We start from the raw sequence: 72089 nt of genomic DNA on the forward strand, positions 1-72089 counted from the left end.
ATTGGACCGGGCTGAATCTTGTGCCACATCAGCTTGCCACGCTGGATGCCTACGTGGACTGGGGAGGTTGCTAGTGACCAAAACGCCACAGTAGGCTTATTTTGGTCATAAACATTTGCGACCATTCTAGAAAAAAGGTCGCTATAGTCAGTTTACGACGGCCAGCTTTTGACCTTATGTTTTTGGTCATAAAAAGGTCACAAATGGAAATTTGTGACCATTCAGTGACCAATAGTGGTGGTCACAAGTTGACATATTTCTTGTAGTGAGAGTTCACGTCCACAGCACTGGCAAAGCACTTCGCGGCCACCGGAGTCCAGCGTCACTTGACCGCGCCCTACTCACCGCAACAGAACGGCGTGGTCGAGAGGCGCAACCAGACGGTGGTGGGCATGGCAAGGAGCATGATGAAGGCAAAGGGCATGCCAGACTACTTCTGGGGGGAGACAGTGACCACGGCCGTCTACCTCCTGAACCGCGCGTTCACGCGGAGTGTGGACGGAGCGACACCGTACGAGGCCTGGCACGGCAGGAAGCCAGAGGTGAGCCACCTGCGTGTTTTCGGGTGCGTGGCACATGTCAAAAGCGCGCGCCCCCTCCTCAAGAAGCTTGATGATCGGAGCACTCCCATGGTGCTCATCGGGTACGAGCCTGGCTCCAAGGCGTACAGAGTGTACGACCCGGCGACGCGCCGGGTACACGTGTCTCGCGACGTCGTGTTCGACGAGAACGCGAGCTGGGATTGGAGCAACGACACGGCGGGCGCAGGCGGCTCCTTCATCGTCGACTTCTCGGCTTATGGTGGGGCGCACGAGGACGCGGGGACGCCAGCGAGAACTCCGGCTCCACAGTCGCCCGAGCCCACTCATGGAGGGGCTGGATCGAGCGAGCCTGCATCACCACGCTCCATCTCCGATGGCGGGACGGAGAACTCGCCGGCTATAGGCGGCGCGTCCCCTGCTGCCGCAGTCTGGCGGGACGTGCAGTTCACAACGCCGCCACCGCATGACGCGGACATGTTCGATGACACAGACGATCCAGACGCCGTCCACCGCTTCCGCCGCCTGGACGATGTGCTCAACCTTGGCACGGCGCAAGGCAGGAGCACGGAGCAGCTGCTCCTGCTGCCTGAGGGGGAGCCGGCGACGTTTGCAGAAGCCGAGCCCCATGCAGCGTGGCGAGCGGCGATGGCCGAAGAGATGGACTGCATCGAGTCTAACAAGACCTGGTCTCTCTGCGATCTGCCTGCAGGTCACCGTCCCATCGGCCTGAAATGGGTGTTCAAGGAGAAGAGGAACGCCGCCGGCGAGGTGATCAAGCACAAGGCCCGCCTGGTGGCAAAGGGTTTTGTGCAGCGCGCCGGCATCGACTTTGAAGAAGTGTTCGCTCCGGTGGCCCGCCTCGACTCCGTGAGAGTGTTGCTCGCTGCAGTTGCACAGGAGGGGTGGGAAGTGCACCACCTCGATGTCAAATCGGCCTTCCTCAACGGCGGACTTGAGGAGGAGGTGTACGTGGTGCAGCCCCCCGAGTTCGAGTGCGCCGGCGCGAGCAGCAAGGTGCTCTGGCTGCACAAAGCTCTCTATGGGCTTCGTCAGGCGCCAAGGGCATGGTACGCAAAGCTCGACAGCAGCCTCAACGCCCTCGGCTTCGAGAAGTGCCCATCCGAGCACGCAGTATACACGCGCGCTGGCCACGGTGGCCGGCTCCTGGTGGGCGTGTACGTGGACGGCCTGATCATCACCGGAGCGTCAACAACGACAATCGCTAAGTTCAAGAAGGAGATGATGGCGCTCTTCAAGATGAGCGATCTGGGGCTACTGAGCTACTACCTCGGCATCGAGGTGGACCAGAGGCCGGGCCAGATCGTCATCACGCAGTCTGCGTACGCCGGCAAGCTGTTGGAGAAGGCCGGCATGGCCGACTGTCATCCCGTGGCCACACCGATGCAGCAGCGCCTTAAGCTCAGGCGGGAGGGGGCCGGCGAGCCTGTGGACGCCACCTACTACCGGAGCGTCGTGGGGAGCCTTCGCTACCTCACCCACATGCGCCCGGACATAACCTACGCCATTGGGTATGTGAGCAGGTTCATGGAGGCTCCGACGAGCGAACATTGGGGCGCTGTGAAGCAGCTCCTCAGGTACATCGCCGGCACACGGCAGCTGGGATGCTGCTATGCTCGGCAGGCGCATGGCGCAGAGCTCGTCGGCTACAGCGACTCAGATCTCGGGGGAGACTTGGACGACCGCAAGAGCACGAGCGGCACCATCTTCTTCCTCGGTGGCAGCCCCGTGTCATGGCAGTCAGCCAAGCAGAAGATCGTCGCACTTTCTTCGTGCGAGGCAGAGTATGTCGCCGCGGCCGGAGCAGCCTGTCAGGGCATCTGGCTCAGGCGGCTGATCGGAGAATTACTTGGGCGTGACGATGGCGCCATCAGACTCTGCATCGACAACAAGTCAGCGATCGCGCTGAGCAAAAATCCTGTGTTCCACGACAGAAGCAAGCACATTGAGCTGCGCTACCACTTCATCCGTCAGTGTGTCGAGGACGGCAGCATCAATGTCCAATATGTGAGGACCGGCGATCAGCTTGCAGACATTCTCACAAAAGCACTTGGGCGGACTCAGTTTCTGGAGATGCGTGATCGCTTGGGGATCATCAGATATCAGCCAACCTAGCTTAGGGGGAGTTTGTTGCTCAATAAGCTAGTTTAGCTAGCAGGTTTCAGTTTTTTTCAGACTTTGCACCGTAGTAGTTTTTCTGTTAGCAAATTCAGTTAGATTTTCATGTTAGTTTGTTAGCGGCTTCCGCGAGACGCAGCCTGTGCGATCCGTGGAGCGTTTGTAGGACGCCGTGGACTGAGTGCTCGATCATGGGATGGCACGATCTAGTAGAAGCGCCAGAGCCGCGGCATGATCTGTTAAGTTCAGAAATAAAAGGAAGCAGAAACAGAAACGCAGCATGCAGGTTCGCTGCGCAAAACCTCTCTCTCGCGAGTTGTTTTAGAGTTCATTGAGGGGAACAGTGATCCCCGGCTTTCCACGGGAACCCGCTGCCTGCAGCATCTCTACCGGGCCAGTCACCGCGTCATGCATGCATGCCGTCATGCGCGACGCGAGCGACGACCCACCCACCCGCGGCCATCCAATCCCAGCGTAGCAGCCTGCCGGGAGGGCGGCGCCGCGGCGGTGGTCTTCAGTCTTCACTGACGCAGCAGCCTCCTGGGTGTGGCCCCAAACCCCAGGGCTCGGCACGGCTGCGGCTGCGGCTGTGGTCGCTTCCTCCTCCGGCCCATCTCCGGTACGATCCGATCCAATCCAATCCAATCCAAGGTGGTCTCGTCGGCGCATTAATTCCTTCTTCTTTTTCTTGCCCTCAATCACTCGCTGTTCCACGCCTCCTCTGCTTCTGACATGTGCTTGTTCTTGTGTTGGATTGGAGTGGGTTTGATTGGGCAGGAAGGGCATGGAGCGAGGCAAGGCGCAGCTGTGTCCGTCCGCGTGCTTCTTCTCAATTCTCATGTTGATGCCTACCATGCTGAGAGTACAAGGCGGGACGGACGCCGGCGATTGAGGCCCCGTATCATACGTCGCCGGCTTGGTGAGGCGGTGGTGGTAGGTAAGTAAGGAGTAGGAATAGGAGGGAGGAAAAGACGGACATGGTCTGTCTTAAGTATCTTGTTGTGCGCCAAAAAGACATACTCGTATAATTTTTGGACGCAGCCATGGATGCATGGATGCCGGAGGCGAGGAGGGAGACGGCCGGTCGCCACGCTCACTGGCTCCTTGAGTGAAAATTGAAATCGGGCGCGGCGGCTTTGACCGGTGGGTCTGATGCGGGAACGTGGGAAGGAGGAAAAGTGAGCTTTTTTGAAGAGAGGGAGGGAGGTGGACGTGGTCGTCGGCCGCGACCGGTGGAAACTGGGCTTCCATGGATTGATTGGACTAGACAATTCCCCCGCGCGTTGCCGCGGGAATATTAGTTGCAATGGTTTGGATGGAATTTCATTATGTGAAACATGAAGAAATGACAATGAAAGTACATTATTTATTTTACTTGATTATTTGATAGCTGTATAAGAGTTTCAAAGGACAAATATCATAATATGTGCTTAAATTTCCTCATAGCTAGTGCCTCCTTCCTTTGAGAACAATTTGAACATGTGGGATTACTTTCTTCATCTACTCAAAGATGAATTTGTCACCACTGAATGAATGACCCTTTGTGGTGTCATCTTCAAGACCGAGTTGGCTGTTGGCAGTTTCATAGTATTCTTCGTGAAAAACACATCAATGTTTGTTGTCAAAAAATTCAGATTTTTTTGAACTTTTTAAATATTTTTTCGATTTTACTGTAGCAAAGGGTGCATGTGAGCTCGAGCTCACAAAAGCACTTTCGCCTCTATGTATCTGGTTTCCCTCGTTGCATGTGTTGGTGAAGGGGGCAGAAAATTTAATGGTGCATCAGATTACATCCTGTAGGAAAATAGGTATGCATGCTTTTAATTGTGGTAGAAGCCAAAAGTGAGAAGCGGAAAACAACTTTAAATGTATAATAGTCATACATGTTGCCTTCCTGCTGGTTGTCCATGTACTTACCAACAGTCAATATTTAAAGGTAGCAAAGATGAACTTGTAGCGATACAATGGTATGGGTGGTGTGTTATATAGATGTCTTAGGTAATGGAAAGACATTTTTTTAAGACACAACTAATTTAGCATTGAATGTATAGAAAGTCAAAAAATTGTATTTATATTGTGATTTAAAATACCAGACAATTAAGCAGTCAACGTAGGCACTATTAGTATGGCACATGCATGTAATATTTGACCTTTTTTAAACATTGGCACAGTGATAGCACTACATACATAGTTGAGCGGGACAAATTAGGACATGTTGCAGGGGAAATTGAAGTCGTGGCATTTGTTTATAATATATCCATGCAGATGCATGTGGTCGCACTCAATATCATACGTAGATGTGTTGTTGCACGAAACATAAGTATTTCATTTGATAACATTTCTGGGTTACAATGGAAGGCGAAGATTATTTTTCAGCGGTAGCACAACGGATGTTGTCCTGCATGTGTTGTGAAACGTAACTTTGTTAATCTGCAAGTACCACAAATAAGGTTGGAATTAAAAATTGAAGTACATACTGTTAATACAGATTACCTAATTTTTCTGCATGTTTGGTTTACTCCGGATGTTCAGAGTTGGTTGCAGGATTATTATTGTCTGCATTGCTGCGTATGGAGAATATCTGGAATTGTAAATATTTGAAGGAAAGAATTCATACTTGTAAGAATTTTTTTATGTAGGCTCCGAGAAGTAATACATACTCTTGCTTGTGTCTTTTGGGGAGACTACAGTCTTGTTCCTGTAGCTACACCTAGATAAGATAATTCTCTTATGGGCTAAGCCAACTGATCAATAAAAAGAGAGCATGTATGTAGTTCATCTAGTTATAATGAAATCATGTGCATTATAGGCATGTTAGTGTTGTTATACCTGGTAGGTCTGTCGGCATCATCCTGGTAGTTTAATTAGGGGAATGCAATAAGCATGGAGTTTTGTGAAGCATTACACACAGAAAGCATAAGTTTGATCAGAGGGATTCAATAAGCACGGAGGTTTATGAAAAAAGGTTACAGATTCAATCAAGCAAAATTAAATTTAGGTTTAAACGTACCAGTAGGTGCCTAAGTTACCTATATATGCAGAAATTGGAAGACCAGCGAAGATGAACACTTGGACGTCGTCCGGCAGGCGCACCACCTAAGAAAATGCAATTTGTGATACAAGTAGCAACATGTCATAGGGGATATGTGGAGGAAATCGGAGGTAGTTGCTGACCGATGGCTGCAGTAGGAGTGCTATGGCAGACACCCGGCCGTGCTGGAGCACAATGAGAAATAAGGTGAGGCAGAGCACATACTTTAAACAACAATCCGTCAGTTACTTGTGAAGACTGTGGGGAGAGGAAGAGGAGCGCCATCTCAGTTATTAACTTATTATTAGGAGAGGGAGCGCCAAACGTCAATTGTTGTGTTTATAGAAGCATGCGCTATTACATGGCGTATATGGCAACGGGGGAAGATAAAGAGTATTGGACGGTCACTGGGCTGCATTGGGCCTGAAGTAGTGGGTTGTGTGGTTAGTGTATATGAAAAAATACTGACAAAAGAACCTTGAACCCTAGAGATATCCTCGCCGTAGTTGAAAGTTTGATGTCTCGTTCCCCACAAATCCATCACCAATGGAAAGGAACAGAACTTCCTTCACGTTGCTGAACTTCAATGTGCTCTCTGAATCAGTCGCGGCCGACGGGATGAGATCGATACAATGCTCCTGTGTTAGAGTTGTGTCGAATATTGTACAAGGTAGGTTACAGTTGGACTTGGTTTGGACAGGTAGAAGTTGTGTCCTAATAGGACACTTGTATCCTAGGCCTCTCATATATATCAGGGGCACGCGGGGGAGCCGGCGGCGTGTGCCGGCGCCCGGGCGGCCGGGGTGCGGTATTGTAGCGGTGTCATGGGGAGGAGCGCCCGTAGTCATGCCCCGGGGATGTAGCCATGATGATGAACCTCGTTAACAAATCTCGGTGTCGTGCTTATGTGATTGCTTGATCCTCGGTAGATTGACGGTATGCCTCGAATTTATTCTAACAAGTGGTATTATGAGCAAGGTTACGAGGAGGTTGCGGATTCGTTGATTTAGAGGATGGATCGTGGTCGAGCTTGGTGCAAAGATGATGTGCGGAAGTGATTGTTCTGTGGAGGTCGTTCGGTGCGCTGTTGACGAGATCGGGTAGAAGCAATCGGGAATCGAGCGGAGCGAACGGCGTGCAAGCGGCGAAAACATCGGTGGCAGCGGCGCGAGACGTGCGGCGATTGATGAGGTGTATCGATCGGGCGCGTATGGTCGGCGGAATCGTGACGGCAGCGTAGATCGATTCGATCGATTGGAAGCGGCGCCGGCGTAACGTGGAACACTTGTGCGGTCCAGGAGTAGCTCGGATTGGAAACCTGTAGCATGCGCACGGACCTGCGTTGGGTTGTGGCCCATGACGACATGGCCCGTTAGCTGGCTTGCAGGCGTGCAATGGCCCATTGGGGTGCACATTGGTGGTGCTGTGTTTTGCTCAGAGCGGGCGTACAGGTCTATGAACGAGCGCGCAAAGGGACTGAGGCTGAGGTGCATTGTAGCCAGGAAAGAGCAGCCGTGAGATATTTGTTGGATAAAAAAAAGGCGTCAGATGTGGTGTGCTTGCCATCGGGTGCTTGAGAGAAAAAAAGAAAAGGAAAGTTTGGGTCAGTTTGTGCCATGTTTGGGCACGGGAGGCTGCCACTGATATGTCGTTTTTGGGTGTTTTCTCTGTGTTACATGATGGCAGCGGTCAATACACTGCAGAAAATAAAGACGCCGAGACGCATATCCATGGGAGATCAATGTCAATTGGTAGCTGGATCGATGTTTATTTTGGTCTGAAGGCTGCATGTTTTCAAGTGTTGCATCAAGATGGATGTTTAATCTGTTGGTGTGACGGGTTGCTTGATTGTGTAGCGGAATGCCAAGTTGATCAAGATGGAGTACATGCGGCGAGGATGGCGGCGTGCGTATATGGCTCGGAGGAGTCTGGAGCTCGTCGTGGAATGATCATGCATACACAGGGCGTCAAGCAATGCACGGAGTGTGGCCGGACAGGACGCAGGGTGAAGTATGGTTGCAGTCGGATAATTTCGGCTGGGTCGGACTGGACTGTCTGACGGACCGACATGGATGTTGGTTAAAGCAGAAGACGGCGGTGATTTCAGCGACGACGACATAGGAGCGCGATGCTGATGGTGGCCGACTTCTGGGGCGTGGAAACACGTGGTGCAGGCCTGAAGGCTTGTGCGGCTTCGACAGACTATGGCGCGGGTTGATTCAAGACGGTGCACATGAGAGCTTGAAGTCGACAGGGCGCGGAAGGGTGGCACGTACAACCACCATGGAGTCATGTTGAAGGTGGAGCTGGAGTCAGACGGATGACTTCACTCTGAGTTGATGGAGGGGCTACGGCGTAAGAATTCGGAGAGTCGAAGCCTATTTCGGCAGGATAGCGAGAGACACGTGGATCGGACTGGGTACCAGTGGTCTGATGGAGACGTGATACTCGGCATCGGTCGGTGATGATCGGTGGTTCTCTGCAGTGGGGGTTGAGGCAGTGTAGGCTAGCTACCCGCGAGACTCGACCAGGACAGCAGAGGCTCGACGTGGTGATAGCGGCGAGGCGTGCGGTAAGCACGGGACACAGCGACAGGCCAGGGCACCGGTGGTCAGATATGTTGTTAGACAAAGTGTGCAGGGGGTGCTGAAGCAGTGTTGACGAGTACCGGATTCAAGTTGGTGACTGGGTCTATCGGTGCCGGAAGATGGACAGGAGTTGACTATGGAGAATCTGAGAAAGTGGCGGAGTGTCTGAAGTTGTCAAAAGCTGAGAGAGTACATGGCCGTATATTCTGTGGTGTTCAGTGCACATGGCAAAGTGCGGATGACAAGGCAGAAGGAGGCGGAGTGCTATAGCTATGGGACATGTCAGAGACTATCCGGGAAAAAAGGATGAGACAACTGTGAATTTGACTCAAAGTGACACAGGGCGACGGTGAAATTTCTTCAAGTTTCAGACAGACAGTCATGAAAGAGCGGTGATGTTGAGTTCAGGTAACTCTTATATGTGACACCCAATATGTGAGTTGTTCATTTTCACGCAGATTAATGATCGGTATGTGATGGCGTTGAGCGGATACTCCGGAAGTTGGGAGCACAAAGTAGAGTAACGAGAAACTTAATTTTTGCTCGATTGTTGACTGTGAAGAAGACAAGAAGGGACTACAGTTGCAGGTGGAGTCACGTGGAGTCTGGGAGTAGCAGTGCTGCTCATGGCGTATCTCAAGTCCAATGTACATGGATGTTCGACGCATGGATGAATCCAAAGTGGTGGAGAATATTCGCCAAGGTGGAGTTTGTTAGAGTTGTGTCGAATATTGTACAAAGTAGGTTACAGTTGGACTTGGTTTGGACTGTGTGTAGACAAGGTAGGAGTTGTGTCCTAATAGGACACTTGTATCCTAGGTCTCTCATATATATCAGGGGTAGACACACGATGTAACCTATGCCAACATAATAGCACGGGCACGCGGGGGAGCCGGCGGCGTGTGCCGGCGCCCGGGCGGCCGGGGTGCGGTATTGTAGCGGTGTCATGGGGAGGAGCGCCCGTAGTCATGCCCAGGGGATGTAGCCATGATGGTGAACCTCGTTAACAAATCTCGGTGTCGTGCTTGTGTGATTGCTTGATCCTCGGTAGATTGACGGTATGCCTCGGATTTATTCTAACATCCTGGAAGCCATGGATATCAATCAAGGCCCTACTCGGCATCACCATCAGCCTAGCCCTCCGAGGCCGAAAAGAAAGCCGTGTCAACCGGCTGGGAACCTGACCGGCGCGACGTCCACTCCATGGCAGAGTCGGCGGCTAGAGCATCCTTCCAACTGAAACCCCAGTGGCCGGTGTGATTCCGCCGACCAACATAGGCCACCACCGCATGCTGCAGCCTCCTCTAGACATGTACATATCTTCCATCTGCAGGGAGCAATGGACGAATCAGTGCTCAACCGAGGCCACCAAGGATACCGGCTGGGGACAAAGGAGGAGGGGAGGTAGCCGGCGGCGTCGTCAGCGGCGGGCACGACTGCTACGGTAGGGGCGTAGGAGGAGCGAAGGTAGCCGACGGCGTCGGCAGAAGCAGGCGCGAACGCTGCCAGGAGCCCCCTATCTCGGCCCGACCAGCCACCCTAGTCTGGGCAAGGCCGCAAGGGGGACTCCATGTGAGCCGCGGATGCGACCCGCGCTGGCGGTTGTGCCAGAGGAGCGCCACACGCGGCGGAGATTAATCCGGGTCGCCGTGCGCTATTGTAGAGAGGGGAGAGGAGCGCTTGATGTTTTGACCTGCGAGAGAGATGAATGAGGCAGAGAGAGGCCAGGTTGTGGTGGGTCCCTTGGCTATTATCTGCACGCTGAAGTGGCAGGGTTGATGTAGTGCTGGGTCCCACTTGTAAGTCACTAAAAGAATGTTGAGGTGGCAAGTGTGATGAGGTGGATAGGCTGCATGTTGAGAGAAATACAATAGTGGGGATGAACTATTTAGGTATTATAGATTGGGGATTGGGATTGAGAGGAGAACGAGAGAGAAGTGTGGGTGGGGTGGGTCCCCATCGAGATGTTTTTTTTTCTTTTTTTATTGGTTGGGAAGAGAGGCCACGCATGCGTTGCGCCATGTTTCAAGCGCCCATCGCGTTAGTTTAGGTGGTGTTTGGTTCTCTAGTCTTAGGACTTTTTCTAGTCCCAACTAAAAAGTCTATAATCCCTAAAAAGTCCATCCCTGTTTGTTTCCAGAGACTAAAAAGTCTCTAGTCCCTTCCTAAAGGTTATTACATGACCATGTTGCTCCTAGTATATAAAAAATAACAATCAAACAACACCATAGGGTGCGGACCAATGGGTGCATGAAGGGGCATTGTTAGAAAAGTTCCAAAAAAACTCTCCTTGAGAGTCTTCTTAAAAAGTCCCTCCCGTTTGGTAAAAAAGTCTGTAAGAAAGACTTTTTCTAGTCCCTATAAAAAAGTCTCTGAAAACAAACACCCCCTTAGTTGTCATGGGCGCATGTCTCAAAAAAAAAGTTGTCGTGAGCGTGTGCGCGTGCGTGGCCTGGCATGGCTGCCGCTGGAACGAGGGAAGATACTTGCATCTGCATCTGGTAGTGCACGACTTGAGCAGCCGCGTCTACTCTGCTGTGCCGCATCCATGTCCGCAAGCACCTCTTCCACAAAGACTCGGAAATCACAGCCTGGGCCTGGCCCATATTTCGACGCCTACTTGACCTACACAATCTATCCAAATATCTATCAATCGCTGCGCCGCCGTCGCCTTCTTCCTACTTGATTTCTCCAATCAAAGTAAGTACAATAAAGCTGAATTAGCGGGCTATAAGAATTAAACTAATATATTTCTGCTTAGTTTGAAGAAAAAGAAGAAAAGAAAGAAGGTAAGCAGACTTTTCATGAAGAGCCAGCTCTATCACGTACTCCTAGGCATTTTGTGAGAATGAAAAATGAGCCACATAATAAAAAAGTAATACACTTTTTCATCTATTATTGTACACGTTGACTATAAGATGAGCTGTAGATGACGTGACATTAGCTTATAGGCAGCAGCTGACTATACTATTAACCATGCTCTCAAGCGTAGCTGTGCACATCTCCCGCTGTCTTTCTGCTCCTAACCCTGTCTGCTGGCGCTCGTCTCCAAGCCTTCTCATGTCTCATGTGATTTGTTTTGCGTAAGATTTGTGTGATCCACGTATCTGATGGCACACCGACCGCTCGCCACGCCCTATATCAAAGAGTAATTTGCTTTCTCATAGTCCTGGATATACACTAGTCAGGAATTCAAAGCGAGTGGGATTTTCTTTTCAGATTTGCTATTTCACATCTAGATGTAAAATAACTATCTCATATCTAAGTCCCTCATCGTTGGATTTGTTTTGTCTTTAAAATTCGTGCACTGATGATCTGCCAATTTGTTTGCGTTTGTTTGTAGGATCTGCGGATTTGTTGCGTGCGCTCGCGCAGCCCGCCTACAGCGTGCCAGCGTGGGCTAGCCTATGTGTGCTAGCGTGGGCTGCCTTTCCTTTCTGTTTTTTATTTTTGTCTATTGTTGTATTGTCTCGATACACTGCAGCTGTAGCAGTTTGTGAGGTATTTTTTGTCTTTTTTATTTCTTTTTTCTCCTCTTTGTGATACTATGATATGTGTATATATCAGATGGCATGTGCATGCATCTCCTTTGTTCGTGTATATACCGTATAATCATTCATGCATTTTTTTCGTTGTTCTGATTTGTATGCATCTCTGCAATGTGTCCATGGAATAGTAAATCATGTATCGAAATTGTTAAAACTCATATAAATGAGTGTGATGTCTCATCTAAATTTCAGTCCATTTGATCTGTCTCTATAAATTAGAAATGCTGTAATATACTCTTTCCCAAAACTTCTCATACCAGACCAACCCACTGAAATGCAAATAGGGATCAGAAATGTGGTCAATATCACGAAGAATAATGAAAGACCGTCTATACCCATATACAAATGGATGTTTTCATAAGGAAGCCATCGAAGGCTTTCCACAAATTGAGATTTGGCCACAGAAGGACCGAATTGTATCCGAGGAACAGGGGGATACAAAAAAGTAATAAGAGAAACGCACAGACCAATCAATCGTATCGGTCTTATTGAAGAATTTGGAATGAAAAGAGGAGTAATGCTTCCTAGCACGGGACAGAGAATAGGACCACTTAGATCGAAATAGCATTCACAGAAATGTTCTAACATAGAGTAGAATTGAACATTGAAAAGATTAGTTGACAACAGTCAATCAAAAGATGGGGCGCCAAATTACTAAACAATAGGGGTCTTTCTGTGCAAGTCAGCTGAACACCGTAATTGATGAGTGAGTAGGTGGGTTAGGTGCACCCCTCGCCCAGTGGGAAGTCATGAGGCTAGCCCCCCCCCCCTGAATGAAGAAGTAGTGGGGCCCCCTGCCCGCCCACGTATGCGCCTTTATTTAGATTATAACTAAATATTATACTGAACTTTATCCGGGAATCTTTCTAAAGAATCCATCTGGCAAAACGCAATTTGTCGATTTCAATCTAAGGTGCACCTTGCCTTTTTCAGGTAGCTTTGTTACGCCTATTCAGCTAGGTGGGGCATTGGTCATAGCCGAAGTCGAAGGGAAAAAAATAAGGTAATGAGATGATGGTGCCATCAAGAAGTTTTCGACGAACGTAGTAGCGGCCAAAAATGAAACTCTTGCATGAAAGACCGGATTTGACACAAGATGAATGACGTTGGGATTTTTCAAATGAAACCCACGATCAGAAAGTCACCAACGGAGCCATACAATCTATCTAGTAGTGTGCCATGGCACGGTACTCCGCTTCGGCAGTGGAAGGAGCAACTGTCTATTGCTTTTATCTCATCCAAGATAGTGTCTCGTCTCCCCATAAAATAGATAAGCCTGTAGTTGAGCACCTATCTGAAGGCCCGATCAGCATCAGTAGTTGCACGCAACTCTAAAGAAGACGATGACGGAAAAAAGGACGGCTCGAGAAAAGGTACCTCGAATATATCTAAGAATCCGATGAACTGCTGCAAAGTGAACTGACCGGGGGCAGCCATGAAAGGCTGACTTTCTTAGGAAAAGCCATCTGGGCAAGAGATCGTTAGATAAACCAAACTGCCGACCTACTGTCTGTACTGCGTCGGATCAGATAACGGTGAGCCATCAGTCGGACGGAGTTTAACGTAAAGCTCCAAGGGAGTGTCAACAGTCTTCTCATCATTGAGTTGAGCTCGAGTGATCAAGTCATGACGTTATTTGATCTGAGATACCAAATATCCACGAGGAGAATGTGCGACCTCCAAGCCAAGAAAAGGCTTAGGGCGCGTCAGCGCCTTCATAGCAAATAATTGATGAAGGCGACACTTGATCAACGATATGGTAACGAAGTAATCACCAGTCAGTTTGATATCATCAACATACAACAACAGAATAGCATGTCCTTGAGGATAAACTGATACGAACATGGCCGAATCATGATCACTCCGAGCAAACCCTGCCTGGATAACATAACCACTGTGCTGAACTTCAAAAACCGACGCTATTGGGGCTTGTTGAGACCATAGATCGCTTTGCATAAAGGACAGACAAGAGAAGAAGTCAGAAGGGCAGGTTCTCTTTCATCCGTCTTTTCTAGGTGCGCATCTCCATCTACTAAAAGTAGGGGTGGTTGCCATAGATAGATTGGGTCATTCGTAACCTGAGCAATAACCGATGCTACTACAGCAATAACGGAAATAACCGATGCTACAACAGAAACTACAGCTATACGTGGCGGCCCCACACGCAACTTTGTTTAACAAGCATCACCCTTCCTTTCTTTTCAAATGCTTCCTCAGTCAATCAGCAGCTTATTCGATTCCTATTCTTATTAAACATCTGATATAAATGGTGGGAACAATGAAGCAGATTCTTCATCTGTAGGTTGCAATCTGTATGATTTCTTTTCTCGATCTCCTGCTTGTGTTTCACCTCGCACCTAAGCATCACGTTCCTAGGGATAGAGACATCTGCGCTCTAAGGCAATCATAGTACTACCAGCATGGTTACATCGTTCTGTGGGCAAGCTTCAACTTCAAAGTCACCTGATTTGGCACCAGCCAAAGGAGTAGGAACAGCAGCTGGGGAAGCACCATTACCATCCATGGGATGCTTTGTGAACAGCCCCCTCTGTTCAATACCGATACCTGTCAGATTCCATAGCTGACGAATCTCTTTCTTTTTCCACTCTTTCCCCGTCACGCAAGACGCTTTTCTGGCACAAACCTAGTAGTTATTTGTCCTGCTGATCTTGGGTGAACTGATGACACTGATGCTCCAAGACCAAGAGTTTTCACAGCCAAAGCTATTGAAGCTGCCCCCTCCCATGAATCACAGCTTTCTGGACGCACTGCTTGAACACCATGGAGCAAGATAGAGAAAAAAAACTCCTATCCCAGTTGATCGAGCTGAACCCACCCACCGCCGGGCAGGTGCATCAGCCTCTTCTTTCTAGTTTCCGACAGGGCTACCCGCACTAGCCTCTGACCTCTACTCCAAAACCTAAACTTCACAGATCCGAAGCCTAAACCTTCACTACTTCCATCACTTCACAGAGCGGGTCTTGTTTTCAAACTTGCTTTCGGGTTAAGTGCAGAAAATCAATTCAATATTCCTGTCATTGAGGATCTATTAGATGAGCTATATGGTGCACAACTGTTTTCCAAACTTGATTTGAGATCAGGTTATCATCAGATAAGAATGAGAAGAGAAGACATTCATAAATTTTAGGACATATTTTTGTCATTATGAATACTTAGTGATGCAATTTGGACTCACTAATGCACCTGCTACCTTCCAATCTTTAATGAATCATGTTTTTGCTCCGGAAATACCTTTTGGTATTCTTTGATGATATTCTGATATATAGCAAGACCAAACAAGCTCATCTCAAGCATCTAAAGTTAGGCCTGGACATTCTAAGGTCATAAAAACTATATGCTAAGATTAGCAAATGCAGTTTTCCTGTCCCTCAAGTGGAGTATTTAGGGCATGTTATCTAAGGATAGGGTCTATCTACAGACCCCCACAAAATAGTTGCCATCAAAGAATGGCCAGCACCTAAGACTGTCACTCAGTTGAGGAGTTTTCTTGGTATGGCTGCAGAAAAAGAAGATTTGTCAAGAATTATGGGATCAATTCTAGGCCTTCACAACATTGAAGAATTGTCTGGGCACTGCCATTACCTACTTCTGCTTGGACTGACATCTCCCTGGATTTCTTTGAGGGTCTTCCCAAATCATTGGGCAAAGAAGTCATATTGTTGGTGGTGGACAGGTTCACTAAATATTCTCATTTCATTCCCCTTGCTCACCCTTATAAAGTACAATCAATCTCTCATGCTTTCATGGATAATGTTTTTAAGTGGAATGGATTGCCAAAGTCAATAGTCTCTGATAGAAACTGGATATTCACAAGTAACATGTGGCAGGCCTTCTTCAAAGCACTGCAAGTGAAATTGAGGTTTAGCTCTCTGCCTATCACCCACAATCAGATGGCCAGACAGAACGTGTGAATCAGTGTGTGGAAAATTACTTGCGTTGCATGGTTTTTCAGCAACCAAGGAAGTGGGCTAGTTTGGATCAAGCAAATGCCACTTGGGAGGATGCCGACTTCATCAAAGGTCTCTTTCCGGAGTTCTATACAGCTCCTATTCGTGGTTGGTGCCCTAATTCCAACACTTGACAATGCTTTGGGGGAGGTATTGTCATATCTGAAGATTACTGTACCTAACTCTCGATTGAATTCAGAGTGCTGCCTTTACTTCATCTGCCGTGAACGGAGCCAAGAGGCTTGCGTTCATTTCTTCAGTTACTCGCCTGTTTACTTTCCCCAGTAGCCCAGGGTCGGGAGCTAGGACTTCTGAGGTGAACAGTCCCTCAAAGTAACCCTGTATTAGAGATGCTAACTGGTCGTTACCTTCGATCCTGTTGCCGTTTGAGTCATTCAAAAACTTTATTATGTTCTTCTTTTTTCTCCGTTGCAAAATGATGTGATGAAAGAAGCTCGTATTTCGGTCTCCATGGCGGAGCCAATTAGCCCTTCCTCTTTGCAGCCATTAATCCGAGTGCAAATTCTATCAATTAAGTGTTGGAAGCAGTCGCTCCTATCCACTCCTACCAGGGAGGGGAGCCCCAAGTATTTGTCAGTGAGCGATTCGGTGACAATATTCAGCAGGTTGCATACCTCTTGTCTGTCCCCCCTATCTGTCTAAGGGTCCTTGGTAAAACTCTCTTCATTGAAGGCAGTACGTGGGTATCCATCTTATCTACGGTCTGCGGGTCATCCACATGACCAAAACAAAGGGTACGAAAGCAGTGAAACCGATATATCTGTTGAAGGCGATCCCACCGGTCCTATTTATTAAGTTGCAATGGCGAGTATCTTTGGACCCCAAAGAGTTGTATAAGTTGGAAAATGGAGATTTTCCTGTGGCATTGGCCGTTGGGCAGCTAGCTATTGCATTTGAAGGCTCCATAGAAAGAACCCGCAGGTACTATTACGACAGGTGGCTTCGAATCCAGTTTGTTAGTCGTTTGCATCTCGGTTAACAAAAATAAGCTTGAATCCCTCCATTCGTAGATCAATCAGCTAAAGTTGTTAAAACAATGCCCCGGTAAAAAGGTAGCAGAAGGTCGTTCTTTCTTACTCGAAGTTGCACTCAGGTGCTGCCGTTTTAGAGCTAGGCGATATTCTCTGTGTAAACCAGTATCGTATCTGTTCGATATGGACCATTCTATAAGTATAGTCATTTTAGTCTTCCTCAAAGGATCTCCGATCTATTGTGCAACCTTCCCTTTGAAACCCACCCCACACGAATACTTCTACCCCTTATCACAGCTCCAATGCCCACAGGCATCTGTCTCTAGCACAAATCTTTTACTGAAATCAGGGAGAACCAACACAGGGGCCTCAATTAAAGCTTGCTTGAGAACATCAAAGGATTGCTTTGGCTTGTCCACACAAATGGTACTCCTTTCTTTAACAAGTTCGTGAGAGGTCTCCTAATTATGTATATACAGGATGAGTCACATCTTGACCGGAGCCATGCGGAGCACAAAAAGTGAAGAGAAAGTATTTGTTCACCACTTTAAGCCAAAAGATAGAAATGAAAGCTGTTCCCATAGAATGAGATTAGATCCCGCAAGTGAGCTATTTATACCGAAGCTTACAAGAAGCAAAGTTGAAACGGGAGCTTTCCCACCACGACATCCAACTCTTCTCTTCCGTAAGCAAAGGGGCTTTCAACGAGATAGGGAGCTGTACAATTTCACCCGTGGGTGGGGCTGGCTCACAATACAACAATTATCGCTACTGATTCCAGATAGAATGTTGATACCGGTGGAAAAGCACTTCTTTCTATGTATAGGGCAGTGAACTAAAAAAAGTGTCCTTTCTCGATACATAACATTGTATAAGTCAACCCAAGTCGCTTCTTCATCTCCGGGAATCCGGTAAGGTACTTTTGGAACACCAATGGGCATATTAGATTAATATTATTATATTATAGTAAGAAAACTACACTTTAATATATAAACATAAGAATGGAAGAGAAAGAAAGAACCTGAGAAGAGCTTAGTTGGAACTCTTTACCGGGATCATAGGGGCTATGCTCCCCTCTCTCTGTCTTAGTCCCAGCCAACGGCATAGCAACGCCTACTCTTCCTTCTGATGCAGCCTTCCTGGATCCATAATTTGGCTTCCTCGTTTATTGATTGCTTGCAATCGCCACAACTCCATTGAGTGAGCGTCATAGAATCCTCAAGGCGTGAAGTAGAAGTTCTTCGAACCTTGATTGTGTGTGTTCGTGCCCACTCCAATAGAGCATTTGGCCCCGTGAGCTTTGACTACGAAAGCTACCTATGTCAATCAGTATAGCCACTAGAGGGATTGGAACTGGTATATTCCTTCTCAGACAGTACTTTAAGACAAACATGGTTCACAAGGTGGATTTTCTATCTATTAGTTGACTACGGAGCTTCCTCATCCCGACCTATCTATATCTGAAAAGCTCTCCGCCAGAATCTTCGTAGTAGTAAGTCGTGGGTTACAAGCTGTCCCTTCCTCAAACCACCCCGCAATAGATATAGGGTTTACCAACCTCAGGCATGGACATAGACACCAGATCATTTTGATCGAGGACCCATTTTTGGAATAAAAAGGATAGAGACCAGACGTAGTCCAATCGGAAGGTCGTGCTTTAGAGAAAGACTTGTGTTCTATAGGAACAACTGCCTATGTTCACCCGGCTGCCCTGCCTGTCGCAGAACCGCTGTGAAGCATCCATTCTATTCAATTAGAAATAGCATCTATAACTAGTAGTAGACGGTTGCTTCGAGGTCTCACAGGTCCTGCTTAAGCGAAAATGTAGTTGTGGAAGTAGTCTTGCCCACTTTGCCTTACGCTCATAGAGATCTATAAGTATCCCTCTTGTCTAAGTAGGTAAGTACGCTCGGCCCAGTACTAAACTTTAGCATTAAAGCCAGAGTCCTTCTTTTCATGAATGTTCAGGAAGAAGAGAATCCCTAAGTGAGAATTGAATGCCATCCCATTTCCTAAATAAATATATTTCCAATATACGTGAATCACGAAAGAACCAATGCTGTAACTTGCTTCATCCGGCATTATAAGTAATCAATGAGATTTTCTTCCTCGAGAACAAAAAGCTACACGAGGAGAGCCTTGTTTACTGATATGCTACTAAAAGACCAGAGGTGATGGCCTCTGAATTGCAGGGTATGGAAAGTGGGTGTTAATCAACAAGATTATCTACATTTGCGGAAACCACTACTGGAATAAAGTTAGATCTTTATTTCATTTCAAGGAAAAGTTTCAGGGTTTAGCCACCACTCAGACAGTAGTGAAAAAACAAAATAACTCTAGGCGAAAGTGCACGGAGGATCTGTGATTCCTCCTACCTTATGAGCCCTTACAAAATGCCATTTTGAATGATGGACAAATCATGGGTGTCGGCAGTCTAGTCAGAGCATTTTGGAGCGCCTAAGCGGGCAAAGTAGGTTGACCCGTCCCGAGGGGGAGGGAACAAACGGGCAATTGAACACCATAGGGCACACACGAATTGCTAGTAACGACTTGTATATATCAGGCAAGAGGTGCAACTCCGACCCAGAATCCTGCGTGATGGTTGGTCACCTTACCAATAATCTTCTTAATGTTGGAGAAAATGAGGATCGTTGACTTAAATTGGAATTGATACCTAGACTACTTGGTTCTAGCTTGCCACCCCAGAAGGCAACGTATACACAAGTATAGACTATAGGTAACACTGTAGGGTACAGCCTTGGGTAGTCTTAGGGTTTTCCAAGATATGATAAGATCGGGTTATTTATTAGAATTGGAAATAGCTAGACGAATAAGTAGGCTTTAAAGGACGAATAAAGTAGGCCTTCTAACTCAAAGTACTCCAGCTTAAGGAAAGACATGCAACATTGGTGATCAACGTATGGAATTTCCGCTATTCCGTTCCTGGAAAACACTTATTTTTTCACGTTTTTCCTTCGCTGTTCTTTCCTGGATTTTTTGTTGATGATTCTTCCCCTTAAAAAAAGCTTTTCCCTATAAAAAAATATGTGGCCCTTTTCTTTCCCGAAGAGGCATTCATTGTTCGTTCTGTGCCAGGAACCAGATTTGAACTGGTGACACGAGGATTTTCAATCCTCTGCTCTACCAACTGAGCTATCCTGACTATTTATTGTGCATCATCCTAGTAGAGTACTTGTATCTATGTCAATTAAAGGGACTAAAAAATAAAAAAGTATTCTCAAATTGGACTTAGTAAATATCAGGATAATGATATGGATTGTGAATGACTTACTTAATAATAGGGATTACTTGCCTATACTATAATATGTTCATTTGTATGAATGGGATAAGATCCAAAGAAGTCAGTTCGGATCCATTTGTGAAAGAGTAGAATAAGAAAGATAGTGAATCTTGTTTGAACCATTAATGAAAAATAGAGGTTGGTACAATAGTTAGGAAGTAAAATGGGCTTTTTATTGGGGATAGAGGGACTTGACTTGAACCCTCACGATTTAGAAAGTCGACGGATTTTCCTCTTACTAGAAATTTCATTGCGGTCGGTAACGTTGGTGAATTAACAGAAACGGAAAGAGAGGGATTCAAACCCTCGGTAAACAAAAGCCTACATAGCAGTTCCAATGCTACGCCTTGAACCACTCGGCCATCTCTCCTACATAATCTTATTATTGACCAGAAACTGAGTGAATAGCGAGTTTTCGTATCACTAAAGTACAGGTACAACCGATCACAGGTTCCATAGGGAGTTTGACTTCCTTTCCAATTTCATATTTCTCAACAACAACTTCTCTCATCACCACGGATCTATTCAAAATTCTGGAATCGTCCCATGTTTCTATTTCGATTGTATGGCGTGGCGTATACACGTTATGCAAACAGAACGTATGGTTACTTTACTCTATTTTCTCATGGCTTGTTAAACCTTTCTTTTTTCTCTTTGGATCATAACCAAATAAAAACTTCTCGAGTTATCAGAATCCATAGTCAAATTCAGTCCTTGGTAATTCAAGTTAGATGAAATAGTAATAGTTTGGCTCACATTGGTATACTACGAAATCCAATCTGATTCAAATATTGAATATCTCTCCTTGTCGGGACAATTTAAGCAGAATAAAATATCTATTATCGATTTTTTAGAATCGAATTAGTCTGTTTTTTTGCTATTTCGTACTATATAATTCCTTTGTTTATGGGATCATTTTCCCCGAGGGTTTCCAATCAATGGGGGCGTAGTATAGGTAGTTAGAGAGTGTAGGCTCCCCTAGCTTGAATTCTTTTTACCCATTCTTTGAGAGTGATAGGTTTGATTTTTCTGTACCGTAATAGAAGAGCTCAGAAGAAAGACCTAATTATATAAAAACACGACCATTAAAGCTAAAGATCAGAGGATCCGTAATAGGACTCTCATAGACTTGCCGGGAAATAGAAAATTTGGAATCGGCTTTTCTTTTGCGCTTAAAAAAAACTTGAGGCCTTTTCCCTTATTATATGGCATATCCATACTTTAATAACCTAGTGCCTGATCGATTGAAAGCAATATTTACTGTCAGATAGAGAGATGCTGATAGGAAAAAGGATGGTATTTACTTATTCTCAAGAATATATAGAAAGGGAAAAGCTTAATAGCCACTATTGATCCCCTGAAGAGAGCACATGATTTGGGATCAGGTGCGATGTGAAGAGGTAGCCTAGCCTTTTATGAGAGTCAATTGGGAAGTGGAAAGGCAAAACCATTAGTTTAAGTTCCCGGCTTTAGTCCTCTGTGAAGTTCAATCAACCATTTGAGTCAATTTGGAGTAAATAGTAAGACTTCGGATCGCACCATTCATAATGTTGCATCTCAATACTTGGCATCTTTTTCCCACTGCTGGCTCAGAAATTCACCTTGGTTTCACCGGAATTCGTTTATTTCGTTCATTAATTCGTTTTGATAGCTACGCAGAGGTCTTTCCTTACGACTCCCGTGCTTAATACGAAAAGCGGTTCTTGTGTGAAAAGTGCCAACTGACTATCTCCTTATTTTCTGATTGTTCTTCCGATAGGAATATTCCCTTGATCAGCTAACCTGGCCCAAGCATAACAATAGTGCATTTCCCCTTGATGGTACGATTTACATATCTTCTACCTCTGCTACTTCTGTTCAGGAAGGTTAGTTTAGGCACTCCATCCCTGAGGGCTGCATCAGCTTATCTTTCTAGAAATCCCAGCTATAAGCTAGATCGGTATAAATAGGGCATTAAGCAGCAATAACAGAGATAGCATCCATGAGTTTTTAATCCATCCTTTAGCATCGCCTGACTCGGACAAGGTGTTTCCTTCCTTCGCAATACCCGGCCAGGGCAATGTAGCTATCCCAATAAGATATGAAAGCTGGGCCACACCTGAGCAAGGAACTTATACATAGAAGTAACAGTAAATGTGCAAGATTTGGACCACTGCCATTTCCTTAAACCATCAATCAACAAATTGAAATAGAGATATCAGTATCTTCCAATCTGCCACAAGGATCTAGTCGCCAGTATCTTTGCCTTCTTCCCAACTTATCCCAGCATTCCTTGCAAGCGTTGCTATCACTATTTCTCCCTCCGGTGGCCTTGAGGCGTCTCGATCAATCGGTGTATCCGCCACAGGACACACCTCCTTCTCTCAACCATCCGAACAAGAAGATTTTAGCACTAACCCTCCTGCAGCTTTCTTTCTGACCGAAGTACCGCTTTTCTTTGCACTACTTTCGAACCGTATCAGGAACAAGAGCTTATGCATTGCTTTCTTTTCGCAGTACCCGCCCCCAGGGGTCATTACTTGATGAAGAGTGCTTCCCCTTTGAGCACCTTATCTTGGCCATCAATATAATTAATCCATCCTGCCTGTCTAGATATTGTTGTTAATACACAGGTTGATTGTATGACTATGGCCTAGTGAGTTCTGGCTCCTAGCTGACATACTGAATACAACATCGAAGCGGGTCTATCTTATTCCGATGTAACGATTCCATTGAATATTGTGATAGCATCCTTGATTTCAGCTAGCTATTCTCAGTGATATGCTTGATCCTCTTGGATTTCATTCCATGATAAGTATGTATTGGAAGTTGGAATGCCTAAAGTATTGGTGCATTAGGGTCCTCTTAAGCCTTGTTTCCTTCTTGATCTTACCTTTCCGTTGCTATCACTCGCTCTAGCCTCTCCTGGCCAGAGCTCCCTCTATCAACAACACCCTCACGCGATTGATTCCCTGGATAAGTATGGCTCATATAAGGTATCTTGATCATAGTAATTGTATCATATCTCCTTCTCCTATTGATCTTACCATCCCTCGAGTCCAAGTCTCGGGATGGCGCTTATTAAGGTCCTGTTTCCCCTTGACAGGATCTTCCAGTTCTGGTATCCCTGAAGAGCATTTCCTAGTATGTATTTACTAACCTTAAACGATAGGAGCCGTATTTAGATAGATATCCTATAAATCTATTGATTTTTCATTAGCTTGTAAATTCCTTGTGTGAAATAACTCAGAAATTCACTGTGCTAAACTTGTATCTATGCAGTACTGTTTAATGTGGAAGAAGTGTTTTTGTTACTAACAACATAGAAACCATGATACCAGTGCATAAGCATGAAAAACGCACTTTGTGATCAGATTGATCAAGGTTGTAGTCATTCGAATTTACTACTTCGTTAAATGATGGTTGTTTAAAGGTGTCTACCATAGTTTGTTTGGACAATGTCCTTAGTACTCAGGTATGTGACCTTCTTATAACCCACGACATCGGCATGATAGGTGTTAAATACATCCAGTGATGGTGGAGCTAAATCAGCAGGTTTTATATATGGATCCCAAGGTATATACTTGTACCAGACAGTACAAAATAACCCTGCGTATACTAGAAAAGCAAAATAACCGTACACATACGACTTAGAATTCTCACAATAAAATGGTATTACTACTTCAACCAACTTGTTTATGATTTCACGTTTCAAAAGGGATTTCAAACCAAGACCGCTATGTGAGAATCGCTGAATAACGTCAAAAGTATCCCTTAAGTAAATATTATCGATAAAAAACAAACCTAGCGAATCATTTATTTATTTAAACTTATCAAATATATACATTTATATTGTCGCCAGCCTACCTGAGCGTGGAAAAAATATTTTATATATACATATTCCATAACTAGAGTTCCATAATTGTGAAACGTGGTATATGGTCGTACGCTAACTCCTATTTGAAAGTCGCGTGGCTCTCTAACAAGCATGGAAAACAAACCTATCCTCGGCATCCAACTGTTATAAAAGAATGGAAGCACAATTGTTGTTGGACCTATAAACCCTATTATTTTGGCAATAAAACCATTTAGACCTCTTTGATCTAAATTGGTAAATGTTTTTCGATTTTTCACAAATCTATCAATAGGTGAATTCAAGTAGGAAGTCCAACCACTGTTGGAACTATCTCCACCGTTTGAACTACGACCACCCCATATAAAATGGTGGATTATACCATGATCGTCGTGCTTAGGTGCACTAGTTTTCACATTTGGATTTATTCCATCATTAGTGGAACTAGAACCATCATTAGGGTTAGGGGAAGTAGAAGTAGATGCATCATTACTGCCACTAGATGCATCATTGTTGATAGGTTCTTTAGCTCCTTCCTCATCCGTTATATTTTTTTTCTTGGATTTCTTATTATTGTGGAGTTTTTTATCATCATCTTTTTCCCCGTCTCTATTGTATAACGAATTAAGTATCTTCTTAATGGATTGAAAGAATTTCTTCATGATAACAGTATTTTCTATTACTCTCTTCTTGGTGGATTTCCTCCACTTAATTTCGAAATTTACCCAGCCTTTTGAGTACTAGGATCTCCCCCTTATCCTAGCAGATCGGTACCCAGACCATATCCTTGGGCAGCTCGGATGTATCTATCTTTTTGTTCAGATCACATCATCTCGAGCGTGGAATCTTATTAGTGGATCAAAAGACTATGGTGACCCGTAGATCTTCAGATGTTGATTTGCAGAGCAGGGCCGGAATGCGGGGATTGCATTCTTCGAAAAGTATCATATCTTCTTTCCCTAGGGAGAAAGCAGAAACCAGAAACGAGTGGAGGTTCGATCTCTCACCAAAGCAATTGGGGCTGGTGGAATCTTCCCCTATAGACTCCGAAAAATCATCGTGTACCTTTCCCCTATAGACTCCGAAAAAGCAGTGTGTACCTTTCCCTAAATCCTTCTCCCGTGCATGCTATTCTCGTGTTCCGTGATTAGAAAAGACCTGTTTCTTGTTTTCTTTGAGGTAATAAACGAGCTGTATCCCGCTTTGCCTATCTTGATGTGGAATCTATCGTTGAGCACCCATGAATGCAGGTAGAAGGTGTTTTTTCTTAACTCTTTCCAGGCCTCAGCTTGATTGGACTTCGTCAGTTCTTGTCGTTCAGCTTCCTCTCTCCTCTCTCATCTTGTCTCTCCGTAGACGGCGTTAAAAAGTAAACAGACTTAAAGCAAAGTAGGTTCCATCCTTGTGTTCTATTATATGAAGTAGAAGAAGAAAGAGCCGGGGGGATGGTCTTGGCACCCATGGGTTAATGGTGAAAGCGTTCAAGGAAATAGGGAATGGAATATTCAAATCGATCAGAAGTGCTATGCTTTATGTAATCAGGCTGAAGGCTAGCAACCAGATTTTTTTATGAGGGAAGCTAGTGACCAGATTTGTGTATAGGCCGGTCACCAAGGCGGACACACGACAAGGTAGTTTTTAGTTGTGGGCTTTGACAAATTAAAATCAAATAAACAGGACAAACAAACAAAAAAGACTTAGATGTGAGATATTATCTCATATCTAGATGTGACATAGACGGAACCCTTTTCTTTTACCACACCTGCCTACTTCTCGATTCTCAATAATTCCTACCGGCCGCTTCATCATCAAAGAAATAATATTCGCTTCGTTTCCTCCTTCTCTAGAGAATCAGCCCAGATCAACCGAGAGGATTCTATTGATCAAGTTTGGAGGTGAATGCATCGTCGGTCTCTGAATCTGATAATGCACCATCTCAGGGATAACCTGTATTCTCTGCACCGCATGGATCCCCGGCACCTTTTCTACCAAACAGCAGAAATCGCAGCAGAAGGTGCATCAAAAGCCAACAAGAAAAGGAATAATAAGCTATCAACGGTGGAGTCCTGGAACGATCTGCGCAAGCCGGTGGCCAGTTCAGAGCATCCAACTTCTTCACCCTGCTGAGAGAAAAGTCCATCATGGTGGCCGACTCCTATGGCCACACAACGCTCACTACCGGACTCGCGGGCTATGCCTACGGCCGAAGGCCGTCGGCATAGGTCCTTTGCCGTCGGCATAGATCTATGCCTACGGCCGCCGTCGGCATAGCCCCGTCGGCATAGATCACGTCAGCGTAGATGTGTCAGACCGTCGGCGTAGTATAGCCGTCGGCATAGGTGCATATGCCGACGGCCGTGGGATAGCCGTCGGCATAGTTTAGCCGTCGGCGTTGTTTTCCGTCTGACGGCAACGGACGGCGCCGTCAACAGCGCTATTCAGGAGACGACACGTGGCGCGATACAGGAGACGACACGTGGAGCAGGTATGCCGACGGCTTGGCCGTCGGCATACCTGCTCCACGTGTCGCCCCCCGGCTTCTCCTGGCGGCAGGGCTATGCCTACGGCAAAGCCGTCGGCATAGATGGAAATCTATGCCGACGGCTTTGCCGTAGGCATAGCCCTGCCACGTGGCAGCTCCTGGTTTCTCCTGGCAGCAGGGCTATGCCTACGGCAAAGCCGTTGGCATAGTTTGCCACGTGGCAAGCCCTGGTAACTCCTGGGCGTATATATGCCGACGGCTTTGCCGTAGGCATAGTTTTTTTGTTTTTTTTATTTTCCCTGTTTTCTCTTTTCCAATTGATTTGACAGCATTTCAAAACAGAACAATATGAAATATGACAATTCATCATGTGAACATACTCAAGTTCATCTAAACATACTCAAGTTCATCACATCATCTAAAGATCATCACCGATGGAAGTTCATGAACATAAAAGTAGTGCAAGACAAGAAACATGATAAAAGTAGGAATATGAAAGGCATGGCACGATGGCCACATGCACGGAATCATCAAGCAAGAGCACCCCCGCCAAAACCACCACCTCCGCCATAACCACCACCACCTCCGTCAAAAGCACCACCTCCGCCAAAACCGTCATCGCGACCACCACCACTCTGCCAGATCGGAGTGACTGGGGTCGACGGAGCAGGAGTCGAGCCACCGGTCCCCTACATGTTTCAAAAAAGATTCTAACGGTAAATATGATATGATAGTGTTTCATGAACGAGAACTAGTTTGCTAGTAGTTAGGCAAATGTACTAACCGAACCATCGCTGCCTAGTGCCACCCATTCATCGAACGTGGGCACGTGTGGGGGTTCTCCCGCAGGTGGTGGTGGGGGTCCCATTTGTGGTGGATCCGTGCGGTTAGTCCAAGACGCCAACATAGCCTGAATGTTAGTTAAATAAGCAAACTAGAAGATCAGAAGGAATGAAAGTGCAAAAATTTAGGTTGGTTTTAAGAGGGCAAAACTAACCGTCATCATCTGACGGTTGTAATCATCGTTTGCCTTCACTCGTTTCAAGTACTCCCGCACCTCGAGATTCCTATGCTCGACAAACTCCTTATATGCCTACATAATTTAGGTTGTTTCTAAGTGAGCAATGCTGAAAATAAACTGATAATGCAAGATAGAAAAAGATAAGGAGGAAGTACTTACAGCATGCTGGCGGGCTAAGGGAGTCTGTGAACGCCCCGTACTCTCTAACTGGCTCGGGTTGCTAGCCCGAAGCCGTGTGTACGAGATCGAAGGAGTGATCAAGCCATCGAAACACGGATACCGGCCATTCTTCTTCCCCTGGATGGCCACCACCGCCGTGTCGTCGATCTGAGACTGGGCGACCTCAGCAACAGGAACATCCGGATGCAACTCCTGATAGTGATGAATGTAAGACCCCAGGTGCTCCTCGGTCTTGCCGTAGTACTGGCTCTCGCCCTCCTTGCGATGACTCCGCTCGCGGGCCAGCTTCCACGACTCCATGTCTGAGAGCGGCCTCTTCAACTTGTCCTCCTACAACGTCAAATAGAAGTCAGCCATACATAAGAACATGACGTAAAGAAGAACAAAAATGCATCATGCACATAGATATACCTTCATGGCCTTGAAGCCCCAGTGGTTCCTGTTTCCTTGGCCGTGTGTCCCGTCGTCTCCACGGTTAGCCCGGGCCTTGATGCTCTTGGCAGCAAACTCTGCATCGGCGCCGAGCCACCTATCCACCAAACTCGCCCATCCGTCATGCCTTCCATAGCACCAACGAGGAACAACCTATGCAAATTTTGAAAGCATGACATGTGAGCACGAAACATATAGTTGACTGCTTGAAACAATGAAAAGTTAGTAATAGTTACCATCATGAACTGCTCCTTGCTCAAGGTAAGTCGTAGCTTCTGCGCTTGAGTTTTGGTCATCTTTTGGTGCAGGTAGTAGTGGTAGTACTGCGAGACGGCAACCCAGCGCACCTCGTACTGCAACTGACGAGCTTTCTTCTTCGCAGCCGCAAGCAAGACCACGTCGGCTCTGGCCTTGTGCTCGTCAAGAACTCTATAGAGTTGCAGCAATCATGCAAAAACCAGAAGCAAACAAGGCATGAGTTGAGTGATTCAATGATAAACTATGAACGAAACTGAAGACAAGTGATTCAGAAGAGAACTTACCCAAAATTTGGTGATCACGGCCTTAGCGGTCGTCCCGTACTCCGCGTTGCTGCAAGCCTCGTAGTGGGCCCAGCTCGTGGCCAAAACCCGCTGCTGCGGGTCCCTGTCTGGCCGCGGGCAGAATAGGCCAGGCCAAAACTCCTTCAACAGGACAGTGATAAGGCCGTTCGGTTTATGGCCCTTTCCGTGAAGGATCCAGTTTCTGCAAAAGAATCAAATGATTGCCATGTGTACAATAAGAAAATGTTGTCATGTGTTGAAAATATGATTGAGAGGCACTTACTCTGTCCCCACAGGTTCAATGAGCCACTTGTGCTCCTCGATAGAAGGTGGTGTAGGTAGTCCGGCATTACCACGCAGCCACCCCTGCAAAGAACCCGGTGGCAAGTCACCCCACAACGCGGGATCAACCTCCCCTCCACCCTCCTCGGCCTCCTCCTCGCCCTCCTCCTCGACCTCCTCCTCCTCCTCACCCTCCTCCTCGGCCTCCTCCTCCTCGCCATCAGGAACATACTCCTCCTCCTCAGACTCAGAAGGTGCCTCTGTATAGGAGGGCATCGAAGAAGACCCTCCTATTTCAGACACGGCCCGGAGTTTTTTGCCCCGGTTGCCTCTCCCCCCACCTCCTCCTCCTCTAGGGGCTCTCCCCCCACCGCCTCCTCCTCTAGGGGCTCTCCCCCCACCGCCTCCTCCTCTAGGGTCTCCTCCCCCGACCCCTCCACCTCCCTGTGAGGTGTCATCCTCGCGTAGTCGGGAGGGAACCTTGTGAGCTCGTCCACTCCGAGTAAGTCCTTTAAATTTACTGAGGAAACTAGCGCCGCTGGACTTGCCCATGATTATTAAACCTGCATTGAGAAGAGAATAAACAATTAGTAAAGATATCAATTAAACAAGCATACAGGAAAAACATTAATACCAGAAGAGCACATTAAGCATACTATTGTAATGATCATTAAAAGAACTTACATTTTCTAGAACCCATATGAATCATCACTATTGTAATCTATTTGTGGACCGGTCTCATCATCACTATCACGCATATCTTCTTCGTTGTCTGACGGAGGTGGAGGCTCTTCCTCATCGTCAGCGTCTTCATTTAACTTTTCAAGCATAATTATGTCTCTTTGATTCACAACTGCCTCACCATCAATCCGTGCGTCGTCGTCGTTTGGGTCCAGGTCAACATAACCCAAGTCATTATCCTCGTTGTTTCGGACCACGTCATCATGTTCCTCTTGATAGAACACTCCCTCGTATGTCATGGGGTTTATGTTGTAGTAATCATCATCGTTCGGGTCCGGTAGCTTACCATGCGGCGACACCTTGAACACAACTTCCCAACCCTTTAGGTACTCTTTCTGGCATGGGTAAGGCAGATAATATACTTGTGTGGCCTGGGTAGCGGCGATAAAGAGATCAGCTCCGGCATAGACGGTTGATGGTTTAACTTCAACTAAACCAATAGAAGGCGTATGTCTCAGACCCTTTTTGGGGTCGAACCATCGGCATTTGAACACAGTGAGACTTAGGTGTTCGCGGCCACGTTTGAATGTAAGCTCGTATATTTTTCCTACCCTTCCGTAGTAATCTACTTCATTATCTCCTTCAGTGAAGACTCCGGTATTTATGGTTTTGGGATCAGGCCGACTGTTCTGGTGCTCCTCTGTATGGAAGCGATGCCCATTCACATCATACTTTTCGCATGTCATGACGACAGGATCAAAACCCATGGAAACCCATCTCAATTCTTCATCCATTGATTCGGTCGGATCATTTCCCTACAAGTTTAATTGAAATTATAGGGTGCATGAGTTTAATTGAAATTATAGGGTGCATGAGTTTAATTGGAAGTGTGAAAAATTACTTTCTCGATGAACCACGCAACGAAATTTTTCCTTCCATCAGCACCCTTTCGGAGAAGAGCAAGTGCCTCCGCTTCAGAAGGAGGCAGCATTCCCGTCCATTCTTCTTCAACGAATCGACTACAATAAGAAAAGCGGTATAAGAACTAGGCAAAGTGAACATAATGAATTGACTAAAAGAATGGTGCAAAGGTATTACCTCATCCACTCATCCTCAACTTCCTTGATGTTGTGCAAGATATAGAACATGACATCCTCCCACTCATCTCGTGGCATGAGATAAGATTTCGAGCATCCAGCCCTACTACCTTGCCCGATGAATAGAGGAAACTTGGGTTTATACTTGGGTTCTTCTGTATTGTATCGAGACACCTTATTGTGCAACGTGGGAACATGGTCCGGATAGTAGGTTGTCCTGAGGTCTGCCACCTCCTCTAGGATAACTGCCTCAGCTATGGAAGCTTCAATCTTAGCTTTGTTTCCACATTTCTGTCTCAGATGCTTGTTCTGTCTCTCAGGGCCGTACTGCCAACGATTCTGCACAGGTCCCCCCAACAATACCTCGTTCGGGAGGTGCAAAAGGAGATGTGTCATCGGAGTAAAGAAGCCTGGCGGGAAGATCTTCTCTAGCTTGCATATCAACTCCGGCGCCTTCTTATGCATTTCTTTTATCTTCTCAGGACATACTTCTTTAGCACAAAGCGTGCGGAAGAAATGGCTTAACTCCGCAAGCACACGCCAGACACGCTCGGGAACATAGCCCCAAACCATCACCGGCATAATCCGCTCAATCCATACATGATAGTCATGACTCTTGAGCCCGGTCACTCTGCCCGTTGAAAGATTGACCCCCTTACTTATATTCGACGCATAACCATCAGTGAACTTCACGACGTGTTTCAGCCACTTGAATGTCTCCATCTTATGATCCTTTTTAAGTACGAAGTCAGCATCTGGCTTGAACCAAGATTTTCGATTGCCCGTGGGAGGCTGCATGTGTAGACGTGGTCTATCGCAAATATTCTGTTGATCAACTCTAGCATTAACATTATCCTTTGTCTTATCAGGAATGTTGAGGATCGTGTGAAAAAGGGACTCTGCGACATTCTTTTCGGTGTGCATCACGTCTATGTTGTATGGAAGTTTGAGGTCCTTAAAATAGGGAAGCTGCGTGAAGGGGGTAATGTGAGTCCAATTGTGCGTCTCACCATATCCTTCAAAAAATTTCCCTTTACTTTTTCCTTTGCCCTCGCCCTCGTCTTCACCTGTGGCTTTGCCTTTGCCTTTGCCTTTGCCTTTCCCCTCACCGGCAGGCTTAAGAGCTTTCAGCTGAGCAAGCACATCCGCACCAGAAAACGTTGGAATCTCGTTTACTTCATGGACAACTTTGCCTTTTCTGAAGTTCTTATTGTCTTCCCTATCAGGATGGTCTGGAGGGAGGAACTGTCGATGCAGGTCAAATGCAAAATACTTGCCACCCTTCTTCAGCCAAATGAAAATCAAGGCCTGCATGCACACTGGGCAAGGCATCTTTCCACTTGTACACCATCCGCAGAACAAGGCATAACCGGGAAAGTCATGCATGCAATATTGTAGCCAAACTTTCATCAAGAAATTTTTCTGCAGATGTCGGTCGTATGTCAACCTCGGGAAGTACCAAGAATGGTGCAAATCATCCACCAACGGCTGCATAAACACACTCAAATTCTTCCCCGGATATTCAGGCCCCGGAATTATAAGCGACAGGAACATGGTCTTGCGTTGCATTATGGCGCCGGGAGGGAGATTCAGCGGAATAACAAATACGGGCCAACAGCTGTATGGATTAGACGACATACCATATGGATTGAACCCATCACCTGTTATAGCAATTCTGACATTCCCAGCCTCGGCTGCTTCCTCCGGGTACTCTATATCGAATGACTTCCATGCTTCACCTCCTGATGGATGTACAATTTTTTTTGGATTGTACCTTTTCCCTTCCTTGTGCCACTTCATCATTTTGGCAGACTCCTCGGTGATGAAAAGGCGTTGTAGTCTTTTTATAAAATCAAGATACCGAAGAACCTTCACAGGGATTTTTAGCTGCTGCTTCTGACCATGCTTATCGACCACCTCAATATACCGAGAGGAACCGCACTTCCTACAGTACTTGTCATCCGCATACTCATGCCTAAACAAAAGGCAATTCTTTGGACAAACATGTATTTTCTCATAGTCCATCGAGAGCTCCTTCATGATTTTCTTCGTACCGTACATGGTTTTCGGCAGTTCATGGCCCTCAGGCAGGCTGTTAGCCCATACTCCCAGAAATGCTTTGAAGCAACCTCGGCTACAGCCGTACTCAGCCATGACTGCCATCAGTTGCGAGATGGCATCCAGCACAGACAGCTTGGCACCCTCATAGAGAGGTTTCTTTGACGAGGCCAAGATTTCGAGGAAGGCCTTTGCGGTTTCCTCCGGCTCCTCCGGTTCATTCGCTGAATGTGACGGAGGTGTCGGCTGTGCAACAAAGACATCATCTAGCATGTCTCTAACCCCATCGTCCTCATAACCAGCGACGCGTTGTCGTATCACATCCTCTCTACCACGGTCCCGCTGGGCAAAGTTTATCGGCATATTAAAGTTGGGCATAAATCCATGCGTGCGAAGGTGCTTAGTCATCTCACTCTTATCTCTGCGGATACGCCTCTTACATCTGGCACACGGGCATTCTGGCACCATCCTCATTGGACTACGGAATATCTCTTTCAAAAACACATCAGTTTTCTCGACCCACTCTGTTGTTACTTGATTCCGACGGAAAAACCCACTATACATCCACTGATTATCTGCCATCTCTACTTTATTGGAAGCCACACAACAAAATTAAGGATTCATTTAAATTACTCACATCAATATTTTATTTTTTACAAGGTTGACGAGAAACGACATTTAATCCACCTACATCTCTAATAGGTAAAGATGGGTCCTAATCCCACCCGAGAATGTGTAGATTGAGTACGTTGTCCATGCTCTACCCCATTCCGAGACAAAATTTCGGCAGCACCTCCCCGCTGTTCTCCAAATACACGTCTCGGCAAAATGCCGAGAGAATGTGCATCCGGAGAACAACAGGGAGGCGCCGCCGAAATCCTGTCTCGGAACGGGGTAGAGCATGAACAACGTACCCAATCTACACATCCTCGGGCTGTCCGTGGAAAGCGCTGGACAATCCGAAAGAGCTGCGGTGATAAATATGCAATTGAATGCATATTTATCGATGCAACCCTTTCGGACGGGAGACCTAGGTTACGCGACTTGATGTGAAAATTTAATCTAGTTAAAAGAGGCTAGGAGGTGAAGGTGGATTCGTAGCTCACCCTCCGTTGTAGAGGAAGTAGTCGAGCAGCGGCAGGATCACGGACCAAACCCAGACGACGAAGGCTCCAGGGAGATGAATACCACAAAGCCTGTAAATTTTACCGAGTCAAAAAATTTGACGGCACCACATCACATAAAGCATTGACACTTCAAACTATGAAAAAAAATCATATTGCTAATGACATCTTGATACTTCAAATCCTAATTTTCATGATACTTCAAATCCTAATTTTAGATCATCATGATACTTCAAATCCTAATTTTCATCAAGGGTCAAATTTTGTTCTTCAATTTTTTAGCAAGATCATCATGATAAAATAACTACTCATCAGATACCAATTTTGTCAACATCACAAAATGAAACTATAGCTATTTGACAACATCTCAAAAATACCAATTTCGTTCTTCAAATTTGAAAACATTTGACAACATCACCAAATTGACCAAAGCTATAACAAGCAGTATACATTAATCCATCCATTCATCCATACAACATGCATCTATCACATAACAAGCAGTAAAAAAATGCAAAAAAAATGAAAAAAAAAGCTCACCGAACCAGATTTTTTCTATGGTCAGCAACATTTCTTTATGACATAATTATTTGCTAAATTGTACTAACAAAAAATGTACATTGTGTTAATATATTTCGAAATAAATTGAGGGGGACAACATTTCTTTATGATATAAATATTTTATATGGTCTCGTGAAAGGTGATACATAGGAGAGCAACTGACTGAGGGGTACCGTTACCGAGTACCTGATCCGGTAACTATGCGAGTGCCTGATCCGTCTACTACCGTGTCATCGTCGTCCGTGAGGGGGGGCCACGCCCCGGAGACGCGTGTCGTCTCTTCGGACATGCCACCACACCACCCCGCATGTATGAGGGCCCGGTGCGACGCTCCGGTGGCATTGCTACCAACCCAGGGCCCCTGTCCCGCCTAACCCTATAGCGTTTGACCACGGGATCTAGCCCTTTGACTTTGCACGGACGGGCTTTGACCAGCGGACCTCCCCCGGTTGTGTTAGGTCAGCCCATAGGAACACTTTGGAGCAACATCCGGGCCAGACCCACAAGCAAGATCCCCTCCGATGTAGACACGACGCGCCCGTTTCCCCCTCTCCAGGTGCCGGTCGGCGCGCCAGTCCGTGAGGGGGGGCACCCGGACACGCTCCGGTGGCATTGCTACCCCCCAGGGCCCCCGTCCCGGCTAACCCTGTAGCGTTTGACCACGGGATCTAGCCCTTTGACTTTGCACGGACGGGCTTTGATCAGTGGACCTCTCCACCTGGTTGTGTCAGGTCCGCCCATAGAGACACCCGGGAGCAACATCCGGGCCAGACCCACAACAAGATCCCCTCCGTGTAGACCCTACGCGTCCGTTTCCCCCCTCCAGGTGCCGGCGGCGGCGCCGTCCGTGAGGGGGGCCACGCCCCGGAGACGCGTGCCGCCTCTTCGGACATTTCACCACACCACCCCGCATGTATGAGGGCCCGGTGCGATGCTTCGGTGGCATTGCTACCCCCCAGGCCCCCCTCCCGCCTAACCCTGTAGCGTTTGACCACGGGATCTAGCCCTTTGACTTTGCACGGACGGGCTTTGACCAGCGGACCTTCCCACCCGGTTGTGTTAGGTCAGCCCATAGGAACACTTTGGAGCAACAACCGGGCCAGACCCACAGCAAGATCCCCTCCATGTAGACCCGACGCACCCGTTTCCCCCCTCCAGGTGCCGGCGGCGGCGCCGTCCGTGAGGGGGGGCACACCCCGGACACGCTCCGGTGGCATTGCTACCCCCCAGGGCCCCCGTCCCGCCTAACCCTGTAGCGTTGACCACGGGATCTAGCCCTTTGACTTTGCACGGACGGGCTTTGACCAGTGGACCTCTCCACCCGGTTGTGTCAGGTCCGCCCATAGAGACACCCGGGAGCAACATCCGGGCCAGACCCACAACTAAATCCACTCCGTGTAGACCCGATGCGGTAGTTTCCCCCCTCCAGGTGCCGGCGGCGGCGCCGTCCGTGAGGGGGCCACGCACCGGAGACGCGTGCGGCCTCTTCGGACATGCCACAACACCACCCCACATGTATGAGGCGTGGTACGATGCTCCGGTGGCATTGCTACCCCCCAGGGCCCCCGTCCCGCCTAACCCTGGAGCGGTTGACCACGAGATCTAGCCCTTTGACTTTGCACGGACGGGCTTTGACCAGTGGACCTCTCCACCCGGTTGTGTCAGGTCCGCCCATAGAGACACCCGGGAGCAACATCCGGGCCAGACCCACAGATACATCCACTCCATGTAGACCCGACGCGTCCGTTCCCCTCCTCCAGGTGCCGGCGGCGGCGCCGTCCGTGACGGGGCCACACCCCGGAGATGCGTGCCGCCTTTTCGGACATGGCATAACACCATCCGGTTGTGGTAGGTCATCCGATATATATGAACACTTGGAGTAAAGTCCCCTTCGTATAGACCCGATGCGGCTGTTCCCCATTCCAGTTGCCGGCTGGCGGCGGCACCGTTCATGAGGGGGGTCACACCGCTCTGTACAGAACCGAAAAATAATGTATGTATGCTTATTAACACATACTATATGTAAGTTAGTTAAATAATAATAATAAAGAAAACAGTGAAGAAAAAGAAAAAAAAACTATATGTATGCTTACTATATGCTTATTAACACATACTATATGTATGCTTATTAACACAATCTATATGTATGCTTATTAACACATACTGTATGCTTAATAATAATAATACTATATGGAAAAAAAGAAAAAAAGAAAAAAAAAACTATGCCGACGGCAAAGCCGTCGGCATAGCTGCGGCCAGGGCAGATGGACAGCGCCCCGGATCGATGACGTGTCATCTATGCCGACGGCTGCCGTCGGCATAGGTCCTGGTCGGTGCGCTCTGGATCGATGACGTGTCACCCGTATCTATGCCGACGGCCACCCGTCACGGCCGTCAGCATAGATTTGACGTCGTTAGCCAGCCGTGATGAGTGTTGTCGGCGGGCCCGCATCTATGCCGACGGCCAGTATATGCCGACGGCAGCTGTAGGCGTAGTCCGGGATAAGCCGACGGCTGTGTTGTGCCGACGGCTGCTGTCGGCGTAGACGGGGATAGCCCGACGGCCATTGTACGCCGACGGCCAGGATCTAGCTGTCGGCATAGCTCGGATTAGGCCGACGGTGGCCGTCGGCATACATTTGGCTGTCGGCTTAGAGCCCTGTTCCGGTAGTGGCTCATCGACACCGGCTTCAACTCCGTCGTGCCGATGCCCCCCATGGAAAACGGCAAGGGACCCAACTGCATCTGTTTCTCCATCCCCAACCTGGACCCCTTGATATCTTCAAACTCGCAGTGCCTCTTTGTCCTCGACCTGTTTCCTCCTGGCAGTGGTAACAGTATCAGTATGAATCCCTCCACCTTTGAGTTCCTGATCCACTTGGGGAGCATGGACGCCTCCCGGCCCCTTGTGTCTTCCCATTTTCTTTTGAACTGGTTATGGCGTGATCTGCCCGTGCCACCGTTCGCAGACAACCCCGTCAACGCTAGAGCCGCCATGAACTGTGCTTTCATGTTGCTTGACACTAAAACCATGTGCATATCCTCCCATGAAGATGGCATAGGCACCTATACCTTTGATATGGTCAACCACAAGTGGTCATGGGCTGGGAGCTGGGCGCTGCCCTTCTCTGGCAAAGCGGAGTATGTCCCCAACCTCAAGCTTTGGGTCGCCCTCTCTCCTCCTAGCAGCCCCCACGGCCTGTGTGCTCTCGACCTCCCTGCCAACGCCATGGATTTTGAGTTGCCGCCTGAGCTGCTGCGTGCCTGGGATTATCTCCACCTGCTTGATGATGAGGCTCCATACAAGCGCCACCTCGTTAACCTTGGCTCAGGTAAGTTCTGCGTCGTCTCCTTCTTCAAGACCTTGGAAACCAAATATGTGGAAGAAAATATCGAGGATGAGTCTGCCGTGTTCACCGGGCTGGAGGTGTGCCGCGACAACGACGGCGAGGGCGCTGCCCGGATGATCGAACACAGGTCTAAACGTTACACCTTTGGAAGATTTGGCATCCACTGCGTCCTCTGAATCTATCTTTTTGAAGCTCCTCAAGACCGATGCATTTGGAAGTATATTTTTATAATACATTGCACTTCATCATTACGCGATGTATCAGTACTTTTATGGTGTGTATCGCACTCCCTTCATAAAAAAATATAAGAGTTTAGATCACTATTATTTTTGGTAGCATGTGTACCTTGAGATAAAGTATCGTGTACTTTCTCCATTTCAATTTAAATGGCCCTCTTGTATTTTGGGTCAAATTTTGACCTTGACCTAAGTCATATGCCTTTGTGTACACCATACACGAAAGAAGTTTCCAACAGTGCTATAGGATTCACATTTTATTAGTCAGATTTTGTGGTCAAAATTTAGCCAAAAAAATACAAAGGGACTTGTAAATTTGAAGGGAGCAAGTATACGCCGAGACATGTTAGAGTGAGATATTGTTTGCTGGATTAAACGGGTTCCAAGAAAACACAAACAATAATACACAATACAAAAATCCTCCCCAGCCACTCTCGCGCCGCTCCCGTGACGGACCGAGTGGACGAACCCTAGCCGCTGCCCTGACTCGTCCTAGCCATCCCTCGCCGCTGCCGGGGCACCTGTGACGGGGGGCTCTCCCCTTCCCACGGTGCTTCGCGGTGCCAGACAACACATCGATGCGGTGGCATGCCGCTTCTTCATGGCGTGGTGGTGCAAGAGCGAGCTCCTGCGGCGAGGTCGGCGTGAACACTCCTCATAGACAACTCAATCTCCCTTGTCGACCGTGCCACATCTTGACTGCTCCGACCTCAGTATGTTCGGCAACTTGCTCCAAGGTATATATTCCCCCAATTTTATTCATGTTTACGAGTCTAGTTCCTTGTAGAATCGTGTAGATTACATAGATTCACAAATTTTTGTAGATGTCGTTGATGATATAGGAGTTTTTCGATGATTCATTGTCGTCAACCAATGGCGAAGAGGGTGATATTTTGTTCATGGTTGCTCAATGGATAATGAAAATTAGGACGAAGTGCCAGCATGCACGACCGCAAATAGTTCTCTTACCCCCGAATATCACTGAGTTGGCCCCTTCTATCCCTATGTTTATCAAAATTTTCCATGTCAGTTTGTAGAATTATCTCAACTATCACTTCTCAGTTTCAGAGGATCTCAATTTTCCCAGCTTCTCTACTTCTCAAATTTTACACGGGAAATTTCTCAAGCTTCTCTCAAGCAACTCCATGAGTTCAACCGTTCGGCTCAGGTCCGGACACAGGGTTAGAAGAGTCGAGCGGCAGACCACTTCTGAATGTAGTTTGGGTCCGTGAGCCTAGCATATCTCGCTACTCCTATTAGAATCCTATATACCTAAACGAACCGTTATTTTCGTATTTTACACAAAAGTCCTTGTCTTTTCTTGAAATCAACCCGCCGTCCGGATTTAAGTCACACCCGAACCGTTATTTTACATTTTTCGAAAAACCCCCTTATGTTTTAGGTAATTCAATTACGGATCATATTTAAGTCAAACAAATGCTTTTTAAAATCATCCATATCTTTTGAACTGTAACTCCGATTTGAACATGTTATATATGAAATTTGATTAGAAAAATATGTAGAATATGAATATGAGATCATTTTTACCTGTTAAGTATTTTTAAATATTATTTTGGAATATATTTGAGTCAAATCAAATAATTTTCTAAATTATCTGTATCTTTTAAACCGTAACTTCGATTTTAACATATTATATATGAAATTTTATTAGAAAAATATGTGGAATCTAAATATGATGTTAATTTTACCTGTTAAATATTTTTAAAATATTGTTATGGAAGCAAACTTATAATTTATAGCGCAAGATCCGGTTTTTTTTCATACCGGCGGCGATCCAGATTGCAAATAAACACCCCACTATAACCATATAGGGAAAAGAAAACATCGATAACTACATATGCGTACCTCTGAAAAATGTCGCAGGGGAAAACAACAGATTTCTCATCGCGAGAGTGAGAGAAAGCGAGCGAGCGAGATAGTGAGAGAGAGAGAGGGGGAGAGGAAGGAGAGAGGGAGAGAGAGACGCCTTAGGATTAACCATATTCAACAAACATTTTTTGTTGTTTTGTGTGAACACCGAGGCCATTGCCGACGAGGATGAGAAGGAAGATAAGCGGCAACACAAATATGATGCCTCGCAAAAATAAAGGAGATGGACCTATTGTGATCTTGAGTGATGGTTGTTGAGTTAAGAGCGTGTGTTATGTTTTCTTTCCCGTTGCAAAGCACGGGCTCTTTTGCTAATATACCTAAGAGATTCATCCCCACTATCTTATTTATCTTGACATGCAGCCTATCCACCTCATCACACATGACCCACACATGCCACCTCAGTTTAAAAAATATCATGCATCCACATCATCCTTTTTTTCCTCCCACTGTTCCGCATGCTTTAAAACTCACACTGTATATGTTTCGCCCCCATGCGCCTGGGCTGTACGGAAGTCGCTTAGTTTTTTTGACACATATAGGCTACAGGAGCAAGTCGTGGACCAGCTATTGAGTATAATGTTTATTAGGAAAAATGAGATAGACTAGGATTTGTTCCGGCTTGTTTTATATTCCAAGTAAATGATTGTACTCTTATATATATGCCCACGAGGCTCAAGCAATACAACAAATTATTCCACCAATCTTCTCTCTCCCTTCTAACATGGTATTTATCGCAAGTCGATCCTAAACTCTAGCAGCAGCCGCTTCCGCACCCGCGCATCGCCCCCGGGGTGGTCGGCCTCCATGACCGCCGCCGGGGGCCGCGCCGCCCGTATCTAGGGCTCGTCCGCCGGTCGTGTTGACCGGCTGCCCTAAAGAGTCTTTCTCCCGAGCCTTGCTCCGGGGTTTTCTTTCTCCCGCCAGTCATCTTGATTGCGCGGTTTCTTTTTGATTTTCCGATCTATTCTTTATCGGTTTGCGTCGTCAAGCGCCGCCGTCGACCCTGAGAGCCTCCAGCCGGCCTCTCCTCCGACCCGGCAGCCACGCCCGTCAAGGCGGCCCGTCAGGGCCAGCCGTCGTTCGCGTCTCGGTCCGTCCGTCGCCTTGCGCCGGCCGTCACCGCCCTGCTCCGACCGGGACACCTGCATCGCCCCGACCCGGCGGCCTCGCGCCATGCGACGGCCAATCATAGCCACCGCTCGCGCGCCGGCCCGCCCATCGATCCACATCACCCACCTCCGCCGCGTCTGCTCGGCGGCCTGGCGGTCTACCTCACCGGCATCGTCCTCGGCTGCGTCGGGATGGCTGCGTCGGCTGCCTCAACTCGGGCGCCGCTGCTCCATTGGTCACTCGGGCCTCAATGTCCCGGTGCCGGCGTTGCTTTGGCAGACCGGGTGCTGGTGCTGAAAAACTCGTCCGCATGACGTCCCACGCCGTCCGTCGTCGTCGACTTCATCTTGGACTCCGCCGCCACCACGCCTCCATGGAGCGGCGTCCCCGACCTCACGCGCGATCGGCTTGATCACCCGCTCGCTGCCGCGATCCGCCTCATCTACGCCGCACGACCGACCTGGCCCGTCGGTTCCGCGCGCCTCCGCAGGTTCCGTGAAGATCGTCCCCGAGTTTAGCGCGCCTCTCCACCGATCGAGTATCGGGCTGCCGCTGTGTCGCCCCGTCGGGCCGCCACCGCTGCCCTGTGGTTCTCCTCGTGGCTGCATCGACTCGTGTGTCGCCGCTGCGCCGCCCTTTCGGGCCATAGTGTCGCGATACGCGGTCCCCGAGGCCGTCCCCGCGGTTGCACCGACTCGCGAACCGCCGTTGTGTCGCCCCTTCGGGCCGCAGCGTCGCGGCCCGCGGTCCCCGCCGCCGCCCAGAGGTCTTCCCGTCGTCGCCCTGACCCGCCAGCCGCCGCTGCGTCGCCCCTTCGGGCCGTAGCGCCGCGGCCCGCGGTCCGCTCCGCCGTCACCGCGCGTCGACCTCCCGTGGTATGCGTCGCGCCTTCTTCCTTGGCGCGGGAACACCACCGTCCACGCCAGTCTTCGTCACGCTGTCAGGGTTCTTCGCCTCCTTCAAGCATCGCCGCCACGCTTCTAACCTGGCCGCCGCCGCTCTTCTTCGGCCGCCGCCGCCGCTACCCCCGTAGCCGCCCATCCACCCCCTTCGTCTTCGTCCAAGTGTTGGGGAACATTGCAGAAAACAAAAAAAATTCCTACGTTTCACCAAGATCAATCTATGGAGTCAACTAGCAACGAGAGGAGAGTGCATCTACATACCCTTGTAGATTGCGAGCGGAAGCGTTCAAGAGAACGGGGATGATGGAGCCGTAATCGCCGTGATCCAAATCACCGATGACCAAGTGCCGAACGGACGGCACCTCCGTGTTCAACACACGTACGGAGCGGATGACGTCTCCTCCTTCTTGATCCAGCAAGGGGGAAGGAGAGGTTGATGAAGATCCAGCAGCACGACGGCGTGGTGGTGGATGCAGCAGTGATCGCAGCAGGGCTTCGCCGAGCTTCTGCGAGAGGGAGAGGTGTAGCATGGGAGAGGGAGGCGCCAAGACATGAGGTCTTGCTGCCCTCCCTCCTCCCTTTATATAGGCCCCCTAAGGGGTGCGCCGGCCCTAGGAGATGGGATCTCCTAGGGGGGCGGCGGCCAAGGGGGTGGAGTACCCCCCAAGGCAAGTGGAGGCGCCCCCTCCCCTAGGGTTCCCAACCCTAGGCGCAGGGGGGGCCAAGGGGGGGCGCACCAGCCCACCAGGGGCTGGTTACCCTCCCCACTTCAGCCCATGGGGCCCTCCGGGATGGGTGGCCCCACCCGATGGACCCCTGGGACCCTTCTGGTGGTCCCGGTACAATACCGGTGACCCCCGAAACTCTCCCGATGGCCGAAACTGCACTTCCTATATATAATTCTTCACCTCCGTACCATTCCGGAAATCCTCGTGACGTCCGGGATCTAATCCGGGACTCCGAACAACTTTCGGGTTACTGCATACTCATATCTCTACAACCCTAGCGTCACCGAACCTTAAGTGATTAGACCCTACGGGTTCGGGAGACACGTAGACATGACCGAGACGGCTCTCTGGCCAATAACCAACAGCGGGATCTGGATACCCATGTTGGCTCCCACATGCTCCTCGATGATCTCATCGGATGAACCACGATGTCGAGGATTCAAGCAACCCTGTATACAATTGCCTTTGTTAATCGGTACGTTACTTGCCCGAGACTTGATCGTCGGTATCACAATACCTTGTTCAGTCTCGTTACTGGCAAGTCACTTTACTCGTACCGTAATGCATGATCCCGTGATCAACCACTTGATCACTTTGAGCTCATTATGATGATGCATTACCGAGTGGGCCCAGAGATACCTCTCCGTCATACGGAGTGACAAATCCCAGTCTCGATTTGTGCCAACCCAACAGACACTTTCGGAGACACCTGTAATGTACCTTCATAGTCACCCAGTTACGTTGTGACGTTTGGTACACCCAAAGCACTCCTACGGTATCCGGGAGTTGCACAATCTCATGGTCTAAGGAAATGATGCTTGACATTCAGAAAAGCTACAGCAAACGAACTACACGATCTTTGAGCTAAGCTTAGGATTGGGTCTTGTCCATCACATCATTCTCCTAATGATGTGATCCCGTTATCAATGACATCCCCATGTCCATAGCCAGGAAACCATGACTATCTGTTGATCAACGAGCTAGTCAACTAGAGGCTCACTAGGGACACATTATGGTCTATGTATTCACACATGTATTACGATTTCCGGATAATGCAATTATAGCATGAATAATAGACAATTATCATGAACAAGGAAATATAATAATCATTTTATTATTGCCACTAGGGCATATTTCCAACACCAAGCACCAGCCCATCGCCAGCGTCGCCGTCATCTACCCCGACCATTTCGTCTACTCTGACCACCATTGGTGACATCGGCCCCGCGCCGATGGATGCCGCAATCGTCGTCGAGTTCTTCTCTGCTGGCCCCTCCGACTTCTCTGACATGGCGTACAGCTCGTGCAGGTCTCTCGTCTACGCATGCCCGGTGCTGGCAACACCGATGCGTGCCTTCATCCACGACGTGTCCCGGGGCCTGGCAAGCCTGGTCGGCGCTTCGTCAACTTCCATCTTCGTCCATCTACGCATGCCCGGTGCTGGCAACACCGGTGCGTGCCTTCGTCCACGATGTGTCCCCGGGCTTGGCAAACCCGCCGCGACGCGTCGTCAACCACATCTTCTTCCCGGCGCACCACTACTTCGACACCAATGCGCCCATGCTAACTCGGCGCCCCCTTGCGCCTGCGACTCCACAGCGACTTCCTCGACACCGGCCACCCCGACTCGACATCGACCACGACATTCTTCGCACGGCTACCTCGACCACGGCTCCAGCACCCACGCTCTCGGCTACATCGACAAACGGCACAAAGGGCTACCGCCTGCTTGAGAAACCTCGTCGGTTTTCACTCCAGCCATGACTCCGCGATGCATCAAGCGTTACGACTATTGGGGGGGTGTCCGTCGGCTTGCCTTCGGATTCTTCTTCAGTCTCACCGTCTGCGTCGCTACCGTTGTGACTGCGGGGGATGTTGAGTATAATGTTTATTAGGAAAGACGAGATAGACTAGGATTTGTTCCGGCTTGTCTTGTACTACAAGTAGATGATTGCACTCTTATATATATGTCGTTGAGGCTCAAGCAATACAACGAACTATTCCGCCAATCCTCTCTCTCCCTTCTAACACTAGCTAATTTGTTTTTACAAAAAAGCCAATTTGGTTTTGGTGGGAGGAGCTTGCTATTTGGACGTTCCAGCCCATGGGACTAGCTTGGTGGAACGAACTGGAAGGTCATTGTGAAAACAAAACGTAGGTAACGTAGGTAGCCACGTGTCTGTCTGTTGTCTACCCAATTACTCCTATTGAACCGATTAATTTCCCAAATCTCTCCGTATTTTACGACAGACTCTTGATCTTCTCCACTGAGCAAACGCAAGAGTAAGAGATGTAGTTAATCTCCCTTTTAAATAATGGATCTGCTCCATTGCGTGGTCTTCACCATAGCACCCCAGCTCCAGAGGATTAGCAAGGTAGTCAGGTTTTGCTCTCAGAAAATTAGTGCACCGGAGTGATGAATTTGTAACCCTGTTGTCACCACCTTTACCACCATAGTTTTGGACAGGGTAAATCAGAAGGAGGCCTGGACTCGAAGCTTCCACGAGAACCGGCGGAGGGCTTCATGATGACCCTGTGCCTCTAGGTCGTCGTGTACACGCTCCACGGCCAAAGCCGTGGTACATCTTTGGCCGATGCCCGTGGGATCAAGAACAAGTCCTCTTATTTCAGTCCTTCAACCATGCTAAGGATTTCACCCGTGAGCATGTACCTATGTCAATCCCTGATTATATATATCACAAATTAGCCTCACACGGTGTTGTCGATTTTGCTTCCTGCATGACTTTTTCCGCTAAGTTATAGGTGAAGTTTCAAGTCGCTGTCGCCAGCTGGTATCTTCCTCATGGTATGTGATTCATATCAGGTTGTCCCTTTCTTCCATTGCTCCATCCCTAATCGTACCTTACTATCTTTCTATTTTACCATCAGCTTATCCTGGATTAGTTTTTGCCATTCCTTTATAGTTATGTTCATAGATGAAACAATGTTCATATTTCCTCAAAAAAATAAACAATGTTCATATTGTTTGCCATCTGATGATGAATGCTTATTGGTTGTACTTCTGGATTGTTGTCAATTTGTGTTATGTGGTTTCTTATACGTACGAACATCAAAGCATAGATGGTTATTGTACTTGGAGGGTTGGGGTTCCATTATTTATTTTGACAAGCACGATCGAAACAAGAAAAAAGATTACATCAAATTGACAATCAATTCTTAAGCACCACACAAATTGTTTCCCTAGATCTATAGTGCACCGTAGATAATTCATTCTTAAAGTTTACTTTTGAGTTGTCCCAGCATATATATTGTCTCACTTTCGTGCCTCGGCTTTACCAGGACATCCTGTAAATTTTATCCATCGGAGATCTTGATGGAGTGGCTATGAATCATAATATTTGGAGTAAGTATGAAGAGTCCATTCTCCAAGTGTTACTGGTTATTTTCCCCAAGTTTATTCTTTATTTCAGTTTCTTTCATGAACCAAGCAGCGGGCATCCCAGGAAAGTAAGCAAATAATATGTTTTAGTTCATGTAAGTGGAAAGGGTTGGCTGCATGTTGTAATGAAAATTGTGGATGAACTTGCTGTATGAATCATCCAATTTTTGTGTATCATCTGATTAATGTAAAAACATATCTCAGACATCATCTGCTGATTATAATTATAATGGTTGCTTTGATCAGACTAGGAAATATAAAAGCATTCTGAGTAGTAAATTTTGTAGACAAGGCACGACCACTACTATAACAAATACTCCCTCTATACCAAAATATAAGTCGTTTTTTCACACTATCATAGTGTCAAAAGCATCTTATACTTGCATTTAGGTGAAAATTGCCTATGTTGAACTCACTATAGGCCAACTGAGTGTACCGGAATTATTTCAATGTTCTCACACTACTGCTAAATCTCATCATATTTGTACAATATTGTATTTTTTATAACATTTCAAATGTAGATATGGATATTCCAGTAGATCATCAATATAGCATGTTTCCTTTTCATTCATCCTATCTATGCTTTTCTTCGAATATGCCGTTAGAAGCTAAAATGTCCCGCAGCAACGCGCGGGGTATTATCTAGTTTCTCTAATAGCTCGCTTGGCACACATATTTGTTGGGAAATGTACTAGAAAAAAACCCGCGCCTACGCATACCCAAGATCAATATAAAGATGCATGATGTGTTGGGATCACGATCGTTACCGTCACTGAGTTGGTGCGGAAGAAGAACATGTCGGTGTAGATCGTACTTGAAATCCCTCGAACCATCGATGAATGATCCCTCATACCGCCCATGAACAGTCCCCGAACTGAAGGCCAAAAGCACGGCCCCTCTACTTGGTTGCAAGCGTGCAGCCTTCATGATCTGACAGTGCTTCATCGTCCAGAGATAATCGTCGCCGGAGAATTAGAGGAAGAAGATTAGAACCACACCTGCCTTCTAATTATGAGGACAAGAGGATTAGCCTAGCTCCAGTGACAGAGCGAGGTCTTCCTTCGGCATCGGGCATCTCACGTGACTTATTTTCTTTGATGGCTTGACCTTGGGTCGCTGAGGGTTCCAATGCTCAAGTGCTCTCGATGCATTTGGAGCATGTTAGCTGTTATTTAGCATTTTGTATCTTTCGCCTTTTTCTTTTCTTTTCTGGTTTGGTCAGTTATATCCAATGAAAAAAATAGCGTGTTATGACAAAATAACGCGACCCTTAAAATACATTACTAACATGCTATTAGCGTTGAATTATATACTGATTTATTTAACGAGATATTTCTGAAAACGCTAGCACACTATTTTTTTCACTAGTTGTAACAGGTATGCTCGGATGTTACCTTTATCTATAGACCAGGGCGAATACATTTTTCCGCTAATATCCCACGGAGGGACAACTTAGAATCAAATATGGACCTAGAGAGCCTCCGGGCCCATATTTCACGTAGCTATCCTATAAAAACGGGGAACACGACTTGACCTACTCCAACAGTAACAACTTGGCCCATGTATCGATCGCTGCGTGCGTCGCCGCCGCCGCCGTCACCGTCGCCTTCCTGCTCGATTTCACCAAGCAAAGCTGTGAAGATCTCCCGCTGCCTTTCTCCTCCTAACCTGTCTGCTGGTGTTCGTCTCCATGCTCGGCGGTCACGGAGCCTTCTCATGTGATTTGTTTTGTTTGATTCACATTCACATGCATATAGTCCAATAGTCAGGAATTGGAGGCAAGCGGGAATTTGCCACAGGTGTGTATTTTTCGATCGGTCTCCACATGCTGCGTGTTATCTGATTGATTCTCAATAATAATTGAGACCTTTTACGGTACATCAACCTATTTTGGGCTGTTTATTTTTATGATCCGATGGCCCAGAAGTCGTAATACTACACTAAAATTCGGGTAGTATATTTTGGCCTCAGGGGCATTTTGGATAGTTCATGGTCATAAACTCCCGCAGCAGCAGGCTCTATCCAGAATTAAGACGAAGGGGAGATTTGGAATTCCATGTTGTCTCTTTTCCAGCGTCACATCTTCTCGGCACTACAATGGGCGGGTTACAGCCAGCGCCGTCCGGCGCCCTGCCATTGCCGTCCTTCGCCCGCACCCATGCAACACCATGTATTGACCTCTCACGCCTCCCGTTCCCTCGCCGCCCCTATCCGTTCCTCCACCGCGTTCATCTCCCCACCACCATCTCCCTGCACAGCAGCTCGGCGACCTCGGTCCAGCCGTCGCCGGGGGCATGGACACGCGCCCGCTGATCCAGCGGCGCACCGCTGAGCGAGGGACTATCGTGTGGTGAGGCCCCCGCCCCGGTCGTGCCCACGTGCACTACGGACTCCCATACACGCACGTACTCGGGGGAAAACCGATGTGCAGTCTGTGTGGGAAAAAGAAGAGAAGGCAAGAAGACGAAGGTGCTGCTGGTCATGCAGACGAGGGATCCGCCGGTTCTAGGTTCAAGGCAGCGCCTGGATGCAGGGTACTCTTGGACTCGTTCTTGGGCCTTGGCGCGACGGTAGGCAGGGATGTGCAACTGGTGGGGGAAGGCGGCGGGATGACCGACGAAGGACATACAGCTGCACCGGCGGAAGGACCTTCGTCAGTGCGTCATACAGCTGCGGCTATCTCAGTTAACTAACTAGATTAATTATTAGGATAATGAAGGATAAATTTAACCCTGTTGGGAAATTAGCGATCTATCCTCAAACAAATTCTAAGCCGAATTGTGCTAACCATTGGATCAACTCAATACTACCCATTATATTCAGTAGTATGATGTACCGTAAAAACTCTCTAATAATTGGCACAGCTCCAACAGGAAATAACAATCGCTTCATTTCCTCTTTCTCTAGAAAATCAGTCCACCAGACCGTGAGGATTCGAGTGATCAATTCTTGGAGAGGACGAAATGCATCGCCGGTTTGTGAATCTGATAATGCGGGATCTCAGGAGCAGCATATATTCTCTGTACCGCATGGACATCCGACCCCTTTTCTACGAAACAGCAGAAATCGCAGCGCAAGTGCAAGCAGCAGAAGAGGCAAAAGCCAAGCACGAGAAGAAGAACAAACTATCAATGGTAGAAGAGTCCTGGAAAGATCATCCCAAGCCAGCAGTCAATTTCAAAGCATCTAATTTCGTCACTCTATTTAGAGAAAACTCCATCATGATCGGTGACTCCTTTGGTCGTACAAACCTCTTAGACACCGACTTCAAGTCAGTTGTGAGTTGTGACCACGCCCCCTATGCGAAATGGTAAGGGGCCCAATTGCATCTGTTTCTTGATACCCAATCCCGATCCATTAAAATCTAAAGATTCCCAGTGCCTCTATGTCCTGGATCTGGTTCCTGGTAGCAGTACTTTTGAGTACCTGACCTACTTAGGCAATAATGATTCCTCCCGACCCTTGGTGTCGGTGCCTTCCCATTACAATTTGGATTGGGTATGGCGAGATCTGCCTGTGCCACCATTCGTAGACGACCCTTCAAATTGTAGAGCCACCATGAACTGTTCTTTCATGTTGCTTGACAGTTCGACCATGTGCGTATCTGAAGAGGGTATAGGCACCTATACCTTTGATATGGTTAGCCGCAAGTGGTCACGGGCTGGGAACTGGGCGCTGCCCTTCTGTGGCAAAGCGGAGTATGTCCCCAAGCTCAAGCTTTGGTTCGCCCTCTCTCCTCCTAGCAGTCCCCACAGCTTGTGTGCTCTGGACCTCCCTGCCAATGCCATGGATTTTGAGTCGCCGCCTGATTTGCGGCATTCTTGGGATTATCCCACCTGTTTGATGAGACTCCATACAAGAGCCACCTGGTTAACCTGGGCTCGGGTAAGTTCTGTGTCGTATCCTTCTTCAAGACCTTCAGCTCCAAATATGTGCAAGAAGATGTCGAAGATGAGACTGCTGTGCTGACTGGCCTGGAGGTGCGCCACTACAACAACAGTGAGGGTAGTGAGGGTGCTGTCCGGATGATCAAACACATGTCTAAACGTTGCACCTTTGAAAAATTTGGCATCCATCGCGTCCTCTGAATCTTTTTTGAAGCTCCTCAAGGCCGATGGATTTTTTTTTTTAGGAACAGACCTAAGCATCTTTGTATGACTTGGATCTTTTTTTATAATGTATTGCACTACATTGTTATGGAATGTATGAGTACTTTGATGGTGCGTTTGGTACTTTTGGTAGCATGTGTACCTTGAGATAAGTAAGAGTGTACTTAAGAGTGTACTTTCTCCGTTTCAGTTCAAATGGCCCTCTTGTATTTTGGGTCAAATTTTGACTGTAAATTGGACCTAAATCATATGCCTTTGGATTTGTACACGAAAGAAGTTTCCACGTGTATTATAGAACTCGCGTTTTATTAGTTAGATTTTGTGGTCAAAATTTTGCCAAAAATACAAAGGGACTAATAAATTTGGAGGGAGCAAGTATATGCCGAGACATATTTAGAGTGAGATATTGTTTGGTGGATTGCACGAGTTTCAAGAAAACACGGACAATAATACACCATACTAAATACCCCGAGCCCCTCTCGCATCGCTCCCACGAGCGACCAAGTGGACGAACCCTAGCTGCCGCCCCGACTCGTCCCAGCCCCCTCCCTCCTTCCCTCGCCGCTGTCGGGTGAAGCTCGGTAGGAATCGGTGGTGGCGGGGCCCTCTCTCATCTTCCCACGGTACTGCACGGCATGAGAAGGCACATCGATGCGGTGGCGCACCGCTTCTCCAAGGCGCGGTGGTGCAAGCACGGGTTCCCGTGGGAAGGTCGGCTTTGCCGAGGAGAACAGTGCGAACACCCATCATAGATAACTCCATCTCCCGTGTCGATTGTGCCACATCTTGACCCCAATTTTATACTCCGACCTCAATGTCTTCGACAACTTAATCCAAGGTATATTTTCCTCAATTTTATTCATGTTTACAAGTCTAATTCCTCGTAGAATTGTATAGATTACATAGATTCACAATTTTTTGTAGATGACGTCGATGGTAGAGGAGTTTCTTTTTCAATGATTCATCGTCATCACCAATGACAAAGTGGTTGTTGATGGTTGCTCAATGGATAATGAAAATCAGGATGAAGCGCGAGCATGCATGACCACTGATAGTTCTCTCACCCTTGAATATCACTTAGTTGGCCCCTTCTCTCCCTAGTTTTAATCAAAATTTGCCATATCAGTTTGTAGAATTATCTCAATTATCGCTTCTTAGTTTCAAAGGATCTCAATTTTCCCACCTTCTTGACTTCTCAAATTTTACACTGTAAATTTTGCCAACTTCTCTCAAGGAACTCCAAGAGTTGAAGGTTCGGCTCAGCCCCGGACACAGAGTTAGAGGAGTCGAGAGCCAGAGCACTTCCGAATGTGGTTTGGGTCCATGCGCCTATCATATCTCGCGACTCCTATTATTAGAATTGCTCTAATAGATCATTTGACACAGATGTTTTCATGGATTTAAATCAAAAGTAAGATATATTAATTTCTAGAACAAGTTTTTTTCCAGGAACTTTCTAGAACAAGTTGCTTCAATGAAAATACTCATGAGGAACTAATGCGATTATGATGTTAAGGCTATCCCTCAAACAATTTTCTCTGTTTCTTCTATTTGAATGAAAATTGGTTTTGAAACATAATGAGTTGCCCAAACTTTCTGTCAGTTACGTGGTCCATGCCAAATTTGCCTTGAAATTCAAATTCTTGAAATAAAAAAGCAATTGGCTGCCAATTTGTCTTGTGTGAATAAGTGAATGAATACCTCCTGCATCTACTTTGCTATCTAGAGTTATAGACGGTACATATATTTGTACGAGATAATAATCCATTTAACATCTTCTTATATATACAAAGCTAATAATTCATTTCCCGTTTAAAAAGTTTATAATTCATGACCAGAGATTCACAAATATTTATTCACAGCACACACTGGATGTTACGGTCTCCGACGCTGAAACGCTTGGACATGTGCTTGATAAACTGGAGAGGACCATCGCCATCATTTCCGCGCTTCACCTCCAGGCCGGTGAAGATGGCACACTCCCTGTGAAACGTGGCTTCATAGTTTGAATTGTACGCCGACATACCACAGGTGCCCAACTTGGTGCCGAAGAAGGCGGCAACACAAAACTTGCCTGAGCCAAGGCTGAAGAGGTACAGCTGGGACGGTGACCAGGGCTCTTCCCCGGGTAGATCGATATAATCCCAAGTATGCTGCAGCTTTGGTGGCTGCCAGGGTCCATTGCTGAGAGATCGAGAGCACATAGGCTGGAGAAGGGGTTGCGGGCTGAGAGCCCGAACCAGAGGCCGAGCTCGGGGACATGCTCAGCTCTGCCAAAGAAGGGCAGTGCCCAGTGCGTGGCCTGGCTCCATTTCTTGCTCGCCATGTCAAAGGTGTAGGTGCCTATGGCCTGCTCCAGAGATGAAATGCATATGGTGGAACCGCTGACCACGGCATAAGAATACAAGTCGGGGGCTGTTTTTGGATCGCGGAAAAATGGCGGCGGCGGCAGGATTTCCCAGCTCCACTCCTTGGGAAGAGCCCGTTCATCCTCGCGGCGCGAGAGGACCTCGAAGCAGCAACCGGGTTTGGCATCGGGGGAGAGGTTCAGGACGTACAGTGACAGAGGTTTTGTGGGAGAGGTTATGGGGAGACTGATGGCATTCCAGCTCTTCCGTGAACTGGGAGGAGCGAAGGGATCGATGATGTTCAGGTCAAGGTTACAGAGCGCGGTCTGGCAGTTGTTGTCAGAGTAAAGGATGTTGCTCTCCCCTCCCAGTATAGAGAACAAGTACGCCGCCGTCTTGTTTTGAATACTGGGCGATGCTTGGAAATTGATCGCCGGCGGAGGCAATCTTTTGCAGCCGCCCATCGCTGACAACTCTCCTTGTTTACTCTTCTTCTCCATGGCAGGTTGTGCTGCTCGTCGTGCCATCTCTGAGTTTTCCTAGAAGAGGTGCTTGCGGACGTCAATGCTGCAGAGAGAATAGATGCGACTGCTGAAGTCGTGCACTATCAAATTCAAATACCGGCGACTCATACTGTCACCTGACTCTCAAAAGAAAGGAGAATGGATATTAGGCTGAGGTATCGGATTACTGCAAAACATGAATCAAAAGTGGAGATGCACACCTGCGCCAAAATACTGTCGGCCTCTAAATTGTCTACGTAGAAGAATCTTCAGATGGCATGGCGGTACGGAGGCTCTTGCCGATAGAAAAACACCAGAAGCTGTTGATCTACTGTACCAGCGAAGGATCTAGTTTGCTGCCTTTGAAAAAGCTGAGGTAGAGACGGACATTAGCCACCAGATCGGCTGGAGAAATCAAGAAGAAAGGCAGACGGAGCGGCGGCGGTGCAAAGGCAAGATGGATTTGTGAAATCCGGAAGAAAGGCAGAAAGGCGGCGGCGAGAGGGTGTTGGAATTTATATGGGCCTTTTGACCTATATATGGCACAAAGTGGATTTGGCCCAAATGAATTTCTGCACAAGAAGATAAGTCAAATTGGTGGAGGTAGTATGAAAGTTCAGTCTTATACCCCTCAAAAAAAGAAGGGCGTGATCTACGCCGACCCAAATTTGGACCGGTCGAACCAGCGTTCACTAGTAGAAAAAGGGGGCTTTGGTCCAGGCCGGATAACCCCATTAGTCCCGGTTCAGTCCAGAACCGGGACCAATGGGTGCATTAGTCCTGGTTCGTACGGCTAAGGCATTAGTCTCGGTTCACCTGGGCCCTTTAGTCCCGGTTCATGCCACGAACCGGGACTAAAGGGTGCGATGCCCATTAGTCCCGGTTGGTGGCACCAACCGGGACTAAAGGTCTAACCTTTAGTACCGGTTGGTGCCACCAACCGGGACTAATGGCCTTTGAGGCATTAGTACCGGTTCATGGCACGAACCAGTACTAAAGATCTAATTTTTAAATTCTCCTCCCCCCTGGACCGCCTTTTCAGTTTTAGAAAAAACAAAAAAAATGATGAAAATGTCAACAAAATAAAATAAAATAAGTTTCCCATGTGATATGTGGTCTAGTTGTTGGGAAAATTTACAAATATGAATTTCGACTTTATTTACAAAATCTCTCTAGAATTTATAAAATGGGCATAACTTTTGCATACGAACTCGGATTAAAAAGTTTTTTATATGAAAAATCATCTACTCGAAAAGTTACATCCAATGGAGACTGCCTACGGCTTGTTTGCAAATTTGTAGAATCCTCAAATTCCAAAAAGAAAAAAAGTTATGCTCAAATTTTAGCTTTTTTAAATTTTCATTAAATCTGGTCAAACTGTGGTCAAACTACTTATTCAAGAAGTATTAGTGTTACTAAATAATTATTCAAGAATATTAGTGTTATTAAATAATTATTTCAGTTTTTTTGAATTTTGGTCAAATCTGATCAAACTCTGGTCAAACAATGGTCAAACTACTTATTCAAGAAATATTAGTGTTACTAAATAATTATTGTTTTTTACAACAATAGTTTCAAACTCAAACAGTGAAATGTGTGACTTCATGCTCAAGCTAAAATCCTAAGGGTTAATATGATTAACATCTTACTATTGTCAGGAAAACAACGAGTGCAGACTTGGAAACGAGGGAGAATAGAACCTGGAAGTTAAGCGTGCTCAGGCTGGGGGAGTGGGAGGATGGGTGACCGTCCGGGAAGTTAGATGATTTGGAATGATGAAGGGTGATTAGAGATTAAATTGAGCAGTGATGAGAGGGGTGATTAGAGATTAGAGATTAAAATAAATCAGAAATTTAAAAATAAAAAAGTTACCAACCGAGACTAAAGGTGGACCTCCAGGCAGCGGCCACGTGGAGGGCCTTTAGTCCCGGTTCAAGAACCGGGACTAAAGGCCCTTATGAACCGGGACTGGTTGTACGATCTACTGCTCAGGTGCTGCACGATTGCCTCTTCCTCCCACGTCTCTCTTCTTAATAGAAAATTTTTTCCCAACGTGCAGCCATGGACAATGACACGCGAGATTCAAAGCACCTCCCCGCGCGTCTCCCCTTTCGTTGCCCACGCCGCCATGGACGACGAAACGCGAGCCTCAAATTAAAGCACCTCCCCCGCGCGTCTCCCCTATCGTTGCCCTCGCTGCCGGTCACCGTCGTCTGCATCGGTCGCCGTTGTCGCCTCTTGCGTTTCTCCCTAGCAAACATGTGCCCTCGCTGCGGGCCATGTCTCTGGTGGCGCTAGTCGCCGATCGCAGCTTCGGTGCTTGTCGCCGGTTGTAGCTGCGGTGCCAGTCGCCGTAGTAGCACGACCGACGACATGCACTACAAGCACCCAGTCAGTCATCGTCGTTTGAACGGACGTAGAAAAAACATCACCGGTTGTAACAAGAATGACAGCCGGTTGCAGCAAAATCGATGTCGCCGCCGTCGTGAGGTCACAACTCCGTCTGCTGGATGTAGCAAAAAACTTTGCCGGTGGTAGCTAAATCCACTACGGTTGAATCTTTATTATCCACGGTTGAAGCTTTTTGCAACACCGGTTGAAGCTTTTTCCCTGTTGGCAGTAGCCAAGCAATAGCATCGGAATTTAGTGCTTGAAGCTTTTTCCAACGCCTGTTGAAGCTTTGTGCGATACCGGATGTAGCTTTTTGTTGTGGCAGTGGTTGGTTCTAGCATCTGCCGCCGTTGGTTGAAGCTTTTCGCCGCATCGGTTCTAGCTTTCCAGAATGCCAGTTGCAACATCAGGGGGTGTCTCCCTTGGTGCTCTCATCTCAACGTCCACCTTGAGCTCGTGAGCCATGCCCCCCCCCCCCCCCCCCCCCCCGCCTTGTGAGCTCGCAGGTGATGCCCCCCATCATAGTAGCGCCGGTGCTTGGCCCTCGATGAGTGCGGCCATGCCTTATGAGCTCGCCGACCTAAGAGCAGCGCCGCCCCGTCCTCACCACACTTGCCAGCCATGGCGCCGCCCGCTCACCGATTATTCGCGTGAAGGAAGTGGGTCGCGTAAAAAAAGCTGCTAAGGGGTCCCATGCATCAACGCCTCGCGCGAGGAAGTGACCGGCTGAAAGATTCGGCCGGCGTGTAGACAGGAAGAGTTTCCCAAAAAAGAATGAACGTTTAGTCTCATGACGCCTAGAAGAAAGACTTGGACCAACATGCTGGCATCTAACATGGTCCCTTTGGATGAGAGGACAAGAGAAAACTACAGTACAAAGTTACACTAAGTGTTTGTCAATTAATTTGGATCCGATGGAGTAAGCTAAATGCGCGCTCACGCGACTACTGGTTTTGACCCATATATGTGAGATCACCCATGGTTGAGAGGCCGCTCACACAGAAAAATGCTTAGAAAAACCGTTGCCATTTTCAGCCCAAGATGGTGAGCTGTTTTAGAATCAGGTGAGTTATTTATGCCGAAGTGATGCTTCACTGATTTTAAAAAAAAAAGTTTAGAAAAGGAGGATGCCCCCCGGCCTCTGCATCTGAGCGATGTATACAGCCACTTTATTAATTATTCTCATAAGACCTTACAAAGTAATACAACAGTAAGACTAAAGCCGCCGTCTAAGCACCTCTATCCAGTTGATGAAGGGGCGCAGATAGTCTGGGCCTAATACCAAACAGACATCGCAGCCAAACCTAACATCTAAGACCTGAGATCCCATCCAGGACGCCTGCCGGGCATGGGTCTCACCGGTCCGGCGTGCACTCAGAGGCCGCCGCCGCCAACTGCCACCGCTCCATCTTCAGAACTGTACTGATGCATCAACCTTGCTCGGTCCAGCTATCGTCGACGCCACAACGGCGCCCAATGGCACCTCCTCCCTGCGCGCAAACAGCTGAGCACGTCGCGGTCGCCACTGATACACCTCAGCACCATGCTGCCAAGTACCATCAGCCGACACAGCTTGAAGTCTTTGAAAGAGCTGTCGTGCGTAGCACCTACCGACCAAGTATGACAAAGCGTAGCACCTGTCGGTCAGGCACGACTTGACATCTCCACCGAAGCTCCGTGCAAGATGAAGCCGCTCCACCTCCAGCCTCTCTGAACGGGACGGGAGCACCCCAGGAAGACACAGCGAAGAGTTGATCACCACAATCACCACGAGAGTCGGACCAGCCGACCGCCATGGCGAAGCGACACCACTAAAGAAGGAACCGCCGCCATCAGGAACGCCAAAAACGCGCTGCAGCTGTCCCACCTCCCCGCGGACCCAAAGCGGCGCCTTCAAGAAGGTGACGGAGCTGGGCACCGCCGCCGCCCAACCAAAGTTGTGGGTTTTCATCCGGGTGCAGGGGGAGGCGAGAGGGGGGGAGCTGGATCTCGAAGCCGCCTTCAAGAAGGAAACAACGCCTGGAGCGCCGCCGGCGTCGTGGCCGCCGCAGCCGGCCAAGAAATTACTCCGATCCAGAGCTCCCAACCCCACATCCGCGCAGTCCGCCACCGGATCCGGCCGGACTGACAAGGAGGAAGCAGCAGCACGGGGGCGCCGTCTTCAGATCTGGCGAAGGAGAGCAGCAGGGGATCCCTCCACACGGCGCCCGCGTCCACCGCCAACTCGCCGCCCGCGCGGCCGAGTAGACGCGGCCCTCTACTCCGGCGAGCGCCGCCCGCCGCCAGGACGACGCCGCCCTCACCAGAAGAGGCCGCCGCCTCAAACCCTAGGCCTGAGCCCGAGCGGCGTCGCGGCCGAGGGCCTCGCCGCCACCCTCATCGGCGGCCGCGCGGGGGACCCGGCGCCCGTCTCCGGCAGCGGCAAGGACAGGAACGGGGAAGGGGAGGAGGCGGACGGGGGGATTGGTCGCCCCCGAGTCGCCCTTGAGAGGGCGACGTGAGGGAACGGGTATGATTCATTGTGTCGTAAAACTGGCAGCTGACAGCATGCACCTCATAACAGCGGAAACACCATGCACCGTTGTCATTCCATTCCACGAGCCAAACTCCGAAAATTGCAGACCGCGGCGAGCGATTCACTGCTAAATCGAATCAAAAAAGATATAATGTACCGCATCTCAGGAGGGATTACCCCAAGCAGATGTTGCACACAGCTGTTACTTGCTTCAAACAAGGAAATGGAAAATGCAGGATGACTGATGGGAAATGAAGATAGAACATGAGCCCAAGATGACACTCACACAAAACAAAATAGCATTCAAGATAGGCACTACTAAAATCCAACAGTTGGTTCAACAAATCCCAGATTCAGGTTATCATGCATCTCTAAAACTAAGACCACTCGATAACTAGATCATTTATTTCTGCTCCTCTACTTTGAAGCTGACAAGTGGAAGATGTTCGCATGCACAATGAAACACATCGGTACTTCATCGGTCAATTTCTTCAAATGGGGAGGAAACCGCACCGGGATGTCATTGCTTCAAACTTGGAAGATGGGTAGATGCCTGTAAAGGAAATGATCTCATCGGTCAATTTGAACTTTCCGTACTGATTACTGCAAAGATTCTCAGCAAGTATATACAAGACATAAGAGGTGGTCCTCGGTACACCCCCCCCCCCCCCCCCCCCCAAAACGTATAAAGGGTAGGGGCGGTCATTTTCGCATGCCGTATAAAAATACCCGCGTCGCCGTACGGCGCTGTCGCGTACGGCCGCCCGTACGCGCCCACGTCCGCATGCACGGGCGCCCGTAGGCGCCCACGTCCCGCATGCACGCCCGCCCGCGTCCGCTGCGTACGCCCGAGTGATTAAAAAAAACGATCGGCGAACCCTATCTTCACGCCTTACCCCGCCTCCTCTCGCGTCGCCGCCGCCGCCATCTCCGGCAGTACCTGGCCGACGGAAAAAAAAACGCACGCGCTGTGCGCTACGCCGACAACCGCCTTGGTCGGGCAGACGCCTCCGTCGCCGGCAGCTCGTATCCGGCGACAACCGCCTCATGTCTGACGAAGGCAACGAGGTACGCGAGGCGCTGGCATAGTAATTTAAGAACGGATTTTAATTGAAAAGATGTTACGTGATGTTTGAATGGATATTTGATTATATATGAACGTGTATAGATTGAGGCTGAAATAGGATATGACGGTGATGATGGCGGTAGCGAGGACGGATCATTGTCATTGGATGAAGACGAACATGACGGCGAAAATTATATGAGTTTGGATGAGTCTTACAGTGGCAATGTAAGTGGTCTGCATGTTCTCAACCATATTAAATACAAGCATACGCGATGACAATAACATGTTCGACTGTGAACAGATAGGACGGGATGATAACAATGAGGATATGGATGTAGATGATTCATATGCTGAAAGCGGAAGCCATGTAGGTTTAGAATTATGTAGGTTATTTTAAAGTGAAATTAAATACGCATCAAGTCTTACATATCATATTTACAATTTGCGCAGATGGAAGTGGAAGGGTACTATCAGTGGAATTTTATCGATGATGCCAATGATGAAAACGATATCGATGCATCTTATAATGACAGCTCGAGCAAAGTAAGTAGTGTAAAGTGAATACATATGATACTCCTTATACAACTACTTACTGACATATACCGTTGATTGTATTTTTTTCAGAAAGAGGATGGTGACGCGTGCGAAAACGACGATGATGCCGATGGTGATGAGTGCAATTTTGATACTGGGTACGATGAATACCAGCAAGAATCACTGGACAGGCATTGGACGGTGATGTCCATGACGTTCAGAACAGACGAGGAGGCATATGATTTCTATAACGACTATGCGAAAAAGCGAGGCTTCAGCATTAGGAGGGACAACTTGAAATATAGTAAGGGTATCGACGCACGTAGGCGGTTGAGGAGGTTTCTTGGTTCAAGATCTGGGAAACGACATGCCAAGTTTTGTACCATGGAAGGGAAGAAGCGCAGGCTGAGAGCGGAGACTCGGTGCTATTGTGAGGCCCATCTAACTGTGAAGGTTGACAGAGAGCGCTCCATTTGGTATGTCAGTAGTTTCAGCGATGATCATAGTCACACTCTTGCTAGACCAGATGAAGTTATATATCTTCGATCTCATAATCATATAAAGGAATACCAGAAGCTCGAGATCTTAGCAATGGCAGGTGCTGGGCTCAAAAAACATTGGATTTATGACAACTTTGTTAGTAGGTATGGATCATATGCACTGGCTGGTTTCGGGAGGAGGAAGCTTTATAACATGTGTTATAGGGAGAAAATGAAGTTGCTAGCAAAGGGTGATGCGGACACTGCAATTGGTATCATGATGACGAGAAAGACAAGGGATCCAGACTTTTTCTTTGAGCACACTGTTGACGCAGAAGGAAAGCTGAAGAACATGTTCTGGTGTGATTCTCAGTCACGTCAGGATTACCTTGACTTTGGTGATGTAATCGTCTTCGACAACACTTACAAGATGAATAGGTACGGAATGCCATTCATAGCTTTTGTTGGTCTAAACAATCATCGTTGCACCACTGTGTTCGGTTGTGCAGTTGTGTCAGATGAGACGGAGGATACATACGTTTGGTTGTTGCATACCTTCTTAAGAGCTCATTGTCAGAAGAAGCCGAGGTCTGTAATTACTGACCGAGACGCGGCCATGATAAGGGCCATAAGGAAGGTCCTTACTGACGTGTGGCATTGACTTTGTTCGTGGCATATTGAGAAAAACATGCAGAAACACCTCCACCACAAGTCCCTTAAGGAGTTCAGGTCTCTTATTTATTATGCCACTACACATGATGAGTTTGAGGCGAGATGGGCAGCTTTTAGAGCTAAATGGGAGTCCAAGAAAACTGAAACATGGTTGCGTAGGATGTACCGGAAGAAAAGGCTTTGGGCTGCGTCATATCTCACCGGTGGGTTCTTCCTTGGTATGTGGAGTAACCAGAGGAGCGAGAGTCTGAACTCTTGCCTTCATATGCATCTTGACTCTGGCATGACAATTGTTGATATGGTTGTGCATTATGAGAACTACATTGTTCGGTTCCGTGAGAACGAGTCACACGACTACTGCCTGTCCACACAGACACTCCCTGTAGCATTACTCGACGACTTCAAATGCATTGAAAAAGGCGCTGCCCGTGAGTTCACTGCGGTGAACTTTTACCTCTTGCAGAAAGAAATGAAGAAGGCAGCGGATCTTGAGATCATAGATAGACTGAGTGGAGCCGTCAGTAGGAGATTCATAGTGGCATGGAAAAATAACAGGCAACTGAGATTCAAAGTGGACTATACACCTAGTAATTCAGAAAAAACAATGAAGTGCAGTTGTGATAGTATGAAACGTAAAGGTCTTCCATGCAAGCATGTTCTTTATGTTTTAGCCAGGTTGAACATGCAGGACTTACCTAGGTGCTTAGTGCTGCGAAGATTCAGCAAGAATGCTAGAGGTGGACTGCCCGTGAAACGCACTAGCGATCTCTTCGCATGGGGATGGGCAGGTACTGAGGAGAGAACTAAGTACAGTGAGTTGACTATTTTGTCTGCGGAAGCAAATCATGCGGCATGTCATAAACCATTTCTATTTGATAAACTGAAGGCTGCTCTGGAGGATGTGATAGCAAATAAGGATGTTGAGGAGGAAGATTATGTGAGACAGCATACAGTTGCACATGATGATGCTTTTGTGCCGAATCAAAATCATGTTTTTGTTGATGATCCAAAAAAAATCAATACGAAAGGAGCACCGAAAGGGCAGAATAACAAAGGCCGTAGTAAGGAACCTGGCGTGACTACAAATGGTAGACCCAAAGGTTTTGATGAGAAACCTGTACGTCTATGCGGTTTATGCAGAGGAAAAGGTCATTTCAAAAACAATTGTCCCGAGAATCCAAAGTATGTGCACACCATTTCATTAACGTTCTTTTCTTGTTTAGTTAATACTTTACAAAATTTTGACGTATATTACAATCTTTCTATGCAGGAACATGGCATGATGATTATAGCAAAGAAATGTTTGAATAAAAATAACAACTTCTGATTACAGTTGACGATTTATTTGGTTGTCTTAAAGAATAGTATTTACATATTTGTTTCGTTACATTGATACGGGAGACTTGTAATCGGTGTTTACTTATGTCATATTTGTTGGCACTATACTCGTTGTTCTTAATATGATATGCGACATACAAATTTTACGTTATAATATGATATGCGTATACAAATATAACATGATATGTATTATATATATATTCGCACAAATATATGACTTTGTCAATAAATCATGCATGTTGGGCGATCAGAGGCGCTACACAGCCGCCGGTTACTTTAATTTTAAAAAAATAACGTTAACAGACGCCAGTAGGCGCCGCGGACGGCAATCCTAAGGCGCTGCACAGCCGCCAATAGGCGCCACGGGGGCAATCCCGAGGCTGACACCGCCCTCGGGCGTAGAAAGGCGCACGCGGGACGAGGTAGAATCAGCCTCGGCGTCAGCAACGGCCAACCCTGGGGCGACGCGCGGCGCGCGCCCGCTGGCAGATGACGCGGCCCACGTGCGCCATGTAGCGGCAAACGTGCGGCGCGGGCGGCGCTCGCCTCTGAGATATCGTCATCATATATCATCGGAGTATTTTAAAATCACAACTCGTATATTCGCGAGAACACTCATTGAACATAAATTATAAATTAAATAGTAAAATAAAAAATAATAAAATGTATTTTTAATAAATTTGCCAGGTAATATAAACTTGACATGCTAAAAATATTTGAAACTCACATAAAAAAATAAAGCATCCACACACAATTCTCAGTCATGAACAAATAATATTTTGACAATCACGTAGAATTGTCGTATGATATTTTTATTTTTGTTTCCTCTTCGCAAGTTGAATTACTTTGTTCTTCACTTCTGTAAGCTTATTTTCAGGGGACATAATAATTCCAGCTATCATTCTTTCTCTCGAACTATCAATAAATTCCTGAAAAGTAATAAAAATAATATTATTTTCATCACTTATATATGATATAATGTACTAATTTTTCATACTTAATATGTACTCACCTAAGAAATAGGAGTAATAAATTTTTCTCCATCCCAGTATTGAAAACAGCGAAGGACGAACAGTCCACATGAGTTTCTGTGTTAAAAAAACATAAGTGCAATTTTGAAAGCACGTTAAGTAATATAGCACTTGATCAATCAACGTATTTCAAAAACACATGGCACATGTAACTCACCCATCTTCTTGTTGAGGCATGTCGTAGGGGACTATAGACCATGCGGACACATCCGGAAACAACATAATAGCACTGTCATTTGTATCTTAAATATCTCCTGCAAGTTGCTCTCTCTGACAAAAAAATATGAACACGTTGACTACATATGGTAAACAAATTATATGGTTAATTGTACACACATGAATACGCAACTTACAAAATTTTCAACGAATTTTCTAGATGCTTCAGAGATATTTACTTCCCCCCTCAAAGAATCAAGAATTTGGAACTCTTTCTTTCTAGTGTGCAAAACATATGTAATCCAATGGTTTTTATCCTTATTTAACGCAAAATAAGACTATTTCATAACTTAAATATTGTTAGTAAGCTCGGCTTTCACATAAGATAGTAATGAAAATACAATTCTGCAATACAAATGGTACCTTCGGTTTTGCAAAATATTCTGTCATGCATCTGTTGACAGGTTCATTTGCATGTTCTAAACCTTCTGGATCGTCTACCGACTTCCCTCGTCTTACTGACTTTGACCGAGTGTTCAATAATCAGTAAGATCTATATGTAGGTACAATATACCTGTCTTTGACGAGACTTGAATCCGATATGTACGTCGCATAAGCGTCAATTACCTGAAATAAATGAGTAAATTTAAGATGGATGCAACATACTTAATGCATGACATAAGCATGACAATAAAAATACATACATCACCGGATATCCATGCATGGTTAAGTATCTGGCGAACTCGGTCCGCAGAAAGTCCTTCATCTTTACCGTTGTTGAATATTTTATGGTTCTTATGTTTTGGTGAGTGCTCGTAGGCTTTCACGTACTGCACAGCGGCACGCACCATATCATCCACGGAATGATCAAATTGAGGGGTTGTTTCATTAAACAGTTCTACAACACAAGGCAATAAAGTTAAAGTACAAATTTATACTACACAATTTCCAATAATATATTCATAGCATGTTTAACTTACTCGTTTTTGCGGAACGTTTCGCACGGTTTCTCGGAGTCTTTTTAACATAAGGAGATTTCGTGTACTTTGACCCACACCGCTTTCGCTTTGCTGGAATCACCACCTTCTTCTCTTCTACCTCGCTATTACCATCTGACAAGGCCTGTGACACTTCTTCCTCATTTTGAGGGACTTGCCATCTTGTAGCTTCTATTTCATCGGTTTTTAGAGATGATGCTTCTTTTTTTCTAACTGTTCCGGGACATCTATAGGATCCTCCTTCTCATCTTTAAAGCTACTCAAGTGACCAGTACTGAATTTGAACGAATCCTCTTCTTCAGAATCCAAATCATAATGCCCACTGCCATTTCGGCCATTAGGTGTGTGTTTGTCATCATACTGAAATTCTTTTTGAGGATACTTGTTTTCATACCTGGACTCACTATTCTGTCCATACAAATTTTCTTCCTCCTCTGCCATTGTGCCCGGTTAGTACCGTACACCTGTTTTATTCATTTTCTCTAACACTCTCTGCAAAAGTAAGCTCATTCACATGTTATATCTTTTGTTTAATTTATCGAGTTTAATAAAGTGCATACCAGAGTTGTTACATTTTTACCTGTGCGCATAACTCCGGCATACGAAACAATTCCTTACGAATTTCCTTCATATCATTCATAACCCGGTCCATAAAAGACATTAGATTAGCAGGGACCTCGGACACGTTCTCCATTTTTTTCTTTCCCGTAACGGATGACTTTCGGCTACTATGTTTCTTACTGCTTTCAGCTTGTTCATCGCAAGTTTTTTCATTCTATACTCCTTCGTAATGCAGTCATCAATCTGCAAAGTGAGTATGCAATGACAACATGAGTACATAACATTCTCAATGCATAATCAATGTACAAGTAAATAAGCATTGTAATATTACCAATCCATGGCCACGACCATTTTCCAGGTCGTACTTGTCTCGTTTCTCCGCTTTAGATTCAGTCCAATTTTTCATTAGGGGAATTTGCAACGACAACGGGTCATTTTTTGGGCCGGTGGTTGGCTGCACCTTCTCCCAATATAAGTACTACAAAACAAAAGACAAAATAAGTTACGAACACATAATTAAAGGAATATGAAATAGTATTAATTAATAGCATACCTGGAGTAGGGCTAGGTTGCCACATGGCCATTCCCTCACACGGCCGTCCTGCTTGAGTTTACCAATCTCCGTCAAACAAGTTCGCAAAGTAAACACATTAAAATTCATCGTGCTTATCCGCTTCACGTCATGCACCAACGCGTAGTACTCCTTTGGTATGGAGACAGTCGACATGGGTGCAATAATGGTCCCCAGCAAAATAAGAACAGCCATCCGAAGAAATTCATCGTCGGTGGATTTATTCCTCACAATTTTTTGAATCAAGTCATCTATCATTATGTGACCATTTTTTTGTGAACGTACTGAATAGGAATTTTCTTTATTAACTCTTTTCCTTCCGTCGCAAGAATGCCAAAAACATCCTCACCTTCATTCTTAAACCCAAATATTGAACACACATCGTCCGGTCTAAGTGAAATTAGGCCTTTACTGCCACTATTTTCTTGTATCATGAATTTTTTGCTGTTTGGGTTATAACCTAACAACATAAAATGCAGCAAAAAATCTCTCATTTGTACTGACGGAATGATCAACATCTCTTCCAAGCCTGTTTCGTAGAACCTAAATCGCTGAGCGGTGGTAAATCTTTCAACGAGACTTATCCACTTCTCTATGGAACATGGAATCACACCATCGATGTCCATACTGCATGTTAATTTTTTCCTATTAATACATATAATTACGCAATAGCATCGATAGAAATTGTTCGAGGTGAGAAACGTGACCTTAATCCGGGCGACAGCCGCCGAACAACGGCTGTGGCGGAGCCGAAAGCAGGCTGCCCAGCATCGGCGATCTGCGCCTGCGGGGCATGGGGCAGTCTGTGCCAACGAGCGCCGTTGACTGTGGACGGCGATGGACGGCGCCGCACGTGCCGCGAGATCGTTGCGCGCCTGAGGGCGATCGTGGTAGGGCGATCGTGGCAGGGCGACTGGGGCACGGGGCGGCGTACGGGGGGCGAATGGTGTGGATAGGGTTCCGCCGTGCGTGGCGGTATACGGCGATGGAAAGGGAAAAAAATTATTCGTTCGCCGTCTGGGCCCAGCCCGATACCGCCGAACCTATAGCGGCCAACCTATAGCGATGGCGGCCACCGCCGAACATGCTAATGTTTAGTCCCACATTGCTTCTCGCCGTGCTAATTAACCTGTTTAAATACCGTAATCTGCTTGCAATGTCAAGTCCTCTAGTGTGGCAGTATCACTTAAGGAGGTTAACGTAAATTATGCTCTGGCACTCCATAATCATGGAGTGTCACAGCAATAATTCACTTTAATCTTCTTAAGTGAGTCCGTCCGTAATATGGGACTTTTTATTTTTTTGTTTATTTTGTATTATTTTTTCATGAAACGTTGTAATGTTTTTTGACAGGCCTGCAAAATTTGGGTGTGTTCCGACACTCGATGCATTTACTATGATTTTCTCCGCGTGAAAATACCCAAGAGAACGTCTCCCGACGTGACGCGACTTCCGTTCCGTACTTCGATTCCGTCGTAATCTGACATGCGAGACCGTGGGGGTCACTGACACGCGCATGCAAAAGTTGGGTGCGTTTCGTGCATGTTGACATGTACTCATAGTACAAACCGTGGGTGTGTGACTTGTGTATGATTGTGTTCCTCTTTCACAAAGCCATGAAACGTCGGGATTTTTTTTCCAAACGCTACAGTGTGGCACACAAGCACGCCTGCAAAATTTGGGTGTGTTTCGACACTCGATACATTTACTACGATTTTCTCCGTGAAAATACCCAGAGAACGTCTCCCGACGTGACGACGACTTCCGTTCGTACTCCGATTTCCGTAATCTGACGTGCGAGACCGTGGGGGTCACTCTGACACGCACGCGCATGCAAAAGTTGGGTGCGTTTCGTGCATGTTGACATGTACTCATAGTACAAACCTGAGGTGTCGGTCTGGGGTGTGACATGCATTCAGTATGTGTTCCCTTTCGCAAAGCCATGAAACGTCGGGATTTTTTTTCCACACGCTACAGTGTGGCACACAAGCACGCCTGCAAAATTTGGGTGTGTTTCGACACTCGATGCATTTACTACAATTTTTCCGTGAAAATACCCAGAGAACGTCTCCCGAGCGTGACGCGGCTTCCGTTCGTACTCCGATTCCGTCGTAATCTGACGTGCGAGACCGTGGGGGTCACTGACACGCGCATGCAAAAGTTGGGTGCGTTTCGTGCATGTTGACATGTACTCATAGTACAAACCTGAAGGTGTCGGTCTGGGGTGTGACATGCATTCAATATGTGTTCCCTTTCGCAAAGCTCATGAAACGTCGGGATTTTTTTTCCACACGCTATAGTGTGGCACACAAGCACGCCTGCAAATTTTTTGGATTATGTGTGGGAGTGGGCATACTAACTCACATGCAAAATTTCAGGCCATTCTGAAGATATCAAAAAATTGACCTTCTTCTCCGTAGACCGTTCGGGTAGGGAGCAAAGGCCCTGTCCGAAAACGAGTTATTTTTCGACATCCTTCAAATGAACCCAATTTTTTTCCACAGTATTGTACCATCATGAATATGATGCATGACAAGTTTCATGGCTTTTTGCCATTTTATGAATTTTCTATAATTTTTTCGGTCGAAACACTTTAAATGCTGACCGGACGTGACGCAACGTGCTCTTCGTATCGAAATACCATAAATTTTTGGATTATGTGTAGGAGTGGGCATACTAATTCACATGCAAAATTTTAGGCCATTCTGAAGATGTCAAAAAATTGACCTTCTTCTCCGTAGACCGTTCGGGTAGGAGCAAAGGCCATGTCCGAAAACGAGTTATTTTTCGACATCTTTCAAATGAACCCAATTTTTTTCACGGTCTTGTACCATCATGAATAGGATGCATGACAAGTTTCGTGGCTTTTTGCCATTTTATGAATTTTCTATAATTTTTTCAGTCGAAACACTTTAAATGCTGACCGGACATGAGGCAACGTGCTCTTCGTATCAAAATATCATAAATTTTTGGATTATGTGTGGGAGTGGGCATACTAACTCACATGCAAAGTTTCAGGCCATTCTGAAGATGTCAAAAAATTGACCTTCTTCTCCGTAGACCGTTCGGGTAGGAGTAAAGGCCCTGTCCGAAAACGAGTTATTTTTCGACATCCTTCAGATGAACCCAATTTTTTCCACAGTCTTGTACCATCATGAATAGGATGCATGACAAGTTTCGTGGCTTTTTGCCATTTTATGAATTTTCTATAATTTTTTTGGTCGAAACACTTTAAATGCTGACCGGATGTGACGCAACGTGTTCTTCGTATCAAAATACCATAAATTTTTGGATTATGTGTGGGAATGGGCATACTAACTCACATGCAAAATTTCAGGCCATTCTGAAGATGTCAAAAAATTGACCTTCTTAATATAATGTATGAATATGAAACAACTAAAACGCTGACCGGACAAAAATATTACAAAACTTTATGTATTAATAAAATAAACTTTGCATAAAATGCTAAACTATTAAAAATAAGATACATAATAATGATGTGATCTGAATTTACAATGCACTAGCAGCACTACCGCAGCTGTCCGGACAGTATACACTGTCCGGGCAGCTGCGGCAGAGCTGCCCGGGCAATGCAAAGTCAACTCACATTATTACTATCTATCTTATCTGATAAGGTGCATGAATCCGCCTATATAAGCTGGTCTGGGCGTCCTTCGGCGGGCGAGGTGGGACTAAACGAAACCATCCACCCCGCCCCTGCGCCCTCGACCGCTCGCAGGCGCGCCTTCGAGCGGCCCACTAGGCCTACTGAAATCGGCCCACCTCGTCAGTCGACGCGCAGCGCCGCGGCAGGCCGCTCGCACTGCGCCTTACAGCGGCCCACCTCGCCAGTCAACGCGCAGCACCGCGGCAGGCCGCTCGCACCTCGCCTGCCGGAGCTCGCCCTCACCAGTTTAAATAGGTTTTTTTCATAAGTTTTTTTCAATTCAAGTTTAATTTTTATTTTATATTTTATTTTTACAATACAATTTTTTTAAAAATATATATCTTCTAATTTGTTTTGCGAGTATTATGTCAATTTTTTATTGTTTGGTTTTATATTTACTTTTCTAGTTTACATAGGTTTTTTTCAATTCAAGTTTACTTTTTTTCTGATTTTATTTTTTACAATACAATAGTTTTTTAAAAAAATCTTCTAACTTGTTTTGTAAATATTATGTCAATTTTTTATTGTTTGGTTTTATATTTACTTTTCTAGTTTGATTCTTTTCTCATTTTTTTTACAATACAACTCTTTTTAAAACTAAAAATAACAGTATCGATTTCAACACTTGATTGTTCAACAACATTTAAAAACCATCCATTCAAACACTCGATATTTCATTAGAGTTTTCATAGATATTTTACATAGTACTAGAAATAAAACTTAACTAAAGAACATTACGAAAATAATTAAACATTACTAAACGACATTTTCAAATAAACCCTAAACTACTCGTCCTTCACGCCGCCGAAGTCTGCCTCGTCATACAGGCTGTCGCCGTTATCGCTGTCGTCGTTGCTGCTGCTGCTATCGTCGAGGGGCACCACGGGCACGGCCGGCGCAGCCATCGAGTCCTCGAGCGCGGCGTGGTACCTGGGAAAGTCCTCCGGGTGGACGGCGCCCGGGGCGACCTGAAGGTACTCCTGAACGAGCGGCGGCAGTTGCGGCATGTTCTCCGACTCACAGAGTGCCGTCAGGTAGCCCGGCATGTCGTCCGGGTCGCCGGCCTTCGCCGCCAGCCGCCTGTACTCCGCCACCAATGCCGGCTCTGGCAGTTGCTGCGGCTCGGGCGGAGGGGCGCGGCTGGACCCTGCGCCGTTCCTGCCCGCCGTACGGCGATCGCCGGGGCTGAGGCGGACAGCGTCGCGGTCACCGCCTCGGCCTCCGTGGGGCGGGGGCGGGTGCATGGCGCCGAAGTCGAGGCGGGCGCGGGTCAAGCGCGCCTCACCACGGCGGTACAGCTGAAAGCCGTCCCCCGGCGGAGCAGGCACAACGCCGGCGACCGCCTGCGCGCGGTACGGCGCGACCACCTCCTCGAAGGTGCGGCCGTCCAAGAGCTGATGCCGCCGCGCGCGGTTGTGCTTCATGGGGGGCGCGGGCCGGCGTAGGCGTGGAGACGCCGTAGCCGATCGTCGGCGAGGCGGTCCGCCCAGACGGGGTTGTTGGGGGCGTACTGGGGGTCGGCGAGCTCCTCCGGCGACAGGCGCGCCCTGTATAGGCCGACGGCGCGGGCGAAGAGGTGGGTGCCGACCTCGGGCACCGGCGCAATGGGGACGCCGTCGATGCTCAGGCACCACCTCGCCGGCAGGCGCACGTCGGGCGCGGCGGGGATGCCGAAGTGGGCGAGCTCCTCCGCCTCCTTCATCGTCAAGTTAGGGCAGGTCATCGTCGGCGAGAGGGAGAGGCAGGGCACGCGAGGTGGTGAAGGGCGCAAGAGGAGGACGCCGGCGACAAGGGGGGAGAAGGAGAGGAGAGGCGAGGCGAGGGCGGTGTGCGAGCCGGCGGAGGGCGCGAGGCGCTTTTTATAGGACGTAGTGGTGGGTGGGGCGGGAGGTGCCGGCGATCAATGCCGGTGGGCAGCCGAGCGGTCAAAGGGTGCAGAAGGGCAGGCGGCGGCGTGTGAATCGGCGCCGGCGATCAATGTCGGTGGGCAGCCGAGCGGTCAAAGGGCACAGAAGGGCAGGCGGCGGCGTGTGAATCGGCGCCGGTGATTAATGCCTGAGTACGAGCGGGCGGCGTTCGCGGGCGGTCAAGCGGTGGCGTGCGCAGGCGCGCGGCAGGCAGTGGCGTGTGAATCCGCGCCGCCCGCGGACCGACGCCGGCGACGGGACGGCTCACTGCGCCGGCGTTAATGGTTCGCCTAATCTGCGACGAATTAATGGATTAGGTTTTAGTACGCGTGGGCCCGCCCTCCTCCTCACGCGGCGTACACCGCCCACGTACGGGCGTAGAGCGGGCCGTACGGACACGCGCCTCGCTACGCCGCGGTACGCCTCCCCCACCTTGATTTCCCATCCTACCCCTACTCACTTATTCTCACGAAAGGGTATTTTTTAATCTGGACCGTTGATGTGTCCAGGGGGGTTGTACCGAAGAAGAAGTGAAGACATAAAAGTTCAGTACCACGTTTAGAGACCTTATTCCAGAATTAATTGTTCACAGGTTAATCACTAGCAGTATGCGAGTATCGGTTATAAAACTAACGTGAAAAGAGGAGACATGAAAAACTGCCTGATACTAGAAATTTTTTAATTGGTGGAACTACAATATTGTACAAGAAAACACATAATAATCATGGTAAACAAAATTTACAGTTAATATTACATACTTATCACAATAGTTAGATGCCTTAGATAACAGAAATTGTATATATAGAACAAGGTAAATATACATCACCTCATCAAGGGACACATCATGCTAGCAGTAACAAGAGACCACTCATGAACATTTATTTCATTGTTTAACATTTCAGGCCCATCATCATCCCCATCAGCCACATTACCTACAAACAAAAGACAAAATAAACGGACAAAAATTAAAATAAAAGGTACTCCCTCCATTCCATAATTATTGTCCTGGTTTTAGTTCAAGATGGCAATGTAGTCATGTATACCTTGAGCCAGTTACTAACATAAGATACAATGTTCTATAGGAATAAGCAAAGGCACATCTACTACAAATTTGATGAAAAATATATATATGCAAAACAGTATAGTAATGCTCCATTTTGCACAGTAGTGAAGGATGCTTCCAGCCTATCATTATGTTGTCTAGAGGACTATAACTGTTTTCAATTGAT

At 47.3% G+C, this 72089-nt stretch overlaps 1 protein-coding gene and 2 non-coding genes across 3 annotated transcripts; all 3 read right to left on the reverse strand.

Annotated features, from left to right (window-relative positions):
* Window positions 1-19895: 19895 nt before the first annotated feature.
* TRNAF-GAA lies at window positions 19896-19968 on the reverse strand. Its single transcript has one exon. It is a non-coding gene; the product is annotated as a tRNA-Phe (tRNA).
* Window positions 19969-20389: 421 nt separating this feature from the next.
* Window positions 20390-20476, reverse strand: TRNAS-GGA. Its single transcript has one exon. It is a non-coding gene; the product is annotated as a tRNA-Ser (tRNA).
* Window positions 20477-26950: 6474 nt separating this feature from the next.
* Window positions 26951-28488, reverse strand: LOC125535034 (androgen receptor-like). The gene is made up of 6 exons (XM_048698097.1): window positions 28290-28488; window positions 28033-28206; window positions 27601-27951; window positions 27418-27513; window positions 27205-27330; window positions 26951-27109 (listed from the first exon to the last, which is right to left on the reverse strand). The coding sequence occupies exons 1-6, from the start codon at window positions 28347-28349 to the stop codon at window positions 26951-26953; spliced, it is 966 nt and encodes a 321-aa protein (XP_048554054.1). The 5' UTR covers window positions 28350-28488.
* Window positions 28489-72089: the final 43601 nt, after the last annotated feature.

The sequence above is a fragment of the Triticum urartu genome, chromosome 2 (genome assembly GCF_003073215.2).
Source record: "Triticum urartu cultivar G1812 chromosome 2, Tu2.1, whole genome shotgun sequence".
Lineage (NCBI taxonomy): Eukaryota > Viridiplantae > Streptophyta > Magnoliopsida > Poales > Poaceae > Triticum > Triticum urartu.

Excerpts from the sequence above, each read along its gene's own strand:
- LOC125535034 (XM_048698097.1), bottom strand. The coding sequence starts at position 28,349 with ATGACCAAAACTCAAGCGCAGAAGCTACGACTTACCTTGAGCAAGGAG. Across the intron at positions 27,514-27,600 it reads CCTTAGCCCGCCAGCATGCT|GCATATAAGGAGTTTGTCGA; the intron begins GTAAGTACTTCC and ends TAAATTATGTAG. Across the intron at positions 27,331-27,417 it reads ACAACCGTCAGATGATGACG|GCTATGTTGGCGTCTTGGAC; the intron begins GTTAGTTTTGCC and ends ACTAACATTCAG.